The sequence below is a fragment of the Oreochromis niloticus genome, linkage group LG17, assembly GCF_001858045.2.
Source record: "Oreochromis niloticus isolate F11D_XX linkage group LG17, O_niloticus_UMD_NMBU, whole genome shotgun sequence".
Classification (NCBI taxonomy): domain Eukaryota; kingdom Metazoa; phylum Chordata; class Actinopteri; order Cichliformes; family Cichlidae; genus Oreochromis; species Oreochromis niloticus.
In genome coordinates, this window is record NC_031981.2 from 3709447 (window position 1) to 3770394 (window position 60948).

Genomic DNA, 60948 nt, shown 5'->3' on the forward strand with positions numbered 1-60948 from the left:
TAAACACAGGCTAAGATAAATACTAAGGAAGGAAACATAAGAAATAAAGATAACCAAAACCAGGAATAACAATAGTCACAGAACATTACATCACAGTCTCCAGCTTATAGATATAATGTAATAAACTTCTTTGGTAAAGGATATGAAACTGATCTCGTCATCTAGTAAACAAAACCCCAAAATATGTTGGTTAAAAAAAGATTACCTTTACATTACTGTTCATTAAATTGTGACATGAAGGAGTGTGTAATATTAGTTTTGTGATAGTGTAAAAATCATAGTAACCATAAAGATATTTACCAATTAACAACAAATAAAATGTGGTTTTAAATTTAAGCTTTATTTTATTGATTTGTGCATTCGAGAACAACTCCAATATCATGTGAACGTAACATCGCTGAATAATTTCAATTTCAGTCCCAGCAAGAAAAGGATTTCTTTGTGGAAATGCAGAGAACAAACTGGATTTGGGGGGCAGAGCAGTTAGTGGCTGGGCCAGTTATTTTTAGTTGCTGTAAGTTAGTATAATCAGTACTACATGTCAGTAGTAGCTATTTTTGTAATGCTAGGATATATATAAACATATGTAGTAATTACCAAAATAATTGTTTATGTTTCTGTAATGGTCAATCCTCTTTAATGCACAAGCTCTTTAAGCAAAATTATATTTTTAATGCTAAAAATTCAAATTTTTTGATTAAGGTGCCACTTGAAAGTAATTCACTTGAATTCCTAAAAAGTGTTTATTGGTTGAAATTTATCCTCTATTCATTTTTTAAGAGAGCATATTGCCAACATTGTGCCAGATCAACTTTCTAAAATATTAGAGCTTTCTTGTTTTTATGACAGGTGGTCTTTATTAAACACTTTATGGGATTCAGAATACAAATAATGGTGGATTGTGTGATGTATTTGTAAGTATTTTACCCTTTGAATGAGCTCTTACACTGCCTTCATGTTTAACAGACTGTGGGTGAAGTTTTCCCACCAGCACCGAACGCTCCACAGCTGGCCTCTCTGAGCTAAGTAGAGTGAAAACCAGCCTGTAGGGAGGCCATGTCATATCCATAAAAGGCAGAAAGGTTCAAGCAAAGATTGGTGCTCCTCTCAGAGTGTAAACTTGAGAGAAGAAAGTCATTGATGCCACCTGACCTCGTGAAGAAGCGCCGCCGCGGCTCTCCCATTAGAACCTGCTGTAGCCTGTGGAAGATGGAAAGTGCTGTGAGGTAATTTGGAGAGCACAGTGAAAGTGATTTATTTTTATACGCTATTGTTCTTTATATAATGAGCAGAGAGGTGTTCATTACTGAGAAATGGCTTCTACTTTTGCCAATTAGGGCTATATGATTAGCAAAGAGATGCACTTAAATTGCAAATTCAATTCTTGTTGAGACGGGAAGTGTATTGATGGTGCTGCGCTCCTCACGAGTACGAGTCCCGTGCCAACATTTGTCCTTGAAGCCGTTTTTTCCCCACAGACTGAGCTTACCTTAAGCTTTAGCTCGGATGTTATTCCTCCTCTCAGGACTACGTGCTGGACACCAGCCCAGTAATTATGCTCATATTGGACTCGTGATTTAGATGCAGTAACTACTTTCAGTGCTGCTGCAAGAAGTAATGCTCACTCTATGCAGAGAGACAAGCAAAGAGCATTTTTAAAAGATGGAAAAACATGAGGTGTGTTTAAATCACACACCACAATCACAGAATCTCTCTGGCAAGCACTGCACTCTGATTTTGAACTGTTAGCTGTGTTTTCTTAAGTTTTGCAGCTTTTCCTATTGATAGAGAAGCCCTCATTCATACTGCACAAAAGTAACTAAGTAATAGGTAAACGATTAAATGACAGAAAGTTCCCGTTTTTTCTACCAGATAAATTTAATTTACAGTGGGTTCACAGAAGAAAAGAACAATAACATCTTTGTATTTTATAATTACAGGACATTCTGGTCGGTGAACTAACAAAGCTTTTTCTGTACTTTTACACATTTATCATGTAGTTTCAATGATGTGGCCCAGTTAAGATCAAAGTATGTAGCCTGCAATGTAAACTGAGTCTGACATTCCTGCAGTATGCAGTGTGATCCTACATAAACATTTTTGTCAAAACTTGAAATTAGAAATGTTCTGTGATTGGCTGGTTTCCTTTTGCCATCAAATCTAATCTATTGTAAATGTATTGAAGCACATTAGTCACACTTACTCACTGCTTCAGAGTCACTTTGTACGTTGAAGATGACCACATCTGAATGCTAGCCTGGGTGGTGGGGGGACCATGGACCATGGTCTTTGGTGGACTTTATTGAGTCCTCCTTCCAGTCTTGATGTCCAATAAAAACCGTGTGGTCTTTATTGGACATCAAGACTCAAGTACAGACAAAATCTGAACAGCAATAGCAGTTTTGAGTTCTTTATGTAGCTCAAAGGGAAAGCAGGGCTGAACTTCTTCACTTGGGTGAAGAGAGCAGTCTTGACTATGGTCGGGAGATGGATCCACTAGGAGAGACGAGAGTGGGTTTAGTGAAACTAAGCTGGTCAAATTGCGTCCACAGTTATGTGAGCTGACTGAGAGTGGTTGTTTGGCTTCCTTGGAGAGTGGTCCTTAGTGGAGGAGAGTGGCTGGTCCACTGGCTTTTGGACTAGATGGATTCCAGGAGGGCAAGCAGGCTGGTGGGTAAGTTTACCAGAAGAGAGGAATCAGAGTCATAGAAGGAGGTAAATTTGAGTAATTCAGGAGGAAGACACTGAAAATATGGGAAGCCGGAAACAGGAGTAGGAGAATCCAGGTGAAACATTTGGGACCCAATTTACCCACACCGAAGATTAAATTCAGCTGACTGATGACTCTGATGGAAAACAGCTGATCTGAACGGTAAAGCAGGAACCCAAACTCAAAACCAACCGACCAACCAGCATAGACCATAACAACAGCTCACTACCAGTGAACTACAGCTTTTTCCATCTCATGCATCCAATCTGATTATAAATATATAGGGTCGTTTGTTTTTCTCCGATTCTGTGATTCAAGTTACAAAGCAATCGTTTTATAATGTCACAAAATCTTTTCAACTAAAGAAAATTTGCACATGGAACTGTGTGTTATCAGTGTCATCTTCTTGTGTTTGTTAATAATCTTCAGATACAGTCTGATAAGCTTCTTGCATCTTTCTGAAAGTTTTGCCTTTAGAGTTTCTTCGTTTGCTGTAAGCCAGTTAAATCTGCTTACTTCACCCTCGTAACATCTTTAAGCTCCAGCAGGTGTGAAATATTCACTCTAGTGGGTTAAATTGGTTGTTGAATCTGCAAAAGGGTGAAATTTGAAATCAACCTATTACTAGCTGATGACAGTTGATAACAAGAATAAAAAGATTTCAGGCCTTTTAATAAATACTTACTGCAACTGATTGAAGTCAAAGGGATTTCTTAATATAAACAACTACAGCTGCTTTACACAGGAATGGAAATAAAACAGGCGTGTGATAAATCACAAGCATCCAGTGCTGCTTCACTTCATGAAACTAGAGAGAGCCTGTGTGTGTGTGTGTGTGTGTGTGTGTGTGTGGTGTGTGTGTGTGTGTGTGTGTGTGTGTGTGTGTGTGTGCGTGCGTGCGTGTGTGTGTGTGTGTGTGTGTGTGTGTGTGTATTCATCCGCAGTCTGACCAGGTGCCCAGACAGGTGACCTTTTTACCTCACGTCATGGCATGAAAGATGCACCCTGTTGCTGCATGAATTCTGGGTAACCTTGCCCCCGTAGACAGGATATGCCTAAGTATAGCAGCCCACTGAGCTATAGGTCAGAACGAGGCCTGCTCAGAAAGAAAATCACAACTCTGTGATTAAAGTGTATCATCATCTCCTGCTTAAACCTCTGTTTGCATACCATCAGTATAAAAGATCATTTTGAATTCATGCAAAAAGCGTCCGGTCAGGAAACCCTACGATGATGCGAGGTGACGTTAAGTGAAGCTCGATGGGTTTTAGCAAGCTGAGAGGTGGAGAGGAGCGATGGGGAAAGGGCAGGAGACGTGCTGGCACCTGAGCCTGAAGTGAACTCTTCCCGTAGTTTCAAATATCCCGTCGTGACGTTCCCGCAGAGCACACCGCTCTAATTATATGACAGGCAGCTCAGATCTTCATGTTCTTCAGTGTTTGTACATCGGCTCCCAATTAAGATCGAGACGTTCTGCCAGCATTGCGAGGAACAATAATTTAAGAGTTAAGGTTTTGTTAGGTCAGGGTGTCTTTTCAAGGTCACGTTGAGTAATGAATTAAAGTTAGAGTCAGGCATCAGAGAAACTGCTGCGACTTACAGTATAATATTTTGAACATCAGCAGTTTGATTGTAATTAAATACAGAAACTGGTGGCCTACTTCTGCCCAACTCTGGCAAATAATCTCAGCACAGCCGAGCTGAAGGATGTGATTAATGATATCCCAGCATGAAGTGAAGACAAAAGTCTATGTCATCTATTGTTTTTGTTTGTTGACTTTTTTTCTTTTTTACGCCTCCTTCTTCCTTCTACTATGTGTGTGAGGACGGTTTCTTCCAAAAGAAACACAGTCACTGTCTCCACTGTGATTTATTCCCAGCTGTGTGTCTTTATCACCATAGTCTAAAATAAAATTATGGATTTTTTTTTTTTAATCCACTGGTCAGCCTCTGAGGTCCATGGATCAGGTGGTAAAATATTGAAATCAACCCCTGTTTGCTCCACCTGTGATTGATTGTTACGGAGCTAAAAAGAGGTTTGATGGAGTTTTGAAGAAGTCCTGTGAGTTGCAGTGTCAGTGCATTTGAAAAAAAAGAATTTCAGCTGCCAAAACCTGTCGAGATTGTTCTGTTTTCCCCGTCGCTTTCAGCGTCAGCAGATAGTTTATGCTTAATAGGGTGCGCGTGGTGTCCTTGTTGTTTCTGGTCTTATTTGTTATGCTGTTTGCTCGCTACACTTCCTGGTGTGTGTCCCGCCAGCTTCTGCGTGTCCTACTTTACCATCTCTTTCAATATTAACATTAATTTTATTATACTGTCAGCAAGTGTTGCTGGGCTGTCTTCCTGATTTTGTTCCAGTTTTCAGATCATTTCTGTTTCTAAGTTTTGATTTGAATCATTTTGATTTTCTTTCCTTACGTTTTTCTTTTTTGTGGCTTCCAGTGCAGCCAGTAAATATCCAGATAATCCAGGCAAGACTCCCTGTTCTGTCCACCAGCCACTCACTGCAAGAACAGAAAAAATGTAATATGCAGACTGGTCTCTGCCAGTCAGTGTTATATGTTCATAAAACTTGAATCATGTAAGCAGTCCTTTAATTCCCTGTACATTTTCTAGCCTACTGGTTACATATTTATTTTATTACACAATTCAGATGTTCGGATTCAGATGTGGAGAGATTTTTTCACCCCATCACATTCAAGAGGTATTGAAGAGGAAGCTCTTCAAATATATTGCATGTAAAGTCTCAGGTGGTAAAGGAGCTATTAGCTCTGTAGACAGTATAAAAGATAGATGTAGCTACCATGATGTCACCCACTGATTTGTGAAGTGTTAGGAAGCCTTGAGATGAGCGTTTTCCTCATCACCATCTTGGTGCTTTGATACTGGCTGTGACAAGAGAAGGGTGAATCTGACTGTGAATCCATATGCTCGTTGCTAACAACATGTCACTAGTTATTAGCCAACAAGCTAAGTCTCAGCAAAGAATAATCTTCAGATTCCTCTGATTAAAAATAATATGAGACTTAAAATGGCCAAAACTTTCAACATGGACTAAACATTTTATGTAATATGACTCAGAGCTAGCACCAGGCCTATAACCTCAATGAAAGTCACTAAGGTGGTGGCTGAAAGGTCTGGAAATGTTTTTGCACCCACAGTTATTCCCCCTGGTGGATTTTACAAGTAATATAGTTTTAATGGTATTTGCATTGACTTCACTTTTCAGACACGGAAGCCACATCAGTCTTTTTGTTATGTTCTGCGCTGGTTTATTGGTTGGTTGCTGTGTTTCTCTCTCCTGAGACCAGGTGTGGTTGGACTGGTTTTCCTCCACTCTCTGAGGCAGAGTCTGGATTCCTGCTCCACAGCCACACTGACCCGTTTCCCATCAGGACTCATCAGAACTCATCAGCTGTATTTAAGGACCTGCATGGGCCCCTCAGTCTTCACCAGACAGTCAGCTCTATCAGAATAGTAAATCAGATCTCCAACGTTTCTCCTGCGATCTTCTTGCACATGTGTTCTAATGTTTCTCCTAGCAACTCCATTCGAAGCACATACCTGACTTTAACCCAACACACCAGCTACTTACCTCCATGTAGGAGTCACCTATGTTTCTGACACTAAAAAAAGAAAGAATCTGCATCCATAACTTGAAATTTCGTGTTATATATCTCAAAATATTTTGTTAATATGCCAAAGTTTCGATTTATCTTCTCAGTTAGTAAGTTAACTAACTTAGCAATGTTAGCTCTGCCAATCATTGGGCTCTGTGAAATACATAATTTCCTTGTTACCTGGATGTAGATGAGAGACACGTGCACTCCAAATCAGGTAGTGACAGGATCAGTGAGCTACCAGTGTATAGCTAACTTGAACAAACTGGTGGCAGGTTCTTCAGCTTTAGATGTCTTCTAGCAAATAATAACTGTATAAAAAGAGAGAAAATAATATGTTCATGTCAAACTGTTGGACAGCTGATGCCTTTGAGCTTCTGGTTCTGGGTAACAAGGACGTGACGTAGTTTCACAGAGTTTCCTGGTTTACAGAGCTAATTCAAAATTTAGAGCCTCGCACTTTTAGCCCAGGTGAAATGTTTTGTAGTTCAGCATTATTAACTCTGCTCTCCTCTCTCTTAGTGGACCTATCTCCAGACCATGGCCTTAACAGTTCCCTTCACCCCAGTGAATGAATAATGTCTCGTCTTCCTTTTAAGTTAAATAAAGACTTTTGAATTTCTGTTGCTATTTGGCCAGGAAGCTTGGAAAGAAATCGACTGGACTTCTTTAATTTTCATAACTACATATTGTTGTTTGGGTTTTGTCTGCACTTCCATTCAGCTTTGGTGACTGTCTGTGTTCAAGACAATATGTGTCTCTAAAATGGAAACAAAAACAGTAGAAGAAATGATTTTTTTTAAATAAAGAAGGGACAGTTAGTTAAAAATTGTACAGACGTATAATACTTGGGGGATTGCATCTTGTTCTATGGCAGAAGATAAACACAAAGATAAAACTTTGTACTGGAATATATACGTATATTATGCGCTGAAAAAAAAACCTTTATCTGGAAAAAAAAAGAAAACTTTGTTTCTATATAAACAACATAAACTCCTGCCTAATCTTTCTTTCTCCCAACCCACGACATTAATAACTTTATAACAAATGTGTCATACTTTGTTGTATGCTCTGCTTGTTCGTTATTAAAGTTCAAAATCTCCTTGTGAAGCTGAGAGACGGCGCACACCGAGGACGAAACAAGGACTTGCTGCCAAGGGAAGGCACATTTCTGAGAGAGAAATTTTGGCGATATTCAGGGAGAAGCTGCCAGACCTTGTGTTGGTTTGTGATTCTGTGGTGGTGCCGAAAATAGGAACATTAGCTGATTTGATAAAGATCATACTGTAATTAGTGACTGAAAAATACTGCTCATAAAGCCCAACCGTGGTAGATTCATGACAGTTCATTTACTTTTTGCTTTTTTGAGAGCCTCTACACCCCCATCTGAATTCACAGTCAGGCTGTCAGTCCTGCAGCACAGAATCTGCCCATAAACCAGAAAATTCATCCTCAGCGCTGACAAGAGTCCACAATTTTGGTCTCCCACTCACTGTCAATAAAGCCAAAGAAAGCATGTGCATGATGACAGCACATTTTGGAGTCTCTTCATCTTAACTGAACTGTCCAACAGCAAATCAGCTTGGACTTCCACTGCCTGTGCTTTCGCTGCAATGGGAGACATTTCACAACTTATGGAGCCATCAAAAATTAGCAATGCATGATTTCAATTTGCTAAATTACACAGATTAGGAAATGTGGCGGCAGTCTGTAAAGTTGAAGACAAAAGACATCAAGCTGTCCTTTCTCCCTAACACAAAAGCAAAATCACCTCAATAAAAACTTGCTCTCTCTTCCTTTGAAGCCAGCCTCTATAAATAACTTCCCAGTGGTATTGCATAGAGGGGCTGCAGAGAAAACCGAGCTAAGAGTGCCCTCTATGTGCAGGCTGAAGCTTTATGACTACAAATGTGTCATACAGTCATGCAGAGCTGCTGCAAAATATACAGTGACTACACAGAATAAGGCCTGTCTCGCAGATATTGAGCTTTATCTGCTGCACCATGACTTGGCTCAAATATTGATGTATATTAATGCTTTCCTTTCTACTGGACTCTTAAGCAGCTGAGACACTGCACCTTTTTTTCCATGTGGGCTCAATATTAAGCGCACCTGAGGTAAAAGTCAGAGGGAAAGCTTCACATTCACTGTGCCCTCTCTAAGTGCAGTGTCATCACAAGTTAAGTGGGAAGGCAGGCCAGATCAAAGAGGCGAGGCAGATCTTCACTGTCTGGGTTTATCTCTGCTAAAGCCCAAGAAACCCTGTCACAACCTCAGATGCTCAAAAAACGATTTTCCTTCCGGACTAATTATTCCCTCCAGCACCAGATGATGGTACACACACTAGTCACGCTTGTGTAACTCAAATCAGTGCTGCGTTTGAAGACGTGTTCGGTTATTAAGTCAATTACAAGGCCATAAAAACTGCAATTAGACAGAAAATCTGGACTCGTGTCAAAATCCCAGCTGATTCCTTCCAGCCAGATGAAGACAGGGTTTGTCAACCGCAGACAAACTGTTTCAATTAAGAGCCGCATGAAAAGAAGCTATAAATATCAAGGAAACAGGTGCACTACCAAAAAAATCATAAGATGTGCCTTTTCAGGAGCAGATTTAAGAGAGTAAGCAGTCTGCTTAAGTGTAGATTTAATTAAGAAGGGTATAGAGTCGTTATAGCATAGCTGTGGCTTCACTAGATAAATTAATTGTATTGATATAAAAATGTAAAATACTGTGAGAAAGCGCTCTAACCACAAAAATGTGAATGAAATGCACCAAAAAGTAATGATTAATAACGCAATAACTATCACACATTTTTACCACATTTAACTTCAATTTTGTTGCATTTGTTGGAGTTACATAGTAATAATTAGTGTATTTGGCAGTTTAATATATGTATATACAACTTGTTATGTTACCTATTATGAGATATGACGTCCTCTGCACATGCAAGCAGTCACCAATCTGCACATGTATCCAGATCTCTTGTTCAGGAGTGGCTCTCCATTACTAGATGAGTGCAGTTGGGCAGAGAAGTGTCTAGATATGCTCCTGATCTGTTATCTAGTACTAAATCTGACAATGACAAGTGGTGGCTTTAGCAATAGTAGCAATGAAATTCTATGAAAATTTCTAACTACACATTTCTAACTGTATTATTGGCTAATTCTATATATCCCAACTGTATAAAAGTATCAAAAATAAAAATATTTGTTCTGCAGAAAAAATTCAGTTATCAGTTTTATGTGGATCAATATTATTGCTGCTGAAGGTTGAACTCACACCATACAGATTTTAGTGGCTCTGTGATCAATTTTGCTTCCAGAGAAACAGCTACATGTAGTCACACGATGGCTGGGATGTAAATGATGAATCCAAACAGGCATAACAGAAGCTTTACACATTTAAATTTTTCAGAAACCCCTCAGTCTGAACATGGTATATCATCTTTGGATGGAAACTAGTGACCTAACTCGCTGCTAACTTCTACTCCGTTAAACTTCATAAATCCTGTTTCTCATTGATGTTAAACTTATTGTTACACCTGGTAGAGCAGCCACACTGATCATTTTATTAAAGATGAAAGAATTTAGATAGTTTGTAACTCTCAGTGATGTTCCAGGTTCTTTGGGAACTGAAGAGGAGTTTGTACCTGGAAACAGCTAATGACATCAGACTTAAAGAGCGGATAGTAAGTCTTCTGTTTCATCTAAGTCACTGTTTAAACCACATTTTCACATAACAGTGTTGACAGGGGATTTCTTTAAATCACCCTGCCGTTCTTCAGTTGAGACGTCTGAGTTCAGAAAACACACAAACACTGCAGAAGTTTTTTCACTCGCGAGGGGCAGTCATGGAACGCACGAACTGCGTCTATTGACTGTCTCCGCTTTTATTTATACTTTTCTGTGTGTGTGTGTGTGTGTGTGTGTGTGTGTGTGTGTGTGTGTGTGTGTGTGTGTGTGTGTGTGTGTGTGTGTGTGTGTACAACGGTCGTCATTCAGAGCAGCGGGTTTTTCCCCTTTTTTACATTTGCATGTTCTTGTCTTTATATCTAAATGTTCTCTGAAGACAGGAAGCGGTTAGTAGCTGCATAGGTTCATCACACAAGTTACTAGGTGAAAAGTCACATAAACATGTGCTTAATAATAAGATAAAAAGATACATTTCATATAGCTGATCATATTATACAATATTCTCTTAACATTCCCTCCTGTGGATCACGAAATGAAATGTACAATTCATCAGTGAGTAACTACTTGTCTTTCACATTCTCAGTTACTACATCATAAGTTACACTTCATCTTCATGAAACAAATAGGAAAAGAAGTCTTCATCGGTTTTGGTACATCTGCGTATGCTGTGAATGACAAACTAATCATCTGTGAAATTACAGCTTTAAACAAAGAATAACATAAGTAAAGAAAAGCAAAATAAAATCAAGAAAAATTCAATGACGATCAACAGTCTCTTTAAAACTTGTTGAAGTTGAGGGCTTCTTCCTGGATCAGGATGTTGATGATGTTGTGCACCTTACAAAAGTCATTAGATCAGATTTGGTGCACTTGTTCCAGGGTGTTTCCCATACATGGCTGTGTTAATATGCTCGGCATGTGCGAGCAAACATAACAGTCTTTCTCTGTGGTTTTGTTAAACACATATCTGTATCAGTCACCTTTCATCCAAGGATGGATGTGATCTTGTGTCATGTCCATTAGGTGTAAGTTGTCGTGCGTCCATCTTCTCTGTCTGCCTTGTGGCTCGGCTGCTATTGGCATCAGCTGGGATCCTGTAAGGGTGAGCTTTTGTAGTCAAGGTAACCAGGAGGCTTCCCCTTCACAATGTTGCACATAGGTCCATCACACCTGCACCTGGCTGCCCTAAAGTTGATCGGATAGAGGGTGGAGTGCAGGCTTACCCAACGGGGGCCCAATCGCACTACCCCCCCTCACCCCCGAAGCAACCAAACGTAGGTGAGGCCTTCCTAATGTGCTTCCTCCTTAGTGATGGGGCTTCCCGGGACCTCAACCTTTTTGCAGTGGCTCTGATGTATCCAGGAGGGTCTCTCTGCAATTTTACAGGCTGTGGGTGTTGTCAATAACACTTGGTATGGACCCTCCCATCGGGGCACACTCCAAGTTTTCCTCTGGAGCACCCGTAACAGGATCCAATCGCCTGGTTTCAACCTGCAAGAGACTGGAGAAGATTCATACGGCAGTTTACTGTTCAAAACAATATCCTTATTTTCTAGTAGTTTTGCCATCCATTCTGCCAGGGTTGTTTCTCTGATGGATTTTTCTAAAGGTTCGCTTGTCACTGGCAGTGGAAAAGGTCTCCCATGAACAACCTCAAAAGGTGTCAGTTTTTGAGAGCCTTGTGTTAATCTCATCCACATTTTTACTAGGCCTATGCATTCAGGCCATGGTCTTCCTGTTTCTGCCATGCATTTTCTGAGTCTCTGTTTTATTGTGCCGTTAGTTCTCTCTACCAACCCTGCACTTTGTGGATGATAAGCACAATGGTTTTTTATGCTGAATCCTAGTGCTTCAGAGACTTTACTAATCACATCATTGACAAAATGTGTCCCATTATCTGATCTTATCAGACTAGGAATACCATATGTTGGAATGAAATGATTGCATAAACATTTTGCAACTGAGATTGCATCTGCTTTTTTCACTGGATAAATCTCTGGCCATTTTGAGAATACGTCTATAATCACTAGAGCGTATTTCGAGCCTTGACTTTCACTTAATTCAATAAAGTCCATGTGAATGGTGTGAAATGGATGAGGTGGTATGGGGAAATGTCCTCTTTTTGTCCTCAGATTGCCTTGTGAATTGTGTTTTTGACAGATCATGCATGTCCTCACAAATTCCTTTGCTGAAGTTTCAAAATTCAGAGTATAGAAGTGTGTGTTTACAACTTGGACCATTCCGCCCGTTGAAACATGGGTCACCCCATGGGTCACCAATGCTGCCGTTCTGTGTAGGGACTTGGGGAGTATTGGTTTACCTTCACAAGTCATTAGCTCATTTTGCAATTGTGCTCCACACTTTAACCATTTCTTTTGTTCTGCAGTTGATGCGGCTTTTTGTTCATCTCTAAGCACATCAAGTGGTATTTGCATAGAGGATGCAGACATTAATGTGACTACAGTTTGTTGTGCGGCTAATTTAGCTGCTTGATCTGCAAAGTTATTGCCTTCAGTTATTTCTGATGTATCTTTCTGATGTGCAGCACATTTGCATAATGCTAACTGTTTTGGCAATGTTATCACTTGCAACAGTGCTTTCAGAAGATTTCCATGTTTCACTGGGTTACCAGTAGAGGTAATCATTCCTCTGTTCTGCCAAATTTTAACAAAATGGTGCACTGCTGAGAAAACATACTGACTGTCAGTATATATATTTATGTCTTGGCCTGCGTGCAACTCACATGCACGTATGACTGCTGTTAGTTCTGCACTCTGTGCAGAGTGGGAGGATGTTAGCGGTTTCGCTTCTATGACTCTATCTGCTGTAGTTACTGCATAACCTACACAGTTTCGTCCTAGGCTATTTTTAGACGCTGAGCCGTCTACAAAAATGTCAATGAAACCAGCTTGTGGCGTGCTGTAGATGTCAGCTCGTGGCTTTGTCTCCTCATCTAACTTTGTCATACAGCAGTGCGGATAACCTTCGTCGGGTGAGGCCAAAAGTGTGCCAGGGTTCAATTGACCACACTTCTCAATGCTGATGTGTGATTGTGACAACAAGATTCCAACATACGACAGTTGTCTTGCGTGTGTGAGGTAGGACAAATTGGCTTGGAGTAGTATTGAAGTCACTGCATGGGGTACTTTGATAATCAAAGTATGCCCTAAAACAATGTCAGCTGACTTTTTTACTGCTTCTGCTGCTGCTGCACAGGCCTGTACACACGTAGGCAGGCCCGAAGCAACAGAGTCTAATTTACAGGAGTAAAATGCAAGCGGGCGCTGTTTTTCTCCAAATGCCTGTGTTAGCACGGCTTTCATGTGACCTGCACCTCCATCTACATGTAAGTAGAAAGGCTTTTCATAGTCAGGCAAGGCCAAAACTATATTTGTCTGTAATGCCAGTTTCAAGTTACTGAATGCTTCCTCTGCTGCTGGAGTCCATTGTATTTTGTCTTTCAGTCCCAAATTCCTGCCATAGATCATACTTTGCAGGGGTTCGACTAGTGAAGCAAACTCCGGTATCCAACTTCTGGAGAAATTGCAAAGTCCTAAAAAACTCATCATTTGCTGTTTTGTGAGAGGTTTTGGAGCGTTCTGTACTGCTAGTTTCCTGCTGTCTAACAGTTTCTTCCCCTCTCCTGTGAGTGTGTGCCCTAAGTATGTAACTTTGGGACTCCACAATTGGAGTTTGTGTTGTGACACCTTGTGTCCATGCTCAGCTAAATGATGTAGTACTGCCATTGTGTTAGCTTTACAGTCATTCTGTGTGTTGCCTGTAATCAGGATGTCGTCCACATACAAGAGAAACTGCCCTGGTGCGGGCAATGTACAGAGTGACATACATTTCTTTAACGCCTCTGCATACAAAGTTGGGCTGTTTTGAAAACCCTGAGGGAGTCTCGTGTACGTGTATTTCTGGCCATTAAATGTGAATCCAAAAAGGTTTTGTGACTCTGGATGTAATGGCACAGAAAAGAATGCATTTGACAGGTCTATGACTGAAAACCACTGTTCTTTAGGTGTCACTTGATTCAAAATTGTGTGAGGGTTTGCCACTACGGGTGGGATTTGCTCCGTCACTTCGTTTATTGCTCTGAGATCATGCACTAAACGATATTTTCCCGTGCTTGCTTTTTTTACTGGGAAAATAGGTGTGTTGCAAGTTACTTTATCTGTTTTCACTAGAATGCCTGCTCTCTCCATGTCTGCAATTACCGGTTTGATCCCTGCTTTTGCTTCTGTTGTCAGGGGATACTGTGGTTTAACTGGTCTGTACGTAGAGGTTGTTTTTACCACAACAGGGTCTGCACTTTTGATTAGTCCAACATCAGTTGGACCTGTTGACCACAGCTTTTCAGGCAACTGCTTTAATTCTGGGAAGAGCTCTAGTGAGAGTAAGTGTCATTCATTATTTGTGTCAGACATGTGAGTATCTGCACAGTCAGATAGATGAGTTGCTGGCTGTGTCGTAAGTACCCACCCTAATGTGTACCTCATACATCCTGTTCTACGGCCCTGAAGCCATCCTTCATGTGTTTCTTCAGTTTTTTCATATCTGTCTCTTTCAACTTGAGTCAGGACGTGACCTAACTCCCTCCATTCTGTGGTTTCATTTCGTGCTACAGACACATGTGGTTTTGGCATCCTGTGTTTAACTCTCAGTGAAGCTGCAGTGTTTGTTTGACTTTGAGACCTGAATCGGAGTTTGGACACGGAAACAGATAATGCTGTCAGACTTGAAGACCGGATTTTGACGTCTATTGAACTTCAAGTGTTGACGTCCACAGGACCTCAGTGGGCAGGCTATTTATAGTTCTGTTTATAGTTTATAGTCCCACATGTACTGAATAAATCAATAGGCTAACATATAAGAAATCTTGTTTGTTTGTAAATAATTGATATTCATACGTATCATATTGATAACAACAATGTTGATATTGGTAAATAAAAATATTATTCCCTGCACCTGTCAGTGACAACAAAAATTACAATCCAAAGTTAAAATGTTGAACGTCATATTCACTTCCAGGTTGGGTCATGGTTGGACGCACAAATTGTGGACCAGGTTTGGATGTCATATAGATGTTCAGAATTGGTCATGGATGGAATATAGACATGATCTGCATGTCTATCCGACGTCCAGTGTTTAGTGGGTTATCTATTTTTAAATTTCACTACACAAACACTGCCTGCCCTGCTCGCCCTGACAAAGCACCACTGAGTACAGGTCCTGAGTTCAATTCAGGGTCTTTCTATGTGGAGTTTGTATGGTCTCCCCGTGTTTCTGTGGGTTCTCTCCGGGTACTGCGGCTTCGTCCCACAGTCCAAAGACATGCAGTTAGTGGTGTTAGGTTAATTGATCAATCTAAATTGCCCATAGGTGTGAATGCGGGAGTGAATGTGAGTGCGAAGGTTGTCTCTGTCTATGTGTTAGCCCTGCGACAGATTGGCGACCTGTCCAGCGTGTACCCTGCCTCTCGCCCTAAGACAGCTGGGATAGATCCAGCGCCCCCCGCAACCCTGAAAAAGGATAGGCGTAAGCGAATGGATGGATGGATAGTGATGGTGCTAAACTTATATTGGTTTGTCACCATTACTCTTATCTCTATGTTTTGAATTATGTACCTGGTGCTCCGGTCTGTCCTGGCTGAACAAAAGAGGATGTGAGGGTGGAGCTGACAGGACAGAGGGAATGAGGAGGGAATGAGGGTTCTTTGTGCCTGGTTTACTTATTCTCACTGTGGTTTCCCTCTTTGTGTTTACAGTGGTTTGCTCTGCTATTACATAGGCTGAGTTCTTGCTTTGGTTTGGTCAGTTTGTGAAATTCACGGTCTGTTTAAAGTTGCGTTCCGGTTATTTTACCTGCACTTGTTTGGTACTGTTCAAATAAAATCCACTTTTTGAACAATGCACCTGTACCTGTGTGTTCTGCTCAGTCCCTGAATATAAAAATCAAATATTATTTGTAATTATCTATTTGTCTTTAAAGATGTGGTTGGACCATACTATGTGTCCTGTGATTGTACAACCAGCCACAGACCAAGTCACACAGCTGTATGCTGGCTGAATAAAATCAAACGGTCTAAACATGCAGTCATTTATTGGCTGTACTAGTGCCAAGTTAAAGACTGGCGCTACAGGCAGTTGTTTTATTAGTTCCTTTCCTTTCATCCCCTACGACTGGCTCATACTATAAACAAATACTACATAATTGCCTACATAATGTATTTTATGTGAGTGCCTGGTTGTATGGGCTACTACCCCCATACTAATGAGACAATCACGAGAAAAATTGAAAAATAATTTATGATAGACATTTGTGAGGTAATAAAAAAAATGTGTGAAATTTTAAATGCCAGTTTTCACTAGATTTATTTTAACAGTTCAAAATGAACAAAGAAATGAAAAGAGTTATGAAACCATTTTATTAAAAGTATTATTATTACTATAAATTATCAAAGTATTTGGAGAGCATATGTTTCTAAATTAAATGTTTCATTACCTTTGTCAAACTGACAGATACTGACACAGTGCAAGTGTCCTCATGCAGAAAACAACACAGACGTAAGTATATACATATATAGTGTTTTTCTAGTATTACTGACCACACAAAGTGCTTTGGTTAAAAGTGTCTTGCTTCATTCTTTACACTTGAAGCACTTTATTTACCTTTCAGTGCTGGACAATTTACCAATTAACCTCACATGCATGCCTTTGGACTGCAGGGGGAAGCTGGAGAACTCTGAATAAACCTGCACAGGCACAGAGAGAGCATGCAGACTCAAGGAGTTCAAACCAGGAACCTTTCTGCTGTGAGATAACAGTGCTAAACATTTCACCACTGTGCCATCTATAAAATACATACTGGAAATGTGCCGAATTCGAGCTGATTCGATAAGTGTACCTAATAAAGTGGTTACTGATATTGTCAAGCTAAAGGATTAATAGTACCTTCCTGCTCTAAAACTTGTGTCAGTTCCCCAAAATATATGAAAATGGGGGAAGTGAATTTTCTTCTTCTTCTTCTTTTAAAGCTCCACCTATCAGTAATTACATCTTATCTAATGACTGTGTGTAACAGAAAACAGCTCTTTATTGCAACAACCCTTCAGAAAATTAGAACCACACTCTGCAGCTTTAAAAAAGCATTTGATTGTCTTTCGTTGTTTGTAGCCTTTTAGTCTTTCTTTTTAGATTAAGTTGCTAAATACAACAATTTGTACTAACCCCAAAAGTCACTGACTAACTGTTCAGCACTCAGTGAGCAACAGTTAAATATTTTACTCTTGGAAATCGGTGGAGACCAAAACAGAGTTACAATGAGAGTGACTTTTGACCTTGATTAAAAACACAGTGTCAAATAAGTGCTAATATTACTCCTTCTGTGGGGCAATATGGACTGTAGAGTCGTGCACCCCAAGCAGACGAGTCAGAGAAGGTTTTCTTTTTAAAAATATGTTTCAAACTAAAATAGACCACTGGAAGAAATGCCAGTTTTAGCTCATAGTCGCCTGGCTTCATGCTGTCTGAATAAGCCCTAGAAAATTCTGACTCCTTGGTAGTGTAAGATCAGGATTATGCCTTTTTAAAGTGTCTTTCTGACACTGAGCTAAAGAGGGATCTAGCCAGAAAATGACAGACCACTTGTGGAAGAACGAACAGCCAGTTCCTCACTCCCCAACCTGGCACTGCAGCAGACAGATGTGCTGATATGCCATCTATAGCCGCAGGCCTTTTCTGACTTCTAAAGGCTTCCGCTGTCAAAATGGGGCGCCTGGGAGCACATGACACAAAAGTTAAATGAAGGTTAAATGGAAGCACTTCAAAGTGGGAGATCTCCACAGAAAAAATAACGGAGGAAAGGTTAATGTGTGTCTTGTTGAGACACCAGAGCAGCTTGTAGCTTTTGGCCATATCGGTTTGAGGTCCAGTTTGGGTCAGAACGCCTCCGGGCCACCGTTTTATTGGTTTGGTTCGCTCCGTAGCTGATGCTTTGAGAGACATTTTCCTCTGATATAGCATCAATGCATAGACTGTGATATGAGGGGCAGACAATATTGGCTTTGTATGCATTAGATATCAGGCAGCTGCTATCAACCACATCTAATACAATGTGAGCCCCTCAGGGATCGCTGATGCAAAGAAACTGATTGGAAACGCTGCAGTAAAGCTTCTGTTTTTTAAAGAGGGGTTTCTAGTTCTGCTTTACATGATAAGTAAGGATTTATTTTGTGGTATGTAGGTTTAAGTATGACAAATCAGGAAATGCGTTTATTCCCATTTCTGAATAGAGTAAGCCACTGCTTCTGGGCAAACGGCTAGCTTCTATTATGCTAAGCTAACAGCATCTGGTTAAAGCCTTACATTTAATGGATGTGCATGTGAACGGTATCAAGGTTCATTTTATACTTAATTTTTATGTGGTATTTCAGTGTGTGCATGATCCAGTGGACTTTGTGAAATACTGATATTTTTGGATTAAACAATGACTCATATGTGGTGCTGTTCTAGTGGTTATGGAGGATAAACTGTTCATATCTTTTCTAAACAGGGACTGTTTAACTCTGCACACCATGCTAGTTGTTCAGTGTTGTTGGATTCTCTGTTTCATGTACAGAAGGCTACCTCATCAACCTAAACAAACATGTGAATGAGGCGAGAAAAGACGAGAGGACGGAGCAGGAATGAACACATTTGGATGCTTTTGTCTTACTAAGAACTACAGGGCTGTAAAAAACTAAGTACACTATCATTCAGTAGCTTGTAGCACCGCCTTTAGCAGCAGTAATGTGAAGTAATCATTTTTTGTGTGACTTTATCAGTCTATCACAAAGTTTGGGGATTTCGGTAGGGCTGTGTGATATGATGAAATATATTCGATGACAAAATTAAAACATCTATTGTTTCATATTATAGGCTATCGTTTGTTTCATGGTGTCACAAAATACACTGTTTACGGAAATATCTTTTCATCATTTAGATGGTCACCATGTGGATGCAGGCACAGAGAATACCAGCATGGCCAGTAAAGACGAGGCAGAACCAGTTAGGTCCAAACAGAAGGACCAGTCCAAACAAATCGAGGAGCTTATTCCTAAAGTTTGCACTGTCCACTTTCTGCTGTAACAAAACTAATTTGTCACGTGTGGGACTAATAAAGGTTATTTTATCTTATCTTAAACGAGGGGCTACATGGACGTGGTTTGGTTATGAAAAGTTGGAAAAGACACGGACCAGGAAACTGTAATATGCAAATTATGCTGCAAACCGGTCCCCACCACAGACTCAAATCTGACAAACGTCTTGTGCCGCCTACGCAAGAATCACGTGAAAGAGTATGGAGAGAGTTTACGGATGAGAAGCAAAAAAGAGCCGTCAGGTGCTCCAAATTAAGCTTAGACTCAAACGTTAGAACAGGCTTTTCCCCGCAGCACGCCGTGTAATAAATACTCACAAAGAAAATGGCGGCCGTTACAACTTATATATCTAAAAATAGTTTCATGCATCGGTCAAAACACTCAACTCCAGGTACACGACGCCCAGCTGAAAACACATCACACAGGTCGAGTTCCTCGAGATTCACTGAACTTACAGAAAATACACTATTGTGTGATGTGTATCGTTGTTGGGATGAGGAATATCTTCATCTCTGAGATTTTGGTCATATGACGTCATAATGTTCATATCAGAAGCTTTTCTTTCATTTTGTTGGTTCCTGCCTGATGATTGTAGAAAAAATGAGGAACAGTGACAAAGTACCGCTTAAGTGAAAAGTTACAAGATTTTAAATATGGTCATTCACACGATTAGAAGCCTTTTAAACAAATGATCAGTATTCTTGTTCTTCTGGTAAGGCCAGGTTGGTGTTTGGACTATTCGTCACTAATTCAAAACACACATTTGATGCTTATGCCAGAATGGAGTCAAATTATGTGTCATGTTATTATTATGAAAATTCAAAGTTGCGTTGGTGATTTTTTGGTGCACTCTTTTTTTAACGAACGATTGCTTGATTGACAAACGTGTCAGGTCAGCTCGGGGTATCAAATTAGGGCTGTCTGAGAGCAAACTCCCACTGCAGCAGTCCACACTTGAATATGCAAGTACGACTGGATGTCAGAGTTAAGCCGGTAGCCACACAGCTGTGAACGAGCCAGTGATGGCAACGCATGAATGGAACAGCTGATGCCAATCAGCTAATAAAAGCACAATGTTTGCACTCTGCTTCAAGCACTGTTCCATTATTTTACTTAGTGAGAAAATTAGTCGCCAAAATATCTTTAGAGTAAAAAAATACTTAAAAACATGGTTGTAGAGCACATTTTTATACAGTACCAAGCATACAGTTCCTGATGAGCATTTGAATAGGTGTTTTCATGCATAAAGCATGAAAAACATTCAGAATCATGAATAATATATAAAACCAGTGATTGCTTTATACAGCTTTAACTTTTCCCTATTTTTCCATAAATATTTGGCTGCTGCTTGCATTCGAGGCATATTTTACATTTGCTGCAGAACATCTACCTTTCATAAGGTTATAAAACAAAAAAAAGTGGTTGGAGTGTGTTTATAGAGTCCTGTTAAAAAGCAAGAGAAAAGAGAAGCGTAGGAATAAAAAAGAGATTGGAAGCAGCTGGATGTGCTGCGGTTACAGCCTCAATGCAACATCAAAGAATGGCTACATATCCGTTGGGCCGCCCGTGTCCCTTCAGTGTTTAACCTAATATCACAACATTGTTAGTGAAGTGTGCTTAGCCTGAGCACTAGTATGACAGCTAATTGCCAACCGGCAGCACTCAAAGGCAGCCGACCTGAAACTCTGCAGCTTTACAGGGAATATGGTTTGACACTGTTTTGAAGGTCAGCTTCTTCTGCATTCAAACCCCAACAGGTCCTTCCCCCTGGGGTGCCCCATCCCGCTGAAAAGGCGATCACAGGGAACTGGAGAGGCGTATTGTTCTCTCTTTGCTTGGTGACCCTCACCGCCCCATTAAAATCTAGCCTGAAACTCTGCCTGAGGGTCTTCAGCCATCATCGGCACGCACAGCCTCGCTGATGCATTGCATACTAATGAGACAGAGGGGAGCGAGCCATGTGGAGACAGGATGGGGTGGGGGCATCTTTGAAGTGTGAGTTTTCATTGGTCACCATTAAACAGAATTAATGTGAGAATGATGCGTGATTATTAGAGAGTTTATTATTGAGTTTGATGCAGGAGGAGCTGCGCTGTGAGTGCGCTGAGAGTTGTTGGTCCCATCCAGGTGACTTTGTGTGCTGACTGTTAATGGAAAGACACACTGAGATATTATTCATTCTGCTGACTTGCTGAAGCATTATTGCCTCCACCTTGGAGGTTCTGTTTTCATTTGGCGGTTTGTTTTTGTGCCTCTGTGTCAGCAGGAAATTTGATATTTGAAAAACTTTTAAGATTTGATAGCTGGGCATCAGACTAATGAGACCACTGATCATATTTTTGATGGGATCAAACTAATATAGCAAACAGAGTCTGGTGGATTAAAAATTATGAATATTAATATATTATTAACTGCTTTATTTACTTGAACAATATGCATTTTGGATTGTTGGTGTCTTTTACTTTATCTTTAATAACCCAGTTTGACATAGACTACCAGACAAAAGTTTGGACACACCTTCTCATTTGATGGTTTTTCTTTATTTTCATGACTATTTACAATGCAGGTCCTCACTGAAGGCATCAAAGCTGTAAATGGACACACGTGGATTTATGTAGTAAACAAAAAAGTGTGAAATAACTCAAAACACATTTTATAGTTTAGATTCTTCAAAATAGTCGCCCGTTGCTTTGATTGCTGCTTTGCACACTTTTGGCGTTCTCTCAATGAGCTTCATGAGGTCGTCACCTGAAATGGTTTTCCAACAGCCTTGAAGGAGAGATGCTGAACACTTGTTGGCCCTTTTGCCTTTACTCTACGGTTCATTGTCATAGGTCAGGTGACTGTGCAGGCCAGGCCATCTGACGCAGCACTCCATCTCTCTCCTTCTTGGTCAAATAGCCCTGACACAGCCTGGAGGTGTGTTTGGGTTCATTGTCCTGTTGGAAAATAAATGATGGTCCAACTAAACGCAGGATGCTGTGGTAGCCATGCTGGTTCAGTGTGTCTTTCAATTTTGAATAAATCCCCAACAGTGTCACCAGCAAAGCCCCCCCACACCATCACGCCTCCTCCTCCATGCGTCACGGTAGGAACCATGCATGTAGGGACCATCCATTCACTTTTTCTGCGTCGCACAAAGACACGGCAGGTGGAACCAAATTTGGAGTTATCAGACCAAAGCACAGATTTCCACCGGTCTGATGTCCATTCCTCGTGTTTCTTGGAACAAACAAATCTCCTCTGCTTGTTGCTTTTCCTTAGTCGTGGTTTATTAGCAGCTGTTTGACCATAAAGGTTTGAATCACACAGTCTCCTCTGAACAGCTGATGTAGAGCTGTGTCTGCTACTGGAACTCTGTGTGGCATTTATCTGGGCTCTAATCTGAGGTGCCTTTAACTTGGGATTTCTGAGGCTAGTGACTCGGATGAATGTATCCTCAGCAGCAGAGGAGACTCTTGGTCTTCCTTTCCTGGGGCGGTCCTCGTGAGCCAGTTTCCTCGTAGCGTTTGATGATTTTTGCGACTGTGCTTGGGGACACATTCAAAGTTTTAGCAATTTTCCAGACTGACTCACCTTCAGCTCTTAAAGTAATGATGGACTTTGGTTTCTCTTACATAGCTGATTGGTTCTTGCCATAATATAAAATCTAACTGTAGTCAAATAGGGCTGTCAGCTGTGTATCAACCTGACTTCTGCACAACACAACTGATGGTCCCAACCCCATTAAGAAGGCAAGAAATTTCACAATTGACCCCTAACAAGGCACACCTGTCAAGTGAAACCATTTCAGGTGATGACATCATGAAGCTCACTGAGAGAAGGCCGAGGGTTTGCAGTGCTGTCAACAAAGCGCTTATATTTGTGCAAATCTAAAATTTAAGACATATTTAGAGTTATTTATGAATTTATTCTTTGCTACATAATTCCATATATCTTGCTTCATATATTTGATGTCTTCAGTTTGTATCTACAATATAAAAACTAGTAAAAATAAAGAAAAAAACAATACATGAGAAAGTGTGTCCAAACCTTTGACTTTGTACGTCTGTGTTATTGTAAAAGAAAACCACAGCCAACATTAACATAAACATATAAGTGACACTTAATAAATTAAAGATGCACTAATTGATATTTTGATATAATTATCAGCATGTTCATGTGTCCCTGTTAAGCTCGATGGAGCTTTTTAACATTTTCCACATGTGTGGCCTTTACAGTTTGGGTGAAACTGGTTTGGATCATGAGGCAGATGTACTATTATGTCACTGACATGCTGATTTAAAAAGTTCTGGGTTATGTTACTTATTTGCTTCCTACAGACCACAGGTGTCGAACTCCAGCCCTCGAGGGCCGGTGTCCTGAAACTTTTCCATGTGTCTCTGCTGCAACACACCTGAATAAAATTAGGTGATTAGCAAGACTCTATAGAACTTGACTGCAGGTGGCAGTTCAGCCATTTGATTCATATTACAGCAGCTCATGAATGAATATGGTTCAATAAAAGTAGGTTTAGAAGTACTTCTTTTTTTTTAAACTTTTATTTAAATGTACTTGAGTAGGGTTAGGGGTTGCCGCCTCAGCATGCAGTCATGTCTTGCTAATGACCTACAAATTTTATTCTGGTGTTTTGCATCAGGGACACATGGAAAAGTTTCAGGATACCGACCCTCCAGGACTGGAGCTTGACACCCCTGCTATAGAAACTAATTCATTAAACTACTCATTACATTACTTTTATGTTACCCCGCAAAATGACCTGAGATACAAAATCACATAATTCCAAAATTAACAGTATAATATGGTTACAGTCCCAGTCACTGATAATTCCAACCTTAATCAGGCCACACACAATCCTTAAGTATAACAAAGTAAACATAAAAGTTGGTGAAAAACATTCCAAAGAAGAGGAGAAAAGCAACTCCTGTATCAACAGAATCAGAGAGAAATGGAGTCTATAACGCTGCATGTCTACATGTAGTATTATAGCTACATGACTGCTCATTCCTGCTTTTGTCACATGTTGAATACCAAGATTCAGCTGCTCGGCTGGCGTCAGCATTCACTCTCTTTAACATCACTCGGCACTTGCCAGACTTTATATATCTACAGATCTATAGCTTTGTGATAAAATGATGTCTTTGCATTTGCTTACAAAAGAGCTAAAATAAGTCATGTGGAAAGAAAGGTAACTATGTTCTAGATCAGGGGTCGGCAACCCGCGGCTCCGGAGCCGCATGCGGCTCTTTAGTCCTTATAGTGCGGCTCCGCGTGGTTTGGGAAAATAAATTATAAGTATTTCGCTGAAGTGTATTTTATTTATGTTAGTTCTTTTAAACTTGTAGTTCTAAATTGGAAGATTATTGTGATATTGAAATATAAATATAAAATTATATTCTATTATTTTTTCCTCGCTCAATATAAGCGTCACACTCGCGGAAGCCGGTGTACCCGCCGAAACGCCGTGCATTTATCGAGACTTTCAACCCCAGGTAGGCCAATTATGGATCTTCGGATCCACATTATGTCGGCAGCTCCACCGTGAACTATGTTAAAGACAAACACTGCTCACGCCTCACAGACGACAGATGACAGCTTACAGTCCTGCGTAAACTGACTTCGCACAGCACCGATTAGCAGACGCTGTGCGCAGAGGTTCAGGAGCAGAAGTCCCATTGTAAACACATCACGGCAGACCCGACGATGTTGGCATGAACACGCTTTTCAGCATCTCTTTATTGAGCACTTTTCACACACGGTTGCTGTACGCATACAGCCGGCTGTAGCTTCGCAGCTCACAGCCCGACATACACCACCAACAACAACAGCACAGATAGCGCAGACGTAAAGGCGGCAAGGCGTGATTGTGGGTGCCGCTCAGGTGCGTCCGCCTCCCCTGCAGCGGCGCTGCAAACCACGCCCCGCCACACACATTAACCTGGTAAAATACATATTTAGGCAGAATTTTGCAAATATCTATTTTTCATTTTTCAGCAGCATAGAGCTTTTTTACCAATTATTTTTTAAGAGTCAGGTCAAGGCTCCAAAAGCCCAACGGAGATATAAGGGTGGGGCTGACAACAGTTTTTGTTTGCTACATGGATCATTTTAGTTCAGCTTTTTAGTTCTTTGCTTTTGTTATATTTCTTTAAGAGTTCAAAATGTGTTGATTACATAAATAAAATGTAATTTTCTCTGTAGCACTTCATGGATTTCATAAGCAGCACACCTTAGTTGTTCACACAAAGGTAGAAAACAATATATACAGTGTTATCTTCATTTTAGATGTCAAAAAGTATTTGCGGCTCCCAGTGTTTTCTTTTGCGTGGAAACTGGGTCCAAGTGGCTCTTTGGGTGTAAAAGGTTGCAGACCTCTGTTCTAGATCAACTAGCCTTCTTTCTGACAATAGAGGAGTCGCCTCCTGTTGGCCATTAGATAGAAAGCAGGTTAAATACTCCTAAAATCCTCACACGTGGAGGCTACATTATGTCCATCTTTATATCGTGTCTGTGGCTTGGTTTAACTTTCATTAGCTATCAGTCAAAACATAAAGACAAAGTCAGGGACAATTGTTCATTTGAATACATACATAGTTTATTTAGCTAATGTGATTTGTGGTATCTTTATGTTAGTTACAAAAACATAATTTAATTTTCCATACCCGTGTGGTTCTGTTCCCCACTCTGACATGACAGTTGCAGAGGGAGTGGAAATAAGTGACATGTTGTACAGGATAGTTGCCCTGATGAGAAAGCGCATATTATATCTGGTACTCGAAGGATGAAACACACTGAGATTACTGCTGAGACAAACTACAGTATGAAGGTCCAAACACACCACACGCACAAAAAAAACCTACATGTGTACATACACAGAAATATCTGGATGTGTGACTATGTGTGCAAAGCTCCATAAACACAATACATAGTGATTACTGTCAGACAAATGACAAAAAATACTTAGACCAGATTCAGTGCGTACACATTCTCACATCATCAGCGTATTTGTTCATATGTGGTTTAAATATGGAGTGAATTTCTTATTCCTTTCAGCTACACAAGTTGATCGTTTAGAGAAAAAGAAGGACTGCAGTGATGTGTAAACATACACACGACATAAGCAAGGGGAGAAGTTGCACTGTTGTCCATGTTTATAACGGTCAGTTTAAAACAATAAGGCACAGTTAGCTTACAATCCCTCATCCTCCCAGAAGCAAATGACCTTCTATACAATCAGCAGCAACAAATACTGATGTCCACATCAACATTAAGCAGTGTGATACATGTGTGGGAAGATTCCACCTGCAAGCTGGAATTTTGTTTGCTTATGCATTTTTTAAAGGTAATTTGGAATGCACAAACAGAAAAATGGAACTGAGAATAAACCCCTAATTCCCCAAATTCTCATATAAAAAGAAAACTATTTTATTTAAATGTAATACACATTATTCAAAGAAAAACAGATCATTATAGTTAACAGTTCATAATTTGTTTTATATTACTTAGTATATGAATGAAAAGCTCCAATCTGCTGTCATTTCAACAAGCTAAGGGCGTGAGCTGCAAAGTGCTGTCCAGTGTCCAACAACGTTAGCATCTGCATATATCTTACAGCTAAGTGACATCGCTTTCTCTCTGTACACCGACTCCACACACCAGGATAATAAATTAAGCTGCTTAATAGTCAACTGTGTTTAAAAAAAAAATAATGCCACAGGGGGAGGAGTCATTATTATTCGCTTAAATGTAATCTCTCTGCTAAAATTGGTTTTAAGCAAACTTCAAAATAAATGTCTTCTTTCTAAATATACACACATAAAAAGAAAATAAACACAATCTTTGAGATGCTACACCTTATAATTGATAAGGCTATAAGTAAGTTAGTTCTTGGAATAAACAGAATTAAACAAATACACAAAACGCTTGATTTGGAGGTCTATATGTATATATAAGAACACAAAAAATTCCAAGCATGTTATTTACCTTACCACACATTCAATTTAATGGAATATGATTTTTTTTGCATAAATAACATTATCCATACTGCATCATTTTAATTACCGGGAAAATTGGGCATTGGAAAAAAATAGGAATGAAATTAATTTAAATTCCCCTTATTTTCACATGACAAGATTTTGCTTTGTTATGTGTGTATAATTCAACCTATAAATATCAAGAAAAAATAGTTTAGAAAAGAAAAAATGGTCATGCATTTATCCCATGACAAATAAATTGTTTTTCACATTATAAATAGGTAAATGTAACAAACAACAACCTGGCTTTCTTTCTTTTTTGTGGCATGAAACCAGCAGGGGGCAGTGCTATTTGATAGAAAGTGATTTTGCAGCATTCATAGTGAACCTGGTTCCACTAATTAAGTGCAAGCAGAATAAAGTAACATTCACAGAGTTTAAATGTAGGAGGGTACAGACATGACAGTATATAAAAATACTGTGTGATTGTGGAATGAAATGCTGATGAACTAAAGTGCATTTCTGGAGACAAACAGCCATAACAGGAGATTCAGATTAAGTGATTCTTAAAGGAAAATATATGTGAGACTAAGTCCAGGACAGAAAAAGAGCTCAAAGAACCTGAACAACCTTATTTGCAAGAAACAAAACAAACAAAGAAAGAACACAGCAGTGGTCAATACTCATACCAGAGTTCACACAGACAAGCAAAACAGCAGCCAATTCAAACCCACCTACAGAGGATATCACAGTACTTCTCACTATTATCATGAGTCTTAGATAAAGACCAGATATGGCTGAACCAGTGATACGCAGCTTGATATCAGGATTTCACAGTTCTGAATACACATCCCACCATTTATAAAGGGAAAAAAGAACCAGTGTGTATGTTCATGATTACTTGCAAATGTGTTTGGCTTTCTTATCTGTGGCAGGATATCATTTGGTCAGTTTTAGCTCCAGGTTTTCAGATAAAAACTGATCAGCAGCACAGCAGGGTGACATTTACAAAAATACACATGGAATGGATATCATCCTGAACAACACTGACATTTATAACAACCAAAATATCTGAGTGAGCACGACACACTTGGACACGATTAGCATTTGTTAATTAGTGACATGTTCCTTCATTTTGTTAACATACTGGTGCGCGTGTTGTTAGTGAATTAGTTTGTTAATGACTACAGCATATAGAATACAATTACTTAAAGCTTTACCACTTAGTGTACACATGTTACATTGATTTCTCATGAGTTTTGAATTTAATCAAACCAAAGAAGTGGACCACGTTTAACACAAAGATTTATCAAGTTTCGTCACGTTTTCACTGTCTCCCCTGCACTGACTGCACTAGATTTAAGGCAATGTATCACAGTATGGAGAGGCAATGGTCACTATAAATATGTTTCCCTGTATAGCTGTGTTACAATATGAGCATATTGCTTATGGGCTTCATATGTAGAAAACCACTCGTAATTGATGGTTTTTGGTCATTAATACCTTCTTAAGGCCCACAGAGGAAATTACATTCAACCATAATTAAATTTACTGAATTACAGCAATTTCATAATGAAGTCTGGAATGAAGTGTGGCCATTTCACTTTTAGTGCGGCACACAGTATATGTGAGTATAAGAATATGGGGCCCAAGATATTTAACGTAGCATTTTATGACCCGATCAGAGCTTGGACATTTTAGCAGGTTTTACTGCATAAAGTTAGAGTTCTCGGATGGAGAGCATAATACACGGGCGCCAGCTGTTAACACATCTGTACCTTATTTATTTATGGAAGTTGGAATTTTAGGGCACCCAGTTGCCATATAAAGCACAGTGCAATTAGGTACAGTCCCATTCTTCACAACTTTGAATTTAAATGTTGATACTTGTAGAATGGGTGTGTTCATTACTATGGCCAAAGGTGAGTCCTTTTTCTGGTAAGCTATTTGCACTAACAATTTAGCACCCTACATGTCCAATATGGGCGTAGAACCTCAAACCCAGATGCTGAAAAAAATGCAATGAAATTGCTTTTTGGCTGAAGCCAGAGGTTGAAATTAATTCAACTTCAAGAACAGACTGTATATAAAAGATGGATTTAACCACAACGGCATTAAGCAACAGTTAGTGAAGTCCCAGGGGCGATCGTGGCTCAAGAGTTGGGAGTTCGCCTTGTAATCGGAAGGTTGCCGGTTTGAGCCCTGGCTTGGACAGTCTCGGTCGTTGTGTCCTTGGGCAAGACACTTCACCCGTTGCCTACTGGTGGTGGTCAGAGGGCCCGGTGGCGCCAGTGTCCGGCAGCCTCGCCTCTGTCAGTGCGCCCCAGGGTGGCTGTGGCTACAATGTAGCTTGCCATCACCAGTGTGTGAATGTGTGTGTGATTGGGTGGATGACTGAATGTGTAAAGCGCTTTGGGGTCCTTAGGGACTAGAAAGCGCTATACAAATACAGGCCTTTTACCACTTACCAATGCGAAGCCTCGAGCTAAGCATTTTTTCTGTCTCCTGCGATGTAACAATGTGTCAATCACAAAGCATGCCCAAAAGGATACCCTTGTTTTGAGTGTAATGTGCACAATAATTTACAAAATAAATGTCATGCTGTTTTAAATAAGATCTAGTGATCTGTATTGACCTTCATTAAACTGGACTACTGTTTGCACCCCCCAGTGGCCATTAAAAAGAATGCATATTTAAGGCACTTCCATACTGGCTTCGCGTTTATGACTCAGAAGTTATGTCCATCTTTTATCAGCAGTCTGTGGTCAAGACATTACAAGTAACGGAGACCGGTTTAAGTGATGGAAATGTCTTTGAACCACCAAAAAAACCCTACCTTATTTACCAGTTATGTTGTTAAGGAGGCTTATTTATTTTGTACATGTGGTTGCTGGTGCTGTTGGAATTATGATGCAGCAGGAAGAATGGAAAGATTTTTTCTGTTGGGTCACACAGAAAATCTATTTAAAACAAACAGAGTCAGTACTTTTATTATTTTAATAAACGGCAGCAGATAAATCTTTGATGAAGGTTTCAAAATTATCTGCCAATTTTTTGAATTTGCTGCCACAATTGCTCCCACTTGTCCTAGTTTTATAGGATAGAAACAATATTCCCTTGTACTGACTCAAACAGCCACTGTGTCATGTGAGTGTTTCTCCACATGTCGCAGTTTATAGTATTTCCGATACAAGCTCAATGTTGGAACAAAAGAAAATACAGTTAGTACTACCACAAACATTCCACAGACATTTTGACTTTTAGCCTCTTCACATGCAAACAGTATGTTACACTTTACTTTTTGTCAAAGAGATTTTATCCCTCACAGCCTCTCCTACAACACTGCTGTTGCTTTGGCTTTAGAGAAGTAGAGGACCCCAGATGGAGCCTGGCGGAACACCGGGGGGCACCTCTTGGCTCGGAGCTCAGTCTGATCATAGTGGAGGGTGTGGCAAGATTGCAGCAGAAGTGACAGTGAAGTGTTGGCAGAGTAGTACAATCTAGATATTGGTTTCCCGCTGCATAGGTTGCTCGTCTTTCTGACTTTCGTCAACCAGTTCTTCAGTGGCCTGGGCTTCGCCATCAGCCTCCTTTTGATCCTGAGTTTGGTCCGGATCTTCTGTCTCAGTCTGTTTGTACATCTCTGCACGTTTGCGCTCACGATCTAAGAGTCTGTAGTTAATGAAGTTTCCGATGAAGAGCCAAATACTGGCCAGAATCACAATAGCTCCACAGCAAAAATACATATACTTGTAATTTTTTGTGATATCGACCAGTTTCCCTGCAAGACAACAGAAAATATTAAGATATAAATAATATACATTTTAGAGTATGACATAAACTAAGGTACACTAAACAGGAAACAATTAATTTTTAATTGTGGGTTTGGTCAGTGTCTTCCTTAAAGTTGTGTAGCCAAATCAGTTATTTTCCATTTCTGGGATTACATCAATCAGCTGGTTAACTTGTGGAGGGCAAAATACTAAATTGTTTTTCAGGACTGGTATCATTTTCAAATCCTATCACCAGCTGCAGCAGTTCAGGATCTACTGACTGCAAATAGATGCTATCATTTGTTCTTCATGACAGCATTAAATTGAACGGAAACAGGTAAAGAAATGAAATATGCTCACAAACAGAAAGACTGTACCTGCTAATGGTGGCCCAATGAGAACTGGGCAACACTCCACAATGGTGGTCAGTCCCACAGCACTAGAGAACCTCTGAGCTCCAACCAGGTCCATCAAGGTCTCAAACAGCACTGAGCTGACCATACCAAAGGCAAAGCCGAAGAATACTGCATACACCACCAAACCAGTGTAGCTTTCAACCAGTGGACAGAGGATATGGCATACTCCATTATACAGTACAGCAAAGCTGAAGAAGTACTGGATCTTGGGTCTGACCCAGCGTGAGTTGGCCAGTAGCCCCATGGAAGGCCTGGCACCCATGTCCACAAAAGCCAGGATTGAGAGCAGGAAGGCAGCAGAGTACTCATCTACACCCATGTCCTTTGCATAGGCAGCGAGGAAAACAATAGGTGCGAAGAAGCCTACGAACATGATGACATTGCCCGACAGGTAAATGAGAAAGCCGCGATGCTTGAACAGAGATAAGTCCAGATACTTGTTAACTATTTGCAAAAGACTGTGCTTCTCCTTGGTCGTGGCAGCAATGACGGTCAACTCTTCATCCTTCTTGATCTTGCCAGGTGGAGGACCTAAAGGCCTCATGAGCGAACCTGCCACACAGCAGTTCAGCAGCAGGCCACCCAAGATTAGGAAGCTTCCTCTCCAGCCAAACTGATTGTAGAGATACTGGTTGAGAGGAGCCAGGGTGCTGAGGAAGACTGGACTGCCTGCCATTGCCAGCCCATTAGCAATCGGACGCTTCTTATAGAAGTATTTCCCAATCATAGTCAACGCTGGCTGCAGGTTGAAGGCCAGCCCCAGTCCTATATTGAAAGAAAGGCATTGAACTTGCAACAACTGTGCTTTAACTGCAGTTACAATAATCAATACTACAGAATACTACTTTTATATTTTTGGTTTACCTACATAAGAACTAAAATTAAAATAAAGTTTGAAAAAAAGACTTATATAAGAATAGCTACAACCACATGAGTGATGCTTTAAGTAAAAAAGTATTTTTGTTGATGTTGCTTTGTTGCTTATAGCCATGCTACAGCAGCACAGTTTGGTTTGAATCTATAAAACTAAGGACATTCCTGTCAGCCACAACTATAATTTGTGCTTATTAGTCTTTATTAGGAGGCTTGACATTAGCAGGCTAATGCCCGAAATGAAAAAGGTCATCATTATCCCTGCTGTGGATCAGCATTAGCACTGTGCACACTGCCTGCCTGGAGCAGACGATAACATAAAGATGTTAGCAAGGCTACAGGGTGTACATTCTGTTCAAATAGTAGCATGTATACATTGACAGTATTCATACTATATGATCATCATTTCCTAATGCAATGCATTGAGAGCGAATGATTTAAAAAGCTATTAAATAGTTTACCAGTACAACAGGACACTAAATGGTTTCTTTCCCACATGTGAGTATTGATCATTAGGTGGTAAATTTGTGCCATTCTAATGCCCTGTATCGATACTGTTGTACTGTAGCTGATTTCTGGAAAACATAAAGCCAAGTGCCATGTCCAAATATGGAAATGATCAATCTTACAAAATTTTAAATAAAAGAAAAAACACAATGAATTAAATACATAAAGCAAACTATTTTCTTTGCTTAACATTTTTTTTTCTAACCAGATTCCAATAAATACTCTAATCAAATTAACCCGAAATGTATTTAAATGGATTTAGATGGACTTACCAGTAACAACTCCCATACAGATGTAAAGCTGCAACACGTTGGTGCAGAAGGAAGCCGAGATCATGCCCAGGGCACAGAGGCAGCCCCCCATCATGACGATGGGTCTGCAGCCATATGTGTTCACCAGTATGCTGCTGATGGGACCTGCAAAATATAGAAGACAGAAAATCAAACCACATGTTGCATGTTTACGGCTGTCAGGATCACTGAAAGTGAGCGCATAATGACTTAATCTTGTTAGCGCCGAATACCACCCAGAACCCGGCAGCTATTAAAGCAGAAACTAGGTTGTTTCAATTTTCAAACGAGGCACTCCCACCATCGTGTGTCAAATTAATTTAAGTAAAGTGGCAGTGTGATTAAACAGAATAGGCTTGCATGTAAAAATTACTTTTTAAATTCCATTTGACAAGTTTTAGTTATGTAAAAAAATGCATTGTGTTGAAATACATTAAGTATTGTTTTATTCTCCCGGCTGCACATTTAGATGCTGTGCAAACAAACAGCCTTAAGACAACATTCAGTTTACTCACGGAATCCAGATTTGTAAGGGATACAAAAGAGTCGCCTACTGTGAGCATGTGAGGTCACTAATTATGCAACTTAAGCATGTAATGACACTGAAAGCTCACAGCCAAAGTCTTAAATTAGGTTAATTAGGTTATAAGAAATCCCTAATATAACCATGTTATCTAAATGACTTAATGAAAAGAAAAAACAGAGGCCTGTGTGAATATTATTAATCAAATGTTAATAGGAAAAGATTGATGTAATAAATCTCTGAATCCACCTTCATTATGAAAGCCATGAATCTCAGCACTGAATTTATCAGCCAGTATATATATATTGGTATTAGCAATTATTCTTTTAATCCTATCAATCAAAACATTTTCAGTTTACAAAATGGGGTTGTGCTCATAAAAAGGTAAGGAAGAACTTTTCTACTGCAACTGACTGAGAGCTATCCTTAAAAGAAGCCATTAAAGAGCTTCAGCGTAGAAGAAGAACCTGAACCTGAACATGAAGTGTAAAAAAAATAAATAAGAGGATGCACCTTCTTTGTGAAATCCAGCACTGAACAAGACTTTCAGTGGAGCCCGCCGGATTTATTAACATATCGATATTATCAGCCAATGTTATAATGGAAGAGAGTAGAATAGAATTGCTTTTTATTATTGTTTTACATGTAGAACAAAACTGTGGGCAAAGAAACTTTGAAAAGTAGAGACTGGAGAGACACCCTTCAACCATTCAAGCACTGTTTGGATTGCTACAAATGTAACAAGCAGTTGATCCCAGCAGAGTTGGGAAGAGTGTAAACAAGCAAACGCTTAACTACACATAACAAATGTTAGGGAAATCGAATTATGTTTCATGTGTCAGAAAGAAGAAGAAAAAAGCCAATATGCTGGAATATCGTTTATTTGTTTTTATCACCATTATTGTCATTAGTCTTAAAAATTCTATGTCAGTCTGGCTTTAATTTTTAAAGCTGTAGTATATTTGGACACTTGTGGTCAACAGGACACCATGTAATCACATTACTGACATATAATGATCTAATAACACTAGTAGTATAAATTTGAATCCAATATTAACCGTCAGCCTTGGTTCAGCAACTCATAAACGCAAATATCTGGCTCTCTAGCTGCTAACTGCTATCTCGCCGCTTTGCCAGCTTAATCAGGGTCCTAATTATTAGTACAAAGTCTTCACTGTATGCTACTAGTTACCATAATGGAAACAGATGCCTGGTGCTAATGGAAGCAAAACTCATAAGAGATGCATGAGTTAAACATGAAGCTATAGCTGTGAGTCAGAAAGTAAGACAAGTTGAAAGATGGAAATTGAAGCTATCGCTCTGTTAAGCTAATAGAAACTGTGGAGTTGGGTCAGTACTTTCTGTGGATTTGCCACTGCGAGAGGCATCCACAACACAAAAAAATCATCAAATTATTCAGGGTTAAAAGAAAAATAGTTTAAAATGTTAGTAAGGCTGATAACCACAGGTATTTATTATCTCTGCCAAGGAGGTTATGTTTTTGGTGTGCAGCTCATTCTGTCTCTAAACACAATAGCTTGAAAATCTTTGAATGAATTCAGATAAAACTTTGAAGGGGTGTAGATGGGGTCACATTAACAATCCATCCAAATTTGGCTCGCATCCACCAAGGTTTTCAAAATAAACTCAATGATTTATTGGTGGAAAATTTACAAAAAGCCTTGTAACTGATTGGTGCAGGTGGTGTGTATTGTGAACATATAGAAAGTACCAATATATGATTTAAAATCATATGACATTTGACCTCTGATCTCTTCTTCATGGTCAATAGGTCAACATCATTATAATGCTTCACAGAGCGATTTAAGAAAGTGTTTCTCAGGTGCCATTATTTGTACTGAGAACATGTGGGCATACAGGGAATTATATATGGGGATTCTAAATATCACATTACTTTGACCTTATTTGACCTTAAGAAGAAGTGAAAGGTCCAAACGTTTATATCTTTTATCTTAAAAACTATGCTTAAAATGAATTCCACCTTTTTGTTCGTATTAGCAACATGTAGGAAATGACACTGTTTATGAGATTGTTATTTAATTCAATTCAGTTTTATTTGTATAGCGCCAAATCACAACAACAGTCGCCTCAAGGCGCTTTATATTGTAAGGTAGACCTACAATAATACATACAGAGAAAAAGCCCAACAATTCATCAATCAACAATCATTTGACCCCCTATGAGCAAGCACTAAAACTCCCTTTTAACAGGAAGAAACCTGCGGCAGAACCAGGCTCAGGGAGGGGCGGGGCCATCTGCTGCGACCGGTTGGGGTGAGGTGTTATGTACGTTACAGTAACAGCTTATAACCATTTCAATATGTAACAACATTACTAATAATTTTACTAAACAATGAAATGAATGCTACAAATGCACTATATCCACATAAACAAATAACAATTACCGGTATATACAAAATGATGTCAAGTATATTGAAATGGGATTCATATAACAAAAGCCTGCATCTTGCACTTGCTTTAAGTGCACTTCAAAGCTCTTGGAGTGCTTCTTGCTGTCATTAAAATCTAGTTCTGCCTGCATAAAAAAACACAGTCTAATAACAGTGATGGGAAAATCTCCTCTACTTTAATGACTTACTGTTTGTTATTCTCCGTTGGGCCTGGAATGAATTTTCATTCACATTTTTCTGCTTTGCTGCTCATTTCACTGAATTTTAGCTAAAAATAGTTGACTCAACAACTTAGATTATATTGCTACTGTGGCACTTTATGTCCTATTGTTTACATTTGTTTCCACTTGAGATGTGTGAGAACATTTGATTGCTTTCTCTGTACAAAGCACACTGCTTATAATGAGGCAGCAATAAGAATTGTTTGAGAAATCTAAGCATCTTTTAACTCACCCTGTCTCCTAACCTTTTGCTGAATTTTAAGTGCAGGAGGTGTAAATCGAACAGAAAGAGAAAAGTAATGAAAGATGTTTTTTCTTTTTCTTCTTCTTTTTTTTTTTTTTGAATAATGCTCTCATTACCAGGCAGAAGATGTATCATATTTCTGCCAGGCCCAGTGCAATTTAAAAAGCCACACTGGGCGAGGAGTCATCTCACTTAATTTGCTCTGCATGAATCTTTTTTCGACCTTGAGGAAAGTTCCCCTCATTTGCATCCGCAGCAGTGATCGGTATTCTCGGGGGCTTGGCGGGACCCGAATCGGCCGAGATGAGGAAGCCCCTGAGCCTGCACATTACCTCTCTTGCAAAAGGGCTTATCATCTCCTGGCCAGACACAGCGTGGTCTTCATTACACAGTGGACAAAGACCCAAACTAAATATAAGCACCTCGATCCCAAAAGGGAATGACACATATAGAGACGCGTCTAACAGGTTTTTTTTTCCACGAGACTTTAATGTGAGCTGCAAGCGAAGAGGCTATCCATCACACTTCAAACAGGATAAAGAGTTGACAGAAATGGAGGCAAACAACTTTTAAAAGCTGTTCTGCTGTTAAGAAGACACAGACACGGTTTTCTGAAGTGACTCACCGCCGACCCATTACACGGATATTTTGAGGGAAATAACGGAGACCAGCCCGAAACCCAGTTTACTTATGTGATAAAAGTTTATCCGAATTTTCGGGCTCACAAGAGGCTTTGATGTAAAGTTTACACTTGTACAGCAGTAAGCAGCAGCATCCTGGATGACGCTAACACGATGGCTTCAAGCCGGAAAAAAATAAATACAGATTTTTAAAGGTGCTTGCAATTCACCGGCAAGATCAGTCAGGGTGGGTAAAGTTTCCACCACAGAGGTGCTTCTGAATAAGTTACATAAGTCCTGATTTTTAAAGAGACGACAACACTTACATGTTTCCTCACAATATCCACATTTCTAATGATAATTCATGCACGTCACTGGCAACAGTGACTGTTCAGTCACTTTGACATGCAGCAAATACAGTATCAGTCTTATGAGGTGGAAATGACATTTCAAGTTCAAGAAATAAGGTTCCCATTTACTTTTTCCACTGAGAAATAAGAGTAAATGAACCGCAGTAGATATAGGTAAGTATTTACTCATCATCATAAGCAATATGATTGTTAATATTTTTCTAAAATGACCAGGTAAAACATTAAAAACTAAATATTTGGCTTTTTTCCTTATGAGAAACCAGCCTTTGCATCCTGTCTTTAAGACTAACAGTGAGTGTAATACAGTGCGCAGTGTTTCCACAGCCAAGGTCAGCGCTCTCTCTCTCACTGTGGATTAGTGACACTGATCCAACATAAATACACAGCATGCAGATTAAACACATCATCACAGTGCGACACTCGCTGTGCTGAGTGGATCATTGGCGGTTGCTTCACTGCTGTCTGATGTAATACGAGGCAGGATTGCACTTTAGGGCTGAAGTTTGCCAAAGGCCGTCACAAAAGATTTCCCATGCTGGGTTTACAGCTTTTGACCACACCTTCTTCTCTTACAGAGAAACAAAAGAATAGCACCGATGGTTCTTTTGTTCAGGAAAACATGTTGTCTGCCAGGTGATATGCACATCGGGGCAAGCAAATGACCATGCAAATTTTTAGTAGCAATAACTGTAGAGCTTCTGTAGAGGAAGCTCTAACTGTCATGTAGTTACACAGTTGTACTGGCACTCAAAACTTCTGGTTACATAAACTGAATGCTCAGGGCTGTAGCGAAAGATTAGGTTATTATTTATTATTCTATATACTGTTTTTGATTTTTCCTATAAAATAACAATAAAAGATAGATCAATACAAATATCAAAAAGTAGCCAAAGTGATGATATGAAGGGGGGTCTGTGAAACTGAACTATAAGCCTAATGCTAACCTCCTTTGACAGAAGGATAGGTTAGCATGCTAAGGTTGACATGATGTGGATGATAAGAGATTTGACTCTCATCAACCACCGGAGCATAAACTGGGTGTCATCAGGACGCTACAACACAGAGCGAACACCATCCCCACAGACAAGCAGCCAGGGAGGCAGAAGAACATCACATCAAAAAGGCCCTGAGTAAATGTGGTTATCCCAGCTGGACATTTGTCAAAGGTGGGAAGGAACCTAAAGAAAGCTCCAGGCGATCCAGGAGAGAAGAAAGACAATTCCTGCCTAAGCAAAAACCCTTAGTGATCCCTTATGTGGCACAAACAGAGTAATGTAGTGTACAATGTTAAGTGCCAGCAGGATTTACACATCGAGAAAACCAAACAAGCAGATGGCACAACACAGAAGAGCTAAGGACTATACAGTCTATTTACTCCTACAGGCTGGTGGACACTCTTTCAATGATGAGGACGTACACATCCTGGACAGGGAGGAACGCTGGTTTGAGCGCGGAGTCGAGGCCATTCAAGTGAAAATGGAAAGACCATCTCTGAATTGGGGAGGGGCTAAGGGTACATCTGTCACCATCCTATATCTCTGTGATGGCAACCATTCCCCAACTTTCTGTGAATGTAATAATAGCACAACTTGCCTCATTCACACAAGCACTTTTTTCCATCCTTTTTCTATATAACTGCTTTCTATGTATCATTCACCAGCATTCATTCGCCGATTGATACATCGGAGAACTACTCGGGGTTAGTATCTTGCCCTTGACTGGAGGAGCCAGGGATCGAACCAGCAATTTTGGGACAACCAACAGCAGCTGGTCAGCTGATCTGAGGGTCCGTGAAGGAATATAAGGGTGAAGTAACTCGGAAAGGTATGGGGGAGCGAGACCATTAAGGCATTTATAAACCAGCGTTAGGACTTTGAAATTAATTCTGTGATGAACAGGAAGCCAGTGAAGAGAAGACAGGATAGGTGTTACATGTTCATGCCTGTGGGTACCAGTTAAGAGGCAGGCAGCAGCATTTTGAACAAGCTGAAGACGAGCAAGAGACCCTTGGCTGACTCCAACATAAAGTGCATTGCAATAGTCAAGCCGTGTTGAAATAAAGGCATGTATTACCTTCTCCATGTCACGTCTTGACAAAACTGGCTTCAGCTTTGCTATTTGCCTCAGCTGGAAAAAGCTTTTTTGCAACACCGAATTAATATGAGCCAAAACCATCATTTTCAGTATTTTGTTCATCAAAATTAGCAGGTCGAAGAGACAGGTTTAGCACAGGGTAGAGGTGATAAGTAAAAGGTCATTTCAGTCATTTGGATCAATCAGATTATTACTTGTGGGTGTCTGGGGCTGTTGGCTCATTACCAGGCAGCTCCACAGAAATGACAGGGCCATGCAAACACCAATACACACACGAAAGCAGCGGTGGGGAATTAGAAAGGTGTTAAACATTCAAACTCTGATTGAATCATCAGCGTGAGAGTCAAAACAAGAGAGCAGGTGTTTAATGAATAGCTGAATGGCTGCGATCAATGTGAATGAATGAGAAACAAGAGCGGCTCACTCAGTAAGCGCACGTATTGATGCCGTAACCACGTGATAGCGGCATACAGACACTGCAAAGCTAAAGCAGCAGTTAGCGATCGGTTAACAAGCCAAGACCATCAGCAATAACCGCTCAAGTTTTTTACTGTTTGATAAATATGTTTCCCTAGGAATATTAGGCAGGTTGTCATTACCAGCACAGCAACCATTAGCTTGTTTCAGCCTGATGAACACCACCTGTCCATAAGGTGTTTATTCATAATCAGAATTATTCACAATCCCAAATTACTTTATAAGACTACAATACTCAATTTAGAGCAGAAGACTTTACCTTATGTTAAGGTCCAATATTGAGGAGGAGTGTAAAAACAACCATGGTCCAGAAGAGCTTGGTCAAACAATTGATTTTAATGAACACACGCAGCGTGGGGAGATGTACACTGTACGCAGACAGCATCAGATCTCCGCCCAGCAACTACACAAGAATGGTTTTATAGCCTCAGGGTATGTTTACTGATGCCCTCTCTACGTCATCACATGCATCAGTTTCAAAACCACAAATGTTCTGTTGACAACTTTTAACACAATTAAAAAGAACTTCGTCTTCACGGCAGGTGCTTCCTGTCGCCACCGGACGCCCGCTTGTCTCTCTGGAACATCAAGCGCATGTTCTGCAACAAACGGTACTTTTGCAGGCACAATTTGCAGTCACAAGCAAAATATGATTAAACTTTCACCTATAAATGATTCTCTCTGAGTGTGTGTGTGGGTGTCTACGTGTGTGTGTGTGTGTGCTAACCACAATTGCACCCTATTTCACCTCGCCGACTAGCTCCTGACCTCTCACCAGACAGAGAGACAGAAGCCACTCTCATATATGTAATAACCGAACTGAAACTATGTATATGTAATCTACTGAATAAATGTTTTAATCAAGAACCTCTACCAGAAGCTTAATCAAAATATATAAATGAATGAGAAGTAATACTGAATAACCTGGTTATTCAAATAGCATCATCCAAACAGCTCCTCAAAGTAACTTGCACTTAGACTCTGCTTTCGGTTTCGCTTTTGCAAAGCATGCAGTTTCCTGTCTTATTTTGGCACAGAGTATACTCAGCGTTAGGCCTTTCTTTTACAATGCAATCTGCATATAAACATTTAAGATTATATAAGCATTCAAAAGCATTTAAGATTATAGATTCAACTCAACAGCTTAAAGTGGTTCTCACTGGACCTGTAATAAAGGCTAATATGATACCAGTATGTTTGAACATCTGAATGCAATATCAATATTAATTATTAATGCCATGGTAATATGAACAATAGCAGTAAAATAATTTCCCTGATCCCCACACTTATATTTCAATTTCCAGTTAGTGAATGAAAATTTGTTTTCAATGGATCACAACGTAGGAAATGAGCTTTACAGGTCTGACGATGACAACAGCACACGACAGAGTGGCAGGAGGATTACAGCGGGGACAGATGGCACTACCGAGCCAGAAAACTGCAGGCTTGAAGCCAAAGTGGGGAAATACAGCAGGTGATCAGAGCAATATGATGGAGAGGGCGACCTGCTGAAAACAAATTCCAACCCTTCAAAGGTTCCTTTTTTCAAAACAAAATGAAGAGCCAGCTGCAGCAATGTGGCAGCATTTTGAGAAGATAAAGGATTTGTCTGAATCGTGCTCCGAATTTGATTAGAGGCTGAAAACTATTAGAAATTCTAGCACGCGGAAATGAAAATTCTGCCTCAGTGAAATGAAAATTCACCTGTTTCCATGTCAGAAAACAGATCAATTTATTTCAAAATCCAATCAACAACTAGTAGATTATTTTTTCCAATTTCCAGGCTGTAAGTGATTCTGACTCACAAGGAATTACAATTTGTTGTTGTTGCTGTTGTTCGGCTTCAGTTTCTCTGGTTATCTGCAGGCTCAGCATGTGATACTGTGCTAGCATACTGTGTGGATTCAAATCCAGGTCATGATCCAATGACACAACCTAGTTCCATTTCAATTCTGTCACTGCATATTGTGTTTACAGGCAGAAACAGTGTGACAATGATGAGAGAAACTACTGAATAAACCATGTCCCATCCTATGTGCCTTTCCTTATATTGTACTTTTCAGATTTTTTTAATGGTGCATCTGCTAACACCAACTACCTAGACCAACAGTGCCCAACACCTGGGCCATGGACCGGTACCGGTCTGTGAGTCGTTTGGTACCGGGCCGCGAGAGTTGAGGCTCGGGTGTGAAATGTATGGTTTTCAGGGTTTTTACCATTAACTCGGTTTCCCTGGGTCTTTTCCCGTGTTGTAGTTGTGTGTCTTATTTTGAAAGAAATATTTACGTGTTACCATAGCGACCAGAGAGCATTAAGGGGCAGAGAGGAGGATGTTACTCTCAATGTTGTTGGCGCATTTCAGGAGGATGCTGCTAACAAAGTTACACAATTACACAGTGAATTCTTGTTTATTATTATATTTTAAAAATACCACAGTTTTTGTCTTGGCCGTATCATTTTATTTTGTTGTATTTATCCGCGACACCTTAAAGGCCGGTCCGTGAAAACATTGTCGGACATTAAAGCGGTCCATGGAGCAAAAAAGGTTGGGGACCGCTGATCTAGACTCGAGTTATTTAGTATTATTGGGTTGTAGCATTGACAAAAACACAAGTACTCAGATATTAATTAATAACAAATTATTACTGAATTAAAATACTCATTTGCAACTGTATCGATACCAACAATAGCATTTTAGCCTCCTTTTGCTCACACACAACTACCCAAAGCAAGGCTGCTAGCTAACAGCTGTTTGTTTACACTGAACAACACTTTAGAAAGAACTTCAGAGGTCATTAAAGCTCTCGTTTCAACAGCAGTAAAGTATTAAGCAGTTATCATAAATGTTAATCTGGCTGGCAGATATGTTGACGTTAGCTGTTTAACAATTAGCAGTTAACCCATAGCTGTGTTAGTCATCAGTTATCATTAACATAGCAGCAAGTGGACTTTAGTTAGATCCAGGAGAAATAATTATTGCAGGCTCAAAGGTTCGTGGGCAGCCATGATAAAGCGGATTATGCACACATGGAGAACAAGGCTGTTCTTTTCTACTTTAACAATGATTTAATTAAATGTTCTCTGGGTTCAGTTTTGAAACTGCAGACAGTGACCAGTTCAATCAGTTTCATAGTGGGAGGTCTGTTTTTATGTCTTCTTTAGCATAACTAATACGACACCTTATACAAAATTCATTTGTAACTTTTCCATAATGCCTTTATGCAATAATTAAATGATCTACGTCTCGTGTTGTTGCTGTAACAACAACCCATGACAACCCCACTCGGTTGAACACCAACCTATTATTAGAGGCATTCGAAACATGAACAGATTTTACTATGTTAGAAAAATTTCATTTAACGTTTCCTTTTTTTTAATTTACCTGCAGCATACATGACCGCAAGCATGATGGAGGAGATCCATGCGATCTGACTGTAGGAGGCGCCAAAGATGATCTGGATTTCTTTGAAGAAGACTGTGATGGCTTTTGGGAAAGCGTATGAGAATCCTATGGAGATGAAAGATCCAAGTACCACAGCCCACCCCCACCCACCATCTGGTGGGGGCACAGCGGGAGGACTTGTGGCTGGGTTGGCATCACTGGCCCACCTCAACGCAGATTAGCTAAACGCTGGGGGAAAAAAAAAGAAAAAAGAGGATATCAGAACTCACAGAGAAGAAAACTTACATAACTGATAACTTCAATTTGTTCTGTTATTGAACATTGGTTAGTCGTACCAAGACAAGCCGTTTCTCTTTTTCTCTACAGTCCTAAAGGACTTTAAGGTTAAGGAAAAAAATGATCCGAGAAGTTCTGTTTCTAGGAAAATGCCATAGATCATTACAGGCAGTATATCCTACAGATACATCACCAGCTGTAGCTCATATTGACAGTATACAGACACCTGTGGGATGATAAAGGAGGTTAAAATGTTTGTTCTCTCTGTAATTCAGATGCGCAGCTGCAAACAGTAATGTGACACAAGAGCAAGGAGGACATGCCAGAGGCCCTTATCCTTTATAGGACGTGGGCAAACACACGCTCACGAGATTCCAGAGGGCATGCACTCATTATACCTGAGAGACCAGATCTGCCCCGCCCACTGTTCACCTTGAGCACACCTCCTCCCCACTGCTGACTTACAGAAGCGTAGTGGCAGTTTAAAATCAGATGGTGTGTACAGAGTAAACATGACCTAATTACGTGTAAGGAAAAAAAACACACAAGAACGGCAACTATCTACAGCCACACATCACTGTACTGATGCTACAAGCCACATAAAGAAAGATGCGCTTATATTCACGGACATGTGATAAACCAAAAAGGCCAGCTGCTATGTTTTTAGCTGTGTCTAAGCTCATTAGCCTCACCTCTCTCATCAGTCAGGAATAATTTACAGCTGTATAATTAACTTGAGGAGCACGCTGAGATGATGGCAGCTAGTTTGGCGTCACAGAAACGAGCAACCTGTCGAAGAGTCAACATGTTTGCTCATGTCAGCGGTGCAGAATCACAAGTGAGTAATTATTGAGATTAACACAGCCAGACTCGGATTACCAGGTACGAGTCTGAAATAATTGGCACCGCTGATTTCACTGCAGCTTTGTGTTATTATGTTCTCATTAGAGAGTTAGACCCATTTTAAGGTTTAAAAGTCAAACTGGTTCCCTGTTGACCGCTTAATGATGACCTGTTCCTAGCAGACAGGTATCAGCAATAGCTGGTTGCTAGAATACCTGCCAGTCAGAGCAGTCATTGTAAGCTTAAAGACAATCCAAAAGCTTGAGTTTTTAAATCCACCATGATTTATTTTCGGCATCCCCCTGGCAACCACCAGTCTCTAGGGATGAAGCTGCGTTCCTGACATGTGGTGAGCAGTTGCTTGAAGTTGCTGGCAGGTGTAACTGGTTGCAAAGAGGTATGTGGTGCTGCACTTTGTTCACTTGCAGATTGTAAGAGTCACCATTATTTTGCATGACAGATGCTTACTGCTAACACTTACCAGCTACTCGTCATGAATCGACCAAAAAATGTGTATAATTCATTCAAATTGGAAGGAATTAATTAATGTCAATAATGAATTACAATTAAAAATAAATACATAATTATTAAATGTTTTAAATGACATTAATATTTTATTAATATTTCCACTTTTTATTTCTAATTTAATCCATTATTTAATTATGTATTTAGTTAATTCATTTTGGCACCCATGGCCCTCCACAGTCTACTGGTAGTGAAGCTGCAAAACCAAAACTGGATACCATGCTTCAGAGTGAAGTTTACTACTTTTGAAGCATGCTAGTTGCTGCATAAGGCAGAGTTTCCGTCTTCCATTCAAACTACAGGTAACTGCCAGCAACCTCCAGCAGCCGATCACCAACCGGTCAGGAAATCCGCATTTTTACCTAGCAACAGTTTCTAGGCCTATGTGACCGAGGGCTAAAACATTTCTTGTAGTAGGCTGTGAACATGGCTGAAGTTAGGCATTTTAACATGAGAGTCTATGAGGATCGAGTTCTTTTTGTAGTCAGACTCCAGTGACCATTAAAGGCATTTGAGTCATTGTAGGGGAAGAGATTGCTGCTGGGGTAGCGGTCACTTGCTGTTTGCCAGGCATGTAAATAATTGTCAGTGTTTTATTATTTATTTAGAAAAAAAATGATAGTCACTATTAAAACTCAGACCTTTCACTCGCACAGTGCATACCAAGTTTCACCTGTATGTGCGCTTAATGTTAACATCTTAACGTGCCAGTCGACTGATCATACCAGAAGATTTACTAAACATCATACGAAACCTCACTATCCAGCTTTGTATCTGATCAAGCAACTCAACCATCAGCTCTGACAGTTTTGTTGACAACACAGCGGGCAACCACTGGAAAATTCAAACCACAACAAAAAAGTGAAATACAACATCATTGTTTTTAACTTTTACATGAAAATATTGAGCTTGCTGGTCCAAATGCACCAGCCCTGGGTCGACATCTTACCAGAGCAAGTTTCCTTTAAGAACACCAAAGGATTTAACCAGGAAACCTATGGTTCTCTAGTCCGAGTGCATCAATGACTCGTAAAGACCAGTGTAAATAAATGATGTCACTGCTTTCTTGTTCCAGCTCAGGTATGAGCAGGCTGCATTGTTGTGGAGACTCATACATTTGCTACTGTCAATAGAAAGCTATAAATGAGGTGACTGTCTAATTTTGAAAAGATAAAGAAATCCAGGAAACAGGAAATAAAAGATGGGATTATTTCTTGGCAGGAGGCCAGAGAGTGACATCACAATGAACACTTTTAAGGGTTTTAACAAATGAACTACAACAATGTAGTAAAGTTGAAAAAGCAAGTTCAAACAGGTTTTATTCTGTTTCTTACAAATGTGGTGCCGTTCATGCATTGTCATTGTGTTGTCATGCATTATTAGCACGACAACCCAAAATCTGCTGTTTTGTGCTTAAAAAGTTCATAGAAAGAAATCTGACTTGGAGCGGTGTTTCACTTGGGAATTTTGACTTGGATGTCTCTGGATTTCTAACTTTCCATTTCAACTGGAACGCACCAGTAAATAAGAAACTTCAGGGGCCCCCCGTAGCAAGCCTGTAGAGATTTCATGTAGTATGTTGCATTTCACTTTTAGTCAACTGGAAGATCCCCTCAACTCATAACTAGTAAACTATACTACCAATGTTGTATGGGGCTTTTGTGACTAAATGAGCCACACAGGCACTGACTAGTTTCAATATGCATCACTGTGTTCAAGCGATAAAAAACAGGCACTGAGTTGATGGATGAATGACTCTATGTAACTAGCGAGCAAAAAGAAAGTTGTGTTTTTCCTTCCTTTTCCAAATGTTTTTAACCTGCATTCCCATTATATTTTAGTAGTAAACTAATATACAACTACATATAAGAAATGCTAGAAAAATGTGTCTGTTTTTCCTTTACCATACTGGCATATTGGACATCCAAACTGATATCATATTGGTACTGGTCTTAAAAATCCTATATAGTTCAGATGATAATTAAAACTAATTAATTAAAAGTCAAGGGGAATGAATAAATTTGCTTTTATTTTGGAATTCTAAGACAAGCAAAACATCTCTTCACTTGTGCTAAAACTGTCCTCTGAGTATATCTCTTGTATTGCCCCTTTAATCAAAGTTAGAGATTAGGCTTTTTTCCCAGAGTTTCATATAGTAGGTCTAATCCGTGCTAATCAGATTACAGGCTGTCCAGAGCGGCAGTTGGTGGAAATACTAGTTTTGATTGATTGAACGTGACAACAGTGCACGAAGGATCCTCAGAACCTATAAGCAGCTTATAAATTGATGGCTGTTAATATGAAGCTCCAAACAGATTGGCCATAAAAGAGCATCTAGTAGGTAAAAAAAAAGAAATGTCCACACAAGCTTGATGGTTTATGATCAACCAAATAAGTGAATAAGAAGTCAAACAAAGTCAAGCCACTGTTCGGTCGTTACAATGTCAACACTTACTTCCTTCCAGATCAGTGTCATGTGCCGTCTCCGCTGTGCCCTTCACACCAGTGATCATGAGAGCAGCTACTATGGCCCTGACTGGGCTTGGTCAAAGCTGGTGGGTTATGAAAACACTGCCAAGGAACAAGTCAGGTGACAACAACGGGACTGTAGAACCACATCCACTTAAAAGACCACTTTTAGAATAAAGCGTTCCAACTCACCAACCAAGTATAATTCATTGTCAAGGTGCTAATAAAACTTTATTGACTCCTGTCTGGAATGTTTTTTCAGATTTGTCTCCTACAGAGAGGTCAGCAGTTACAGACCAGTATGCTAGTTTAACTATGTACCAGCACTGATGGGCTGATTGCCATGGTGAGTATTTGTATGTTTCACATAATAAATAAGGGCTCGTTTACAGTGGTCATAAAATATGGCTGTAGCTGTGAAGTCTTTCCAAAGCAGCATGTTAGACACAGAGCAGCTTCTGTCCTGCATCTGTCATCTGTGTATACATTTACTGGGTCATCGATCATTTAGCCCAAACCTCTGAAAAAGCACATGGTCCATTTTCCATTTTCTTCACTTTTTTTTTTTTTTTAACCAGAGCAGAACCATGTCAGAAAGATCCACAGTCATATTATTAAGTGGTCTAATGTAAGTGAATTAAGATTCACTCAGCACTGAGGCTAAGTTCTTATGTCTTCTTATTATGTTTTCAGCATGTTTTCTTGACTTAGCAATGTTTTCCACTGAATTCAGGAAACATGATTAGGAAGCACACTAGCACTTTTCCTCTTTTGCTTTTTTGGGGGTATTCAACCGCCATATATGACTTCGCTATGTTATCTACCTAACATTAGCTAACTGACATGAAACAGTTATCTAATGATAACACAAAGGATACATGAAGCTTACTTTGTATTTTGGCAGAAACCAAAGTAAACAGAAATCTTGACTGGAAGACATCAGTAGAAGTCAAAATGAGCTGAATTCATTATTTTCCATCAATATCTGCCAAGTATTTTTTAAGATGTCTCACTCTGACCCAAGACGGAGGATTGGCCAACTGGCACTGATTTGGATTCACCGATTTTTCAAGCATCATAATAAATCCAAAAAAATCCATCACAAGTCACCATAATAGAAAGTGTTCTACAGAGCGACTGTGAAACTGCATTTCTCAACAAGTGTGGAGCCATGCACAGAGACATTCTGCTTGTTTGCCACTCAAGCTGAACAGACTGAGTTTTTTTGGTCCTGTGTCCTCTCAGTGCACTTGAATTGACCACCTGACTTCACCTTGATGAGTCTTATCCAGACAACAGAGCTCAGTGGAGAGGGCAGCAAGGACAAGGCAAGGGGAGGAGAAACCAAAATAGAGTTTCTATAATCAAATCATAGAACTGGCATAAGCTCATCAGGCTGGGTTACATACTGGACAGAGTGTGTGTGCTGTTTGAGCTACAAGTTTTTGTTTTCAGGGTAAGGTTAGAGTTTGGTTTAGACACTTAGTCGTGGCAGTTAAGGTTACCGTAACGGTGCATTATGACAAAGAGCGTTCTCCATGCAAACAGGTCTGCTCACATCTGTGTGTTTGTGTATTTGTGTGTACATTTATGTGTGTGTCCTAAAAAGACATCACTTAGTGCCTTGGTAGGAAGCCAAGACATCAAGAAGAATGTCAGGTTTCATTCACAACAAGGACAAAGCTGAGACTCAGTGTTGTATTTCATGTTCTGTAAAGAGGAATAAATGAACAGCTGTTGTTCTCACATCATGAAGCAAACACCACTCAAACGTCCAACATGTCTAAGGCTTGCACCTGGGTTTAACATTAGCCACAATCTTGGCAGCTTCTTTCTAACTGTGAAATAATAATAATAATAATAATAATGGATTGCATTTATATAGCGCTTTTCAAGGCACCCAAAGCGCTTTACAATGCCACTATTCATTCACTCTCACATTCACACACTGGTGGAGGCAAGCTACTGTTGTAGCCACAGCTACCCTGGGCAGACTGACAGAGGCGAGGCTGCCATATCGCGCCATCGGCCCCTCTGGCCAACACCAGTAGGCGGTAGGGTAAAGTGTCTTGCCCAAGGACACAACGACCAGGACAGAGAGCCCAGGGATCGAACCGGCGACCTTCCGGTTGCACATACGCTTCCCAACCCCCTGAGCCAGGGTAATAAGAACATTATATACATTAGATACCACATCACTTCATGTCTCAGAGTAAAATCTCTTGGATAATGTGAACTTTGCCCTCTTTGAGTTGGCACACCAGACCTACTGCATTTCTTGCTAACGGTAGTAGCAGCAAATCTAATGACTACATATGATCGTGTTTCGATCCAAATCTGACATTAGCATTCTGCCAATCTATTAGAATCTGAATTTATAACACCCAATAACTGAATAATGAACAAGTAGACGAGACGAGAGAAACATCCTTCAGCCACGTCATGTGTGTTGACATTGAATACTTTGTCGTCCACACCAAAAACACAACAACCAGATGATCCGGGCAGAATGATCCAGAGGAGGAAATAAATACCTAAACATAACAAATTGAAGTGTAAACTGTCTATTTTTCATGTATCTCAAAAATAAATAATATTGTCTCATATATCAGATTTTTAAATCACCTAACATTGATATCTATATCAGGCTTAAATATCCTATATTGGCTCTGCAGTAAAGTTTGAAGCCATAAAAATCACATCAGAAAAGCTTAAAGACTCTAAAATGGTAAGTACAGCAACTCCTTGTACAAAACACATTGAGAACTTGATTCATTGTTATTACAAAAACAATGATTACCACAGGTTTAAACTTTAATATCTCCTTAAGGGAATCATGATTCTCAAACTCTGCCAACACAACTTAGACATCCAGTTATTATTTTTAGATGGAGGTTAATTATAGTTTCCTGAGGAGGGGTAGTGAGAGAGATATTGCAGAGACTTTATAAAGGTAGCTTTCAGAGGCCAGTAAAGGAGGATGAAAAGAACAGCAAAGACATCCTTCAGAAGAGCAACAATTCCACATTTTCATGTTCACATCTAATTAAAGGTTTTCTTTGAATTCTTATATGTTGAAGTACTTTTTCCACTTTTACTGATAGTGGAAGGTTAAGCAGTGGTCAATTACTAATGTTTTTTAATGGGCTTTTGTGGAGCCTTGTAAGACTTGAATTGTAATGAAGGACAACAGAAGGTTAACTAAATCAGAGTTACGGAGCAAGAGGACACCGGTTTTACCTGGAGGAGATAAATTAAAGCGTAGGATTTGTCTGTATTTGTGAAGACCTTGAACAGAAGAAATACTCAAAAGCTTCACTTAAAAGCTATTCAGGTGAACATATCCTCTATGTACAAAAGGAAACTTGACCTCTACTCTCAGCTTGCCAGCACCCCCTTCCCCCTCCCCTTGACACCGCCAAAGTCTCATGCTGGGACTTGAAGTTATGGCAATGGAAGATTAGCTCTAAGGTAACCTCCAAGTAACAGTACACACATTGTTATAATAGAAGTTCATTATTAACCCAATAAACACTTCTCTAGATGTTGACTAAAGCACACATGCCATCTTCTTATCATCACAACAACAATCTAATCTCACTTCAGCGGTCAGGCAAACACACTTGCCCTTATTCTTACACAAAGAAATAATTCCTTTAAAATCTGCTTTCTGATTAAAAAGGCCATCAGGTACTGTAGTTCCCTTTCTCCTCAGTTGTCAGTCTGTGGCCTTATACTAACTCCGGGATACCTTGATTTAGAAAAGAAAAATTATTGTGTGCACACAACAGCATGCTGGGAGGCCTATTCACTTTTCCATATGGGCTGCCAACACCCACATTAAACATCCAATCCAGAGCTCCCTCTCCGCTACACACCTCTGACCATGTCATGAAGGTCACAGAACTGTAATCATGTTACTGCTTAGAAGATTTAATAGTCAGACAGCAAAGGTTAGTCATGTCTAGAACCCAAGAAATGTGTATGGGGGGGAAGGATACTAATGTTATGTAATGATACTAATTCTGTTGCTCAGAATATTTGTACTTTTTTTACCCTATTACTTGACGAATAGGGTACAAAAAATGTAACTAGTCATCATAAGAGTCCAAAGAAACAGTTTTTGTAGTTTTTGATCAGTGCCGAGTGGTTCTGTGATGGTGTGTCATGGGTGGGTTCGCATCTGGCGTGATTTCCAGCTTTCAAATAAGAATCAGGTAGAATCAGTTTCAGTCTGTTCTTTGCTCTTTCTTTTCTCTTTTTATGTAGGGAGCTAATTTTTTTTTCATTTGTGAACTATCACTATTTTTCAAACCCTTGCAACTGTACTGCTGATCCATCAAGGTATGGAACTTCTGAGGGTGACCTGTGGTACCAGATCCTTTGGGTCTTGTGGGTTAAGCTTCTGTGGATAGGCCATGTTTAGGGACATCCTGTGACTGTTTTATCGAGCTGATCTGTGGAGTCCGGAGGCTTGCTCCGTACCTTGGAATCTTTGACCCTCTTACTTACTCTTTCGTGATTTGGAGTACACTGTTGAGGAGGCAGCTGCTGTCAGAGAGTGCATTTACGTGGGTTTTACATGACAAAATAACTTCTGCATTAATGCTGAAACCCAAGGCCTGGCTGTAGTTTGACTATTCTGGATGTTAAGTGGTTAACAGTAAATAAGTAACATATTTTCTCAGTGTGGAGTACTACGCCATGTTTAGTGTTCATGAGGTCATACTACTGAAACCTAATCCAGAGGTTTGGGCAGGTTTCCAAAACAGTCCTGTCCTGTTAGAAAACTCAGTTGTATCCAAGTTTCTATCATCCAGCTGTTGATGTGAGGTAAAGTTAAATAATTTGAAGGTAGTCCTCCTTCATTTTTTCATCCACTGTGCAAAACAGGCCCAGAGCATGATGCTACCACCACCGTGCCTGACAGTTGGTACAGTGTTCTTAGGTTTGACAGCCTCACCTTAACTCCTTCAAACTTTCAGTACCTCTTGTTAATGTGACCAAAAAAACTCAATCTTCCTCTCATCCGGCCACAAAAAGAAAAGATCTGTTAAGAGAATATGGTATATATGTGATCAGCTACATGAAATGTATTATCATTAAGCACATTTCTACATGACTTTTCACCTAGTAACTTGTGTGCTGAACCTCTGCAGATACTAACCGCATCCTGTTGTTCTGAACATTTAGATGTAGAACAAGACCAAGCTCAGCTCTATTACAAGAACATACAGACGTAGAAAAGGGAAAGTCCCGCTACTGGAGTGATGATGTTATCTATGTAACACACACACACACGCACAACAATCTTGTATAAATAAAGGTCGCGGACAGTCGTGGGTTGCAGATCCTGTGTACATGACTGCCCCTCGCGAGGAAAAACTTCTGCAGTGTTTGTGTGTTTTCTAAACTCAGGAGTCTTGGCTAAAGAAAGAACGGCAGGGTGATTTAAAGAAATCCCCTGTCAAGATCTAATAGGCATTTTGCTTTTTATGTGTATAGCTGCAAATTTCCATTGAGCTTGAAGTTGTTTATTTTGGAGCAAGGGTTTCTTTTGCTGGTTAGCACCCTTAGTCCATGTCCATCTAAAACTCACTTCTCTGTGGACAGTGATGGTGGGGTTTCAGCACTTTCCAGTTCATGGCAAGCTTGAGCCTTGATGATTCCTGGATTGTTTCTGGATCTCCTCACCAATTTCCTCTCACCTTAGACTGACGGTTTAGGTCTTCATGCAGATTTTGGAAAAGTGATGACACATAAAAACGACTTGTACTTATGTACCTCAGGAGACTTTCCCAACAGAGATCGTGGCTCAAGAGCTGGGAGTTCGCCTTGTAATCAGAAGATTGCCGGTTCGAGCCCCGGCTCGGACAGTCTCGGTCGTTGTGTCCTTGGGCAAGACACTTCACCCGTTGCCTACTGGTGGTGGTCAGAGGGCCTGGTGGCGCCAGTGTCTGGCAGCCTCACCTCTGTCAGTGCGCCCCAGGGTGGCTGTGGCTACAACGTGGATGACTGGATGTGTAAAGTGCTTTGGGGTCCTTAGGGACTAGTAAAGCGCTATACAAATACAGGCCATTTACCATTTGTGTCAGTTTACAATTCTCCTTAGATTTTTTAGAGTTAGCTGGACTTCCCCATTGTTCTGAGTACTGGAATGCTGTCAAACTTTTTATACTTGCAAAGATAAACTGTCTAATATCAGTTATAGTTTAACAAGAATTAAACTATAACTGCCTAGCCCTAGAACCAATTCAATTATTAATTGATTTAAATGAATCTATCTAAACTAACTATTTGAGTCTTTATGAATACTGGCCCTGTGTGCATTAGTGACAAATGTAAAATGAATTCACATTTGTTCACCTCATTCTTGTTTTTCTTAAAAGACATTAAAGATGTATGCTGTACAATGATTCCACCCAGGAAATAGAACAGTTCAAATAAAATGCCATGACGTTCATGCTCATGATCAGTGAGTGTAAACTTCTGACCACAACTGTAAGTATAACATTTACAATAACAATCTCTTGGGGCAAAGACATAAATGCTAGCCAAGAGTAACTTAGTTAAAAACAAACAACAAAGCACATTTTAATATTTCTGCCCACATGTTCAGAAAGGCCACTGCTTTCGGAGAAACAAACAGTGTGGACATTGTCAACTGCAGACTGTTTAGGTTAAATCTACAGACAAGACAAAATTAAAATCAACAAAAATGGGACGGAGACTAAATAGAGAAAAATAGAAAAATAACTTCGTTTCTGATGGAAGGGCAGGATATGACAAACTTAGGATATAAAAAAAAAAAACTCACTGGAAATTCTAATCATAAGAAAATTTCAGACATATCAGTAAAGTAAGTTAAAGGAGCACAGTTGACTAATATCACACGTATTACTTTATAGCAATAATAAGTTTTCACTGGTTAGCCGTGCTTGCACCTGGTCAAAAAACTTTCCCACCCATCTCCTCATAAAACGACACAGATGTACAGATTTGACATGTTAACTGGAGAAGCTTTGGAGAAGCTGAAACATGTTTTTTCTTTCCTTTGGTACAAAGCAAGCTAGCTGCTGATGGTAGCTTCATTTTTTTGCTCCGGGTAACAATATTATTCTCAGCGAGAAAGTTAATAACAGTATTTCCAAAATTTGTGAGCTAATTTTTAAAGGTTTTTAAAGTTTTTTAATGCATAGTCCCTTGTAAATTTAATGCAAATAAATAATAGATGCTAAAGACCTTTCCATCTGCTAGAAAAATGTCATTAAAATGACATTACTTTTTAATAACAAATTGTGAAAAGTTGTACTCATGCGACATTTAATAAACTGAAACTCAACTCAGAACATTTCAGTTCTGCTCCTACGGCCACAAGTGGTTTGATAAACCTAGTTTATAGTGGCTACTGTTGGCCACCTTGAACTTAAATGCTGATCTTCAGTTTACAACTCTGCCTGTGCTTTAGCATTTTTGCATCTCACCTCGGAGGGCGCTGTTACAACCTCATATTTGATAACCTACTAAGATGCTCTGTCACAGCAAACTTACACGATCATAGATTACAAACTACAGACTTCATTTTTTTACTTCTAGTCAAACCTAAAACTAGGGTCGTGTAAGCTTTTTGCCATTTAAGCCAAATACACATAGGACACTCACCACATGCAGAATGTGAAGTTATTCATACAGATCACCAACTGAGCAGGAGTGAACCAAACCTGCCGTGGACATAAATACTTGTGACATCCTCAGATAATAATAAACTTTTTTTTCTTTCAAAGTTCGACTCGATCAGAAATGCCTATAGCTGGAAAGGTGCAGGAACCGGAGAGTGATTCCTCAGCACTGCAGCCTAATCATATGATGCTGCTGATAGAGACCGGATATTGACCGGATGAAGCCAGTCTTAATGCTCACGGCCTACTAAACCGGATGCTTCAAAACAGCTCCAAAGATCAGTACCAATATATTTTAGGACTGTGCACCTCAGCCCTTCCACCTCCGACAACTGACAGCAACGCGGCAGATGGGTTTCCCTTCTCTCCTCTCTTCAAAGGCTCCTGAACGCATCATAAAATGCGGTCACCCATCCGACTGGGACACTTGCAGCGCCACAAGCCGCTCTCTTGACAGGCTACAGCGCTCATTCAGCGCAGCGCGCACTCATCCCTGCATAACGCGGTGTCCCGAAAATGACGAAAGCTCGGTTAATCCTCGGGCTCACCGGCAACGTCGGCGCGTCCTTCACTGCAGTCAATGACAACCGGGCACTGGATGTTACTTTACCTTTTGAAGGAGGCTGTGCGTGTGTGTCCTCCGCGGGCTGCCGGCTGCGATGACCTTGGAGCATAAAGATGTGTGCGGCTGTGTTGTGGACAGATCGCTATTTGAATTTCCTGAGTGAGCCGCTGCCTGACGTTGAGCTGTTGCGCACTACAGAGGGCGGTGCTGCCTGCCCCCGTCTCCGTCTTAGATCGTGATCAGAGCAGCCCAGCTTTTTTGTTTTTTGTCATCATCCCTGCACCCTGATTTGGAATGCCGTGGAAACACCACATAGGAGAAAAAGACAATAGATTTTGGCGTTTTAAGCTCTAAACAAAGTACATGTCTTTATTATAATAATTTAATTGTTATGATTAATTATAATTTAATTTAATTATATTAAATTCATATGGATTTCTTCTGAAAATGTCTGTCTCTTCTACTACTGCACTTTATTATCTCTGTCAGATGAAGTTGTCCCTGGGACATGGTGCAGATGTTGTCCCTGGGACATGGTGCAGATGTTGTCCCTGGGACATGGTGCAGATGTTGTCCCTGGGACATGGTGTGATAGCTTGTTAATAATGGAATGAAAATTATTGATTGTTATTAACTTGTGAAAAAGAAGTGTAACAAATCCACATGTTATGTTCTTACATCCTTACAGAAACTGCGACTCCTTCACAATGTCAGGTAAATGTCAACTCATGTTGAATAATCAACCAATCAAGCCTTTTATTATCACATGCAATGTTACACGTACAACTGCAATGAAAATTTCACCCCCTTCTGACCATACATATATTGCTTAAACATCACATTGGGAAGACAGGTCGGAAACAGTTAGGAAGGTCAGAAAACAATTTAATTAATAGATGAGGGGAGAGGAGGAGAAAAAAGAACTACAACCAGACAAAGCTCCTAGAAGACGAAATGGATGATGGTTGCAGCATGCAAAAGGAAAACGATATCTGTTGACTACAGCATATGTTTTCTCACAGATTACCTTGTGGGAGTAGCTGGACCAAACTCTATTGGTATTTCAAGTTTGAAATCCCTGTTTGACCAGACAAACATTTCAGATGAGGTACCTCTTGACATAAAAATCCTTTTATGTTGTCATAACTTTGTACCCAAGTGGTTAACTAATGTTAAATTCTGCTTTAAATACACTTTATTGTACAATTTACTTAATGAATCGTATTCCTTAGTTCTGTTTTTATTTATATGTATTTATTTATTTGTTTTATAAGGTAATAGATGGCCTAATCTATTTGCAGTGTGAGGTATGTTGAAAAGCTGGTTTGATCATAATGACATAGCATATTTACGTTTTTTACATTTATCCAATACCAAGCCAAATCACTGGAAAAATTTTGGATGGGTCCACAAGAGCACAAAGTGCATACTTTTTGAAGGTATGACTTGGACTGTGGTAACTATGTTCTTATCACAAAGGGTTTATAAATTGCCACTATAAACAAATAGCATTTTCCAAAATTGAAGCCTTGTCAGAAGAACCTGAAAAATACCTTTCTGAAACCTTTTCTGTGTAAAGATTTGCTCAAAAGCAATGCACACAGATTAAAACATTTCAGTCTTGGCCATCTGATAAAGAACACCAAAAACTGAGTGGTGCGTGTTGAGTCTGTGGTCTTGATTTGTTTCGTACACACTATAGAACTTAATTAATGTAAACAAAAAATGACACTTTCTATATGTTTGTGTATCTGCAGAATTAATTACAAGTCTCACCTGACAAGCTTTCGCAATTTTGCAGTGTCATTCTTGACAGAAAAACATATTTGTCACATTCTTTTTATTTCCAGAAAAACATCTTTCAGATGTATGAGAAATTGATTGGAGCCCGTCTGGAAAACGGCAGCCACTGGACCTTGTTTGTAAGTTGCACAGATTTTGCACTCTCTCTAGTGCATGATACTTTTCAGTGTCCCTCATTAGGAAGGCTCAAGGCCCAAGCCTACCATATCCATCTTTTTACAAAACAGTTTTGTGACATACCCAAGAGGACCATAGTCTATATGAATTCATTTGGAGAGTCAGAGGTCAGAAAAAGTGCAGTGTTGAAAAACTGGAGGTAATTAATCAACATATTTAACATAACATATTTAATTTAATTGAAATCATTACCAAACATGGTTATTGATTTCTCTGTATGCTTTTTATTTGTAATAACTGCGATCTCTCAGCTCGTTTGCTTCAGCAAGAGGCTGCACTGGAGAGTGGACTTTGTCACATGTGAGCCACCCACATCAACAGGATGGGAACTCATGTGGAGTGCATGTCATAATGGTACTGAAAACTATAGCTTTAACCTATCTAAGTAATGTTTACATTTTTGCCTATTCAGTTTTTAAAGCTTTAGAGGCAGGATGGTAAAATCTCAATTTTTTTGTAGATTGAACCATTTCAGTAGCAATGCTTTGCTTTGGTTGCTCTGTTTTTTTTTTCGGGGGGGGGTTAAAAAAACCCATTTCTTTGTTAATCGAATTTTTTTCTTTTTTTTTTTTCTTTTTTTTTCTTCTTCGTCAATTATTAGTTTGCCCAATCTCTCATTGAGGGTAAAACACATGTGGAGGAGTACAACACTGAAATCCCAAAGCTCAGGTCCCGACTTTGCCACTACTTATTTTCCTCAATAGGTAAATATAAAATTAGACGCCTTCTTTTTCTCTAACATTGGAAAATGTAACTTGTACTTAAACAAATTATATTTTGCAGATCGAACTAGGAAGTGCAGTCAGTGCTGGTGTGTGATTGCAGCCAAAGACCGGGTACGCTATGACATGTCCTTAGCCATATAGATTGTTTATATAATGGACTTTGTTCATTTGTTTTTTGTTTGTTTCTTTCTTTTTTTTTAATTCACAGGTGCAGTGCCGGAAATGTGGTGCATACAAGCACATGCGTTGTTCAAAGTCTGTTTGTGGCATCTGTATCTTCTGTGAGAGTAAGTCACAATATAACTAAACAATGTCCAAAAATGTTTAAAGTGAAAGAATTTTCGTAATTTTGCCTTTGCACACCAGGACTGTGTAATTAAAGTGGACGTTTCAAGATCCAGTTTTTACACAAAACTATTTTAGACATAACTGTGTCGTATTGTGGGGATTTCCCTTCACAATTAAATTGATATAGTGCTGTTTATATCATTCTTCTTTATGTAACAGCACAGTGCAGCACAGCAGAGGGAAAGGAGTTGTGCAGCATAGTAGGTGGCTATACAGGAGGAGCAATAGAAGTAGCCAGCGAAGAATGTCATCAGGGAAAGCATCAGGCAGCGAATGACAAAGGAAAAGTTTCTAAGGGAGAGGACATCTGCAGCAAACCGACAAGTAACAGTGAGATAGGAGGACTGACAGTCAGAGATGAAGGTACACAGACTGAAGACAAAGAAAAAGAAATAGAAGTATACAGCACAAGTCTGAGCACAGATAATGCTGCTGATGTTGACAGGATCGATGCAGATACAGAATTTCTAACTGATTCAGAAGGAACTAGTACAGTTTACAGAGTGCATGGTCGCTTATCTGTACCAAGCTCAAAAAAGAAAACCTACACAATAACAGAAGACGAGATCAAGCGCAGAATCCAAGCAGAGAACATGTCAGTTCATGTTTTCAGAGGTTTGATTGGGGTAGGTATACATTTCATGATTTTGATGTCACCTGAAATAAATCTGGGTTACTCGTATCAATGAAGTGACAATGTGGCTGGAAATTGTGCATTTGCTGCAACATATACACAATTACACCATGTAAACAAAAGCATTTAACTTTGTTTGTGTGTGTGTCTCTCTCTGCTCTTTTGGTGTTTGCACTTTTTCTTTTTTAGGGCCGTAAAGCCAAACTGCCCGCAGTGATTCTTGACAGGCCTAAGAAGGCCAAAACTAAAGTAACGGTGTTTAGTGTTCTGAGTGAAGAGGAGGCTGGGGAGCTAGCCCTCGGGTTTGCCGGAAGATTGGCCTGCGATGTCACAAGAGACATGGTCTGTAAAGGCATCGACCATTCAAGCGCTGATATGACAAAGTAAGTTAGTAGAATAATATGAAAGTTGTATCTTTTTTGGTATTATTTGTCATTTCCCTGTATTTGGGTTATTGGTGTAATATTGTTAATCTTACTTTCTAATAACAGACAGACTCTTCGCAAAATCCAACACAACCTTAAACAGGAACTGACTGATTCCTCAACTTTCAGTTTGCTGACACACACCTTTGGCCCTGCTGCACTGGATTCTGTCATTTCTTTCCTGTGTGAAAAACTGGATCTTGTCTCTTAAATAATGAAACCTTTTGTGACTTTTGTTTGTTCTGTAAATCAGAATCTTGAAAATTGTTCACTGTTGTTTTAAGTTTGTATTAAATTAACTATTTGGCAAAAATGTTTGGTTCCTAATCCAAACAGCATAATGACTGTTCTAACGCATATCTTAAAAATGCTACAAAGAAAGAAAATTATCACATATGTTTCAATATGAATGTAATTGCATCGCACTCGGTTTGTAGTAGCTTTCCTGTTTTATTTTGTGAGTTTTGGTATGTTTACACTGTTGTCATTTTTATTTCCCTTATGTTCGTCTTCCCTTATTAGTTTTACTGTATTTAATTAGTCTGATTTAATAACTTATAATTATTTACTTTCCAGTGTGTATATATGCTCCTCGTTTGGATTATTGTTTGTTTGAGTTCTGCCTGTCTTTTCTATTAAAGATTTGGACTTTTGGACCTCGTAGGTTTGCATGGCTTGCATTTTTAATTTCTCTTTGATATATGGGCAGATTGGGACCCGATGAATGTAAAAACAAAGAATTACCAGATTTTTTTTTTTTTTTTAACCTAATTTTTGTTTCTGAGAAAAATGAGAGCCACATATGAGGACATTCATTTGAAATTTCGATAGAACAGTTGCAGTATAATGTCCTCGTAACTGTATATCAGGCACTTGTTGATCAAGATTTAGTATTTTGGTCTAAATAACCCAAAATGTGATGTCCAGATATGTGGACGCCAGGTCCTAGGAGGTTAAAGGCTGGAGTAAAGTGTTAGAGCTATTTATACCTATGTAAACTTTTATACACTGGTTTTTACCTGTCTTGTTTCAGAAAGGTTTAAAAGGGTAATGTCCACAGTTTATAATTTTTGAATTCAACATATTTTATTAAAGT

At 39.7% G+C, this 60948-nt stretch overlaps 2 protein-coding genes across 2 annotated transcripts; one reads left to right on the forward strand and one right to left on the reverse strand.

The window, feature by feature from the left end:
* Positions 1–29468: 29468 nt before the first annotated feature.
* LOC100695918 (monocarboxylate transporter 2) lies at positions 29469–55924 on the reverse strand. Its single transcript, XM_003445042.5, has 5 exons — positions 55786–55924; positions 43363–43611; positions 32982–33125; positions 31291–32094; positions 29469–30921 (listed from the first exon to the last, which is right to left on the reverse strand). The coding sequence occupies exons 2-5, from the start codon at positions 43385–43387 to the stop codon at positions 30641–30643; spliced, it is 1254 nt and encodes a 417-aa protein (XP_003445090.2). The 5' UTR covers positions 43388–43611; positions 55786–55924; the 3' UTR covers positions 29469–30640.
* A 33-nt stretch (positions 55925–55957) lies between these two features.
* On the forward strand, positions 55958–60508 carry LOC102076121 (uncharacterized). The gene is made up of 12 exons (XM_025899766.1): positions 55958–56099; positions 56429–56454; positions 56763–56848; positions 57015–57047; positions 57591–57859; positions 57972–58074; positions 58322–58424; positions 58504–58556; positions 58654–58732; positions 58953–59419; positions 59617–59810; positions 59919–60508. Exons 2-12 carry the CDS (start codon positions 56448–56450, stop codon positions 60061–60063), a joined length of 1539 nt encoding a protein of 512 aa, XP_025755551.1. The 5' UTR covers positions 55958–56099; positions 56429–56447; the 3' UTR covers positions 60064–60508.
* Positions 60509–60948: the final 440 nt, after the last annotated feature.

Excerpts from the sequence above, each read along its gene's own strand:
- LOC100695918 (XM_003445042.5), bottom strand. The coding sequence starts at position 43,387 with ATGCTTGCGGTCATGTATGCTGCAG. Across the intron at positions 32,095-32,981 it reads CTGTATGGGAGTTGTTACTG|GACTGGGGCTGGCCTTCAAC; the intron begins GTAAGTCCATCT and ends CTTTCAATATAG. Across the intron at positions 30,922-31,290 it reads CATTGGGCCACCATTAGCAG|GGAAACTGGTCGATATCACA; the intron begins GTACAGTCTTTC and ends GTTGTCTTGCAG.
- LOC102076121 (XM_025899766.1), top strand. Across the intron at positions 57,860-57,971 it reads GCAGTGTTGAAAAACTGGAG|CTCGTTTGCTTCAGCAAGAG; the intron begins GTAATTAATCAA and ends GCGATCTCTCAG. Across the intron at positions 59,811-59,918 it reads TCAAGCGCTGATATGACAAA|ACAGACTCTTCGCAAAATCC; the intron begins GTAAGTTAGTAG and ends TTCTAATAACAG.